General features: G+C 40.5%; 1 protein-coding gene across 1 annotated transcript in view; it reads right to left on the reverse strand.

Annotated features, from left to right (window-relative positions):
• Positions 1–71698: 71698 nt before the first annotated feature.
• LOC311258437 (homeodomain-interacting protein kinase 1-like) overlaps positions 71699–72089 on the reverse strand; it is a 3704-nt gene continuing 3313 nt past the window's right edge. Inside the window, exon 9 of the mRNA XM_084354696.1 lies at positions 71699–72089. This exon is cut by the window's right edge and continues 595 nt beyond it. The gene's annotated coding sequence lies outside the window, so the exon portion shown is untranslated.

The following is a 72089-nucleotide window of genomic DNA, read 5'->3' on the forward strand; positions in this document are numbered from 1 at the left end:
ATACAGTAACTACATAAATGGTAGATGGACTTGATCTACAAATCAAAGCACTTTACAACACATGCCACATTCACCCATTGACACAGAGGCTGCAATGCAAGGTTCCCACCTGCTCATCTGGAGTGATACTGCACTTCCTAACCAAAGTCGGCCATGATATGTCCATGCACAGCCATTCATGCGTTCACCCATACACCAATGGCAAAGCCATCTGGAGCAATTTGGGATTCAGCATCTTAAACACACTGACATGCAGCCAAAGCAGGGGGTCAAAACAAGAACCCTCTGATTAGTGCACGACTACCTCTTCCTTCCATGCCACAGCTGCCTCAAATACTCCAATAGCAGACGTACGCCCTGCGGACATCGACGTGAGTTATGTATAAAAGACCTAGTATGGGGAGATTTTGCTAGTTGGGAAGACGTTGAGCAATTGCTGACATTTCGCCTACACCTTGTCAATGTGTTTTGGGAAAACCTTCTTGAGATGTCAGCATTTGGATGACATCTCGCCAACAGCTTGCCAACATCTTCACAAACGAGATTTTGGCATTCCATTTAGCAAACACTCATGTGTGTGCTACCTGGGTTCATAACCTTAGATCTAATTTCCTGTTGTATGCATTTTTAGCGAGACGTGGGGACATTTTAGAGTTGTCTATCAAAGCGACAAAAGTGGGTACTGTTACCCAAACCATGATTTTTCGCAACTCTAAGTGGTTTTTATGCATAAACCTAACCAGACTTTAACTATAGGGTTGTCACAACATACAATGAAAATATAGAGATTCGCCATGCACAAGTACAATGCCAATATTTATTCTAATGACTGGATGGATTATTCTCAAGAGGAACACCTGCTGAGTATCTAGAACAAATATCTTAGTAAAGTACAGTCACTGTTTTGGTAATATTACCTGAAACCGTCTCTCTGCCTTCCCACCTGACCAGGTAAGTTAATGTGAGCCACGCCTTGGATCAACCTCTTAATGCCTCTCACTCTCTCTGTCTGCTCTGCAAAATGTTTCCCTGCTGCAAGAGCCAACCTGCCCCTCACACTTTGTTTTTCTCAGTGTGTGTGTGTGTGTGTGTGTGTGTGTGTGTGTGTGAGAAAGCGATGCAGGGTTAGGGCGTAGCTCTGGCTAGTTTACTCTCACAGAGCAAACAAATCTCTGATGTGTTTTTCTAACCCTGATGGCCGCGGCTGACACCATGTCAACAACAGTGAGAGAAATATTTCTTCCTCTCCGTCCTTCTTTCTTCTCCATCCCAGTGCTCTCTCACCCTCACTGTCTTTTCTTCTTTCATTAAGATCTTTCATTTTCAGCAATCTTTTGTCTTCATTCAAATCTTCCAGTTCCTCCCTCAACTCTCTCTTTCTGTCTGTAATGCCGACTGCGATCCTCCCTTCTCTTTCTTCCTTTGAGGAGACAGAGAAAGCTGTAACCACAGAGAGGTTGCATGTAAAGGAAGTGACTGAGCCCAGCTTTACACAACTGTTTGGTGATCTCTGTTGCCAATTTGTATCTGTAAGTCTTTGAGGATCCTGTTTGTGTGTTTGTTTGAGCGCGGCCAGGTGTGCTGGATGCGAGCCAAGGCAAAGATTAAAACCTCAAATCCCATTTCCTATTATACATATTGCTGTTATAATGGTTTGCTTTGAAGTATATTTTCCACTTGAATTCAAAGTTTAGTTTGCATAGGCATCAGGGTGCTGACTAAGTTTCGTGGCCCTAGGGTTCATGAAAACCTTCCAAAACAAAAGTGTTACATTCAGTGATCTCAAAAAGCTGCTGTGACCACCAGAGCAATGTGTTATTATATCAGAACAAATGTTACATTTTTGCTTTAAAATGAAAACTACGGTGGCCCTGAGAGCTCACAGCACTGCAACTTAAGAAAACACATGCAAAAAGACACACGCAAGCAAATTAAGAAAACATCTTCATCAATTTGACAACACATGCGCAGGATTTAGAAAACGCGCTACAAAGACCACAACGCAACACATTAGAAAAAAGCGATGCAAATAGACCGCAACACAACGGAAGTGTTTCCAGAGGACACTTTTAACCCTTTTTTATGTTTCCAGAGGACAATTAAAAGTGATGCACACGTCCAGACACGCTTGTTGTTGACGCGGATTTTGAGTCACAGCGCTATTAAGGTTCTCTTTCCGTCAGTGGTGTTGGAAAATGAGAGAAAAAGTAAGTGTCCGGATGTGTGCATCACTTTTAAGTGTCCTCTGGAACAAAAAAAAGAAACAAAAAAGTGTCCTCTGGAAACACTTCCACTGTGTTGCAGTCTATTTGCATCGCTTTTTTCTAATGTGTTGCATTGTGGTCTTTGCTGCGTGTTTTTCTAATGTGTTGCATTGTGGTCTTTGCTGCGTGTTTTTCTAATGTGTTGTGTTGTGGTCTTTGCAGCGTGTTTTCTAAATGCTGCGCATGTGTTCTCAAATTGATGAAGGTGTTTTGTCTTTTTGCATGTGTTTTCTTAAGTTGCAGTGCTGTGAGCTCTCAGGGCCACCGTAGAAAACGATTTATTGAATTTTTCCAAAAATGTTCAAACCCAGAGCAATCCATAACTTTATTGAAGAGAAATCCGTAATTCAAGGTAGCTGTGAGTTTCATTTGGTCGCCTGTCACTATAACATCAGATGATACGTCAGAGAGTGAAGAAGGACACGGCTGAACATGAGTAAATGTAACATAAAACTTTAATACATTATGTTGTTCATGAACATTTCTGTCTGAGTCACGTCAGATTAATTTCCAACGGCAATGATGTTTGTTTAACAATGAAGACAACAACTCCCATGATGCTATGCTACTTCCTGGCATCATCAAACACATTTCTTTTGTTTTCATGGTTTTGATTGAAAGACTCCTGGCAGCAGAAATGACATAAAGTGCTTCAATGATTGTTTTCGTTTTCAATTAATGTAATGATTATTGTTTCTACTGGATAGTGATTTGTTTGCTTCATGAACTCCATTAAAAGCTGATGTATTGATACATCCTGTATTGTTTGATCAACAGTCCAAAACCTGAAGATGATGAATTTACATTCATCTGAAACAGGGGTGGGTGGTAACTTGGTGTTCAGGGTGTAACAGTCAACAGCGGTAAGTTCAGTATGTCCCTCAGTACAACTTTTCAGTTTAAGTTACAGTTTGTTCCACCTGAGATAGCTACAACCTGTCGGCCGTCTAATATGCATTAGCATGTTCAACATGTTTCCACTCACATACAACCGCTGACACACCACTGATGGGTGTGTGCGTGAGGAGCAGCACTCCATCAGTCATTGAATGCTTAAGCTTTATGTTAAAAGAACCGAAGAAGCCTCTTGGATGAGAGTCTGGTAACCTCTGTATAGCAATGGGTATCCAAGCAGTTAACCTCATGTTACTTTCATGACTGCAATTTATTAAAAAAAAGAAAAAAATAGTGGAAAGTTAGTTGTACTTTACCTTTATTTGGGTCCTTTGTATGGGAGTAATTGTATTTTTGCTGGAGTATAGTATCAGACAAATCATAAAAATGATTAATCCTCTCTATCGTTGTATATATTGTTTTATGTTATAATTTGTTTATTAAAACGATATCTTACATTACTTTTCAACACTTAAAACACAAGACTAAACAGTAGAGATGCCTGTCACTAAGAACTATATAATGACAACATAACATATTGGTAACAATATATAATACTGTAGTATCTGGATGTTTTAGCTTCAACTCTACTATCATTTCAAACATATACAGTAGATATGTTGACATCATAATGATTTGGTTGATGTGCTTCACTAAATATTAAGTTTTCGAGACAGCTTTTTAAAATCTCACTGTTGTATTATGTAAAGGTTAAAGCTCAAGTGTGTGTTTTTTTAGCCTGAAATCGAAATGTAGAAATCTTTTTTTTCCCACAAAGGCGGCTCTATCCCCATAACACCCTCCCACACTTAATGCTGGTTGAAACCCTAAATAGTGGTATGTTAAAACCTTGTTTAACTGTTATGAGTTCTGAATCATACCCTCACTTCTACACACATGCATGCACAAACACACTGTGGTGTTTTGACTGGTATGTCAGAGTTAAGAGATCAGTGCAGACCACCCCAGAAGAAAGGAAAGGCAAGGAAAAGGATTCAAAATTTGTAGGTTAAAGAGTGAATTTTATTGTTACAGTTTAATGCAAAACTTCTTAAAAAGTATGGGAGGATGGGAAGTTTTCTCTTCATGTTGCTAAATAGTTGTTGAGGGACAAAACTCTTAAGAGACAATGCAAAAAAAGTTACCGCCGGAAAATGTCAAGAAAGCCAAGGTCCTCCTGACGAAAGCGTTTCCTTTTTGATGCGCCACTCAGTGATAAATGCACCTGTGTTATTAAAATGTTACGTATTAGCAGCTCGAAAGGGGTGTAGAGAAGTACAAAAAAGCAGCAATGAAAGGAAGAATGTTCCTTGACCTTTTTTACCCTGCAGCAGAAAGATGAATCAAACAGTTCTGAACTTTTCGAGCATTGTTCCCAGGCTTTAACTTCAGCCGTGAACAGCACCCGCTACATTAAAGCTTAATCTGTGATCCAGACTTGAAAGAAAAAATACAGCAGAAAATAAGAAATGAGGATTTGTAAAACCGATTAAAATACAGATACAAAACAATAAGAAAATAAATAAAATAAAGCTTTTGAAACAGAAGCATTTTCAGAGAAGTTATGGAAATTTACGTTCATGAACTTGATTGGTAAGCAGAAGTGATGTAATAGTTCATTGTTGACTGAGTCTGGTCAGTCGGGTTTGCGTCGTGTTTCCTGGAGCTGTGCTAAGCCTCACTCTGCCTACCTGTGATCCCTCCTGTTTAGTCTCAGGGCAGAGACGCCCTCACTCTGGACAAATACCTTCCGGAAAACTTCCGCCCCTCCCCAAAACCACTTCTATCACTGGCCCAGACAATACACGCTCACAAAGGGCTTGAAAAGGCCGAGGCCACACGCAAGCACAGGACACAGGAGTGCATGTGTCTATAGACTGCTGTGAATGTGCACAGGTAAAATGTGCAATGTTCAGAAGGCCCCCCACAACATCACACCTGATTATCTGAGAGGACTTATTGTTTCACCTCCTCATGCTCAGATCTTCAGATGTGACTTTGTTGGCTGCTCCTTGGTCCAGACTTGTGACTGAAGCTGAAGGGCGATGGTGTAAGTGCTAAAACACAACGGAACAGATTATCAGAGGAACACAGGACAGCGGAAGGATTTATATTCTTTCAAACGCACAGTAATCAAAACAATGAAAAGAAAAGACGTAGTTTGATGACGTGGGAGGTAGCGTGGGATCATGGGAGTTGCTGCTTTTATTATTTACCACCCTTGCCAGTGAAAATGTATTTGAAGTTACCCAGGCATCAATGTTCGAGGAGGAGGTAAGGTTTAAAATTTGATTCATGTTATGTTCAGTCACATTAGCCGACTTCCTTTCTCACTCTCTGACGTGTCATCTGATGTTTTGCTGAGTTACAGTGTTACAGTGACAGGTCAACAAATGAAATGCACCATGACCCCTTAAATTTCTCTGGGTTTGAACAATGTTGGAAACATTTGTGATAATGTAAGTACACAACTCAACAACATATATCACAAGGGTGTAGTCGTTCTATTTCTTAGAAATAGAACATATAAGCAGTTTTAATCTGCAGGCTGGATACATTCGCGAGATTTAAACATTTTTGAAACAAGGCTTTTCAGAGTTAAAGATGACAGAGTGGAGAGTTTAATCTGACATATGTGATATTTGAAGAGTTTACATAATATTGAATGTAATCTGCACAGTAACTACAGCTGTCAGATAAAGTCAAAATATTCCACCCTGCGTGGAGAAAATCTCCCAAAATGGAAAAAGCCAAGTCAAGTATGGGCACCTTCAAATTGTACTTGGGTAAAGTTGTTTGATTACTTTCGCTCTCTAAAACACACACACATGCGCACACACACACACACACACACACACACACGCACACACACACACACACACACACACAGACATACAGACATACAGAGGACAAAGACAAAGCCTGGAATGTGTTTACCTGCCTTAACAACTCAACTTAATGTCCAAGGTAAACATGACGGACCCCTCCCACACTCCTTGTTGACACACACACACACACACACACACACACACACACACACACACACACACACACACACACAGACAGTTTGGAATGAGCCTGGTCCACTGCAGTGTGTTGACAATGAGTCCAGTGACAGACGAGGCTTTGCGCTGACATCGATCTCGACTGACAGCTTCAACCTGATCTCTGACATGATGTATCAAATCTGTTGCTCACTTTATGTTTATCAGCCCAAGATGTTCTCCGGTCAGTTAACCTTCGACTTGATCAACCTGGCTGCTTTACCTGTTTCACTGTGCTGCTTGAGGTTATACCAGTCGATCAAAATCAATCTCACTTCAGTTGACCACGTTGTGTAAGAACAAAGGATATCAGTAGAGACATTGCAAAACACTGCGTGGAAGCAAACCACATATGAATTACAGAGGATCAGAAAAGAGTCCCTGGAGAGGTTAAGATTTTAAAAGTGAATCTTGCAAGTATGGCTTATTCAATACCCTGTCTGCCATGCCAACCAGTGCTGTGAATGATCAACCATTTACACTAAGACTATTCTAATTAGGTATGGCTGTCCAGTTCTTCATTGGTAGTCTGGCTCCTACACACGTGGTCATGACAATAAGGATGTTTATGATTACTCCTGGAATTGTAAGCCTCCAAATTTATCCTGGAGGGCAACACAAACATATGATTGATAAATCAGAATTAATCCGATAAACTCATCGGCGATTGTCAAACAATGATTTAGCATCTGGGGGCAAAGGTCAGTGGATATCTGGTCTGATATCTGACAGATGTCTTACCCAAGACTTCCTTCTCTGTGCACTGGTCATCGTTCACACACCGATGGCAACTTGAGACAGTTGAGGTTGAGAGACCTCAGACTAAACTTATCTGCATATCAGTGCAGATAATGAAAAAAAGGAAATAAAAAGCTAATTTGTTTCCTCTCTTTTGCATGTTTTAAACTGACTACAAATGGAAGCCAAAAATCTTCCAATACCAAAATCTTGTCCTCTTGCCTACAGATTCTGCATTCATATGCAGATATGTGCTTATAGGGATTGTTTCAGAATATACATCTGTGTATACAATGTCATAAAAAGCTTCAGTTATCACATTTACTTAGCTAGGAAATAAAAAAGTCCCAAATTATTAGTGAGAGTTTCATCTATACTTTTCTCCCAGTCAACAAAGACAATGCAATTGTTACGAAACACAAAAAGACTATTTTATACAGCTTATAATGTGAGGACACTTCATCCTTTACATTTCTATGACGACTTAAAGCCTTTTAACACCATGGAATTTGGTCTGAAAAATGTGTGCGTAAATGTATGAAATCTGATTATATGGGTTCTTATTCAAGTATGTACTTATGCAGAACATCCATGCTGGGGAAAATATATTTAGAGGGACCTTGATGTCAGTGGATTAACTAATTGAAATCCTTTATTCCAGGTCAAAACGGAAGAAAACCTTGTCAATTTTGTTTCACAGCACCTCAACAACCAAGTCGAGAACAATTCATGGCTTGTGATCTCCCAGCAGCTGGGATACAATGAAGATAGTAATTTAGATGATAATCACTTGTTGACCTTATATGTTGGTCATGGAAAGGGGCTTTTGCCAAGAGCCTTTTGGGGTCCAGGGGGAACCTAATGGGCCTCATTCACGAAATGTAAATGACCAAATCTGATTGTCAAGAGTACTCATTAACATATCTGCAAACGGAAGGGACGGGAACAAAAACGGTACCGGATATAGTTCAGACTTTCCGTGTTGCCTCACTGCATTTTTGCATCCCATGAGGGAAACGGCTTTGAGCATAGACAGCTGAAGTGTCACCTTAGGGCTTATTAACAGACACTAGATTTCTGTGTCTGTGTTTCTATGATTGAGTAACAAAAAATGCAGGTCTGCTGCTATCACATAGTGAAAAGTAACATTCCCCACAGCGCTAAAATGTCACCCCGTATTCAAGTTTGCAGATAAAAGCAGGTGAACTGAAGCACAATGGAAATGATTACAGGTGAACAGGCCTCTTGGGCATTGTGGGTAATTTAAATGAAATGATTAGGGTATCACCATACAGTAACTACAGCACTATGTGGTATGGGGATGTGCGATGTAAGTGTATTGCCACGGTAATATTACACAATCTCCCAGAGGCTATTTTTGTTTGTGTCCTCATTGAACCAGCATTTCAGGTCTAAGAATCTATGACGGACACGTTGCTTTGTTCACAGCATTTCCTGAAGCGTATTATTGTTGTTTGTGTGTGTCACACTTTCATCACGTAAACCGCAAACCTGATGAGTGACAATATTTCTCACGCTTTCTCACATCAAGTTTCTGTCATCCCCCAAAAATCCGACGTTTTATTTCCGTTTCCCACAAATTGTAAAAAAAAAAACAACAAAACAAAACAGCTGCTTTATCTGATTACAGCTCAGTCCTTTACATTTTAACATGTTATCTGTTAATTTAAACTTCACACGGTCCCAGCTTTGGCTCTCTAGAGTGGTTGTCTGGGTGCCAAATGTCGCTTCCTGTTTTGCCTCAGAAAGCGATTACCTGAAGCGGTTTATCAACTACGTGGAACCCACTTCATATTTTGGTGTCATTGTTGAACCCGAGGGAACTGTCAGACTCAGGGTGGGTCAGGATTGGGCGTACTGACACAGGATTAAAGTCTAAAATTAGGCTGAGGGCAGGGGAAAGTATCAGGTAAGTCTGAACCCTCTGCAAAACAATTATCATTTCCTGTCTGGGTTCGGCGTAATATAATTTTGGATGAGTTGACTTGAATGGAATGCACAGTTAGCATAAAGTTTTAAAGGCAGATTTGAGAGGAATGCACTGTTAACTGAACGGATTAATAAAAGATTTGACTTGAATGGTCGGATGACTTAGAAGAGAGGAAGAGGGTGACTCTTTTGGGAGATTCCTCCGAGGCTAAGCAGTGCTCACACACGGAATGAACACGCACATCCATCCACCCAAGTTCCCCATCGCTCCCTCTCTTTCACACACACACACACACACACACACACAGAGACACACAACCCTGACTTCCTCCCGTTGTGTGTGTTTTGTCAGTCTAATCTCTGGTCTAATCCTCACACTGCTGCCAGACAGACAGGCCCACCCAGGTGAATGAGGCTGAACTTAAGATGAAGTGTGTGTGCGTGCGTGTTTGAGAGACACACAGCTGGTGGACGTCTCGGGTCATGTGACTTAGATGACTCTGAGATACGGATGTGTGTTACATGGGAACATACAGACACAAATACAAGCAAATAGAAAGAAGGGTAAGTGCTTTAATTAATTAAAAGACAGAGTAAGACAAGCCCGATGGAATCCAATGCTGCAGTAAGTGGATTCACTCGTGGGGGCCAAAGTAAATCTAAGCAAATCTTTTCAAGCTGACCTCTGAGGAATGGAGTGCCAAAATCCAAACTGGAGGAAGCTATTGTAGCTCATCAATTGTGTCGCACCATTCACTTTCTTTTAAGCTCCTCTGTTGTTGTCTCGAGTGCTCCACAAAAGAGAAATGGTCTGCAGACATGTATGAGACAGAAGTCAGCGGTATAATTGCAGCTGGCTTGCGCGTTAGCGTTCAGTGGACTAGCTACAGCAGTTCACCAACTACCCAAGCCAGTTTTCATATGTCACCAAGGTTCTAGGATCAAATATTTCACCAAGATGTGCAGATTAATTTCTCTGATGTGACTGAACCTTAACAATAATACTGAGGTTTCAGGTGGATCCAGTGTCCTTGGGAAATTGTCAGTGAAAGTCCAAGCACAAGGTAGCACTCCTGGATATAGGAGCATGGGCAAACTGTACAAAAATTCCTTAGAGGTATCTGTATCCAACTTCTTGAGAAGTTGTTCAGTTCATTGGTCTTTGCAGTTTAACTCAAGGTAAACATGCGCTTCATCTTGGGAATGCAGGAACGTGAGCTCTCACTTTCAGCGTCTGAGTTACTTCTTGATCGGAAGAGATGGGAAGCATTCGTTTGTCTTGTTGTGGACGGTGGTCGGTTGGTCACAGCGAGTACCAAAATGGCCATTTATTCTAAGCATCTTATGTGAAATAATGTAGTGCATCGATCTAAACAAAATGAAGAGTGATGGACTGGATTAGAGGAGGAGAATGTTGAAAACTGAGCAGTTTGAAGTCAGTCAGCAGTCCGGACACTGAACATCCACATGCTGCCGACAGTCTCACGACACTGTGAACTGTGAAACCTATATGTTCTGTATGTCTGACATGCATACCCTAAGAAATACATTTCTAATTACAATATGTCATGTGGTTAACTGGCGCCTCAGCACCAAACTCCAAAAAAAATAATATTCCACAGACACAAGAAAGTGTAACTTTGAAGATTTTCAACAAAAATTTAATCCATGTTCCAGCTGACATTAAGAGCCGAATTGCATTTTATATTCAACGGAGACATGCTGCAACTATTCTATATACCACATATGACAAACAGCTAATCCTTATTTATGCCTTGCCAAGCTTGTCACATATTAAGCTGCAGTTGCATTATGGCCAGTGGCAGGTAAAGTACAGTAAGCCTGACTGGATTTGGCAGCAGCCTGAGACACAGACGGTGAAGAGTTTCCTCCCAAAATGAAAGATATCCGATGTTTGAAAGCTGGCACCTTCCCTGCAAAACAATAGTTGGCTTGACAGAGCAACACATTACACAGATGGAGAAAGTTATTAATTATATTGAGGCCGTTGTTTATATCAGCGCTGTACCGCTGCTGATGTGATAATCTGTTGTTGTGCACATGCAGAAAGATCAAGTCAGGTCATGTTGAAACAAACTGTGGCATGAAGGGAAATTTGATGTTAAACACCAGTCTTATTAATAGAGATTTAAAGAGATCATAGGTGAGATGATTCAGAATAATGAGTGTTAGTACATGTGTGATAGCAAGGCAATGAGAACAGCCTTGAAAACATATAAACTCAGCATATTGAACTCTTTGTGAAGAAAAAAATAATCAGTTGCTGTCAAGGACGAACAGTGGTGAGGACTCAATCGGTGTTTCATTTCTTAAACCCTTGTTTAAAACATGACAATACATTTACCTTGTGGCTTGTAGTTTTCAGTTTTCTTCTCCTCACTCTGAGTGCAAATAGTGCAAAAACATCACCTCTTCCCTTATAAAAGTCGCTGTAGAGGTGGAAGAGGAGACCTCAAAATCAATACTCATGCCCTTTTTGCTACATAGACTTGTCATTCTGTGTCTCAGAGGGCCATGATCTTGTTTTAGACGGAGGCTGTGTTAGTTGTATCTTTTGACAGGACACACAGGTACACCGTGAGCACAGAGGTGATGTGATGCACATTTCTGGTAACTGCAGGGGGTGAAAATATAAATCTGTTGGTAGTAATACCAACATCAATACCAATATCTTTGTTTTTTATTTGGTTTCTTAAATCACAGTCTTTTGGTTTGTTTTTTAGTTTTTTGTCTTTTGTTTTTTTCATCATTTTAAAAAGGCTGTTCATCTGTTTCTGTAAATAAACGCTTTTATTCATTCCTCCATTAATTACCATGTAGCCTCACAGCTGTTGTTGCCTTATACTTACCTCTAAATTGTTGATATAACCAACCAGAACTATGGACAAACCTATATAAAAACAATGCATGTTGTGATAAGCTAAAATGATCCTTGATCATAGTCTTAACATCAAGCATCTTCCTGGGAAACATGGATGATTTTGATGTCAGCTTACTTTTAACAGGTAAGTTAATCCACGGCCTGATGTCCAAACACTGCAGTTCTTTTTGCAAAGATACCAACACATCCTCATATGTCAACGTCAGAATAGGTTACAGCAACTCCCAAAACATAAATATGACCATTGGAGAGCTCCAGCGACAGGCGTACCAGATCTCCATCGTAATGTGATTAACATTGTCAATTTTGGTTTGGTCAGGCACCAAAACTACTTGGTCAGGTTTAGAGAAAAAACACAAGTTAGTTTCCTAAATTAAGTTGTGTTTGGAAATTAGGATACGGGACACATATGGGACACAAACAGCACTCTGCTGAAAGAGACAGTCCCTGTGTTTGACCCATTCATCCAGGTTTCATCTTTGCTGAAAGGACTTTGTCCCACTATACTATTTCACCTGACTTCCTCCTTTATTGCACTAATAATTACCACGGACATCAGAGGTCGCTGCGTAACAGCAGAGGTAAAGACGAGTCCTCGTTCCTTTTGAGAGGATGTGATGCTCAAAAAATACACCACAATACATGAATCTATCGTACGTAAAGGAAAAATATACAGATAGTAAAGCATCTTGTCTGAAACTACAGTCTTGGGTGTGCAGAAAATGTTCCCCCTCCTCCGTGTCGCAGAGAGAAGTTTCTTGTTGAAAGCAGGTTGGACTGAAGCACTGTGAGGCTGATTGCAGGTGAAGAGGCCTCTTGGTATGCTGGGTAATTTACATGACATGATTACTCCAGCAGCCCCCTTTCTTTGTGTGTGTCCGTGTCTGTGTTTGTGCATGAGTGTGTGTGAAAGGGACAAGGAGAGAGAAGCATGTAAGGAACAGGGTTTAGTGGTAATGTGGTGCTAAACATCTGTGAGCTTGATGACACTCACTTAAAACAACGAGAGGGGAGCTGGGAGGGAGTCATGATTGAAGGAAGAAAAGAGGGAGGACGGGAAGGAGCACGGGGGGAGATGAGGGGTGCAAAGGAATGGATGAAGACAGGAGGAGAAGAAAAACAAAATATGGAAGAGATAGAGGGAGCAAAGATGGAAAAGTAGTGATGGAGAAAGACGTTGAAGAATTTATCAGACGCCCTCAAGATACCGAAGCGAAATGTACAAACATCAAAGACAGAGACAAAGAGAGAGAGAGAGAGAGAGAGTGTGTGTGTGTGTGTGTGTGTGTGTGTGTGTGTGTGTGTGTGTGTGTGTGTGTGTGTGTGTGTGTGGAGGGGGCAGACAGGGCAGGCAGGCTGCATGGTCTAACTTGCTGTAAAAGCACCTGAAGAAACAACACAAGGCTGGCACGATAACATCTACCCCGACTGCCCTTCCAGCTGCATGTGTGTGTAGGGGTGTGTGTGTGTGTGTGTGTGTGTTTGTGCGTTCAGAAGTCTGACACTCAGAATTATGTGTTTTTGTCATGTCCCGCACTATGAACGACCTTTGAAACCCAGATATTTTTCTTACATTTCATCATTTCGAGAAAGAACTTCACACTTGTATGTACTTTATCTACAGTTTATTCTGTATCCGCTTGTTTCAACACTTTGGAGTTTACATGTGGCTCGTCTTTGATCCACACTCTGAACGAGCTGCCTGAGCAGTTGAGTTTAAATCCAGTTTGGTGTCTTGCCTCCTGGATGCTGCTGGTGTGTTTTTCTCCGGCATTACCTGCATTTTACTTACATACACTTCAATATCGGTATGTAGATCATAATTGTGTCTTTCACCATCATATTTTCTTTTTGTTTAGCTGAGTTGAGGACACAACTGTGCACATGTATTGAGAGGAAACCCAAATAAAATGATGAAGTTTACTGAATACTGACACCAGGATGTTGTGTTTATATGGGCCATACAGACAGTATATCATACAGATAATATCCAAATGCAATCAGTGATGGGATGTAACTGAGTACATTTACTCAAGTACTGTACTTAAGTGCAATTTTGAATTACTTGTACCTTATTTTAGTATTTCCATTTTCTGCTACTTCAAACCTCCACTCCACTGTACTTTGTGGGCCAATTCCCCATTTATTTGATAACTTGAGTTACTAGTTACTTTGCAGATCACAGGTAGACCCCTACTGTACGGTGTTTACAAACCTGTAAATATGTGTAATTTACTTTTACTTTTGTAACTACAAAGACATTTACCGCCAGAAAATTCCTTTTGATACATAAGTACAAGTAAGTCAGATCAGTTAATATCAAATACTCCAAGACTGTCACTCAAGTACCATTCATACTTTTACCAAAGTAATTATCACACATTATCTTTACTTTTACTAGAGTATGACTTGTGGGTACTTCATACAACACTGGATACAATACACTCACATTTACACTCAGATCTTATTTATATGTTGTCACTTCATGTGGTAGATCAGAGCCATCAGATCTCATAAAAGATAAATGTAAATGCATACAAGGAGAAACTCATATGGATTGAAGTCAGAATGCCCAAACCATCTTCGTAGGTGGTCAATGGGGCCACATATGTGCATCTTGATTGTATCCTACCCACAGAGATCTGTGTGTGTCAGCCCTGATTAGGGATCACATAACATGCTCCAACAACTTTGCTTTTTATGTCGACCATTGACTTTCTATGTTTTGGAATTGCTGGTGGTGCTTCTACTTTCCTCCTAACATTTCCACATTTAGATGTCTAAAAACAACTACACCTTTGTTACTGTTTAAATTTTGTTGTGTGAACTTTATCCCAAATGTTTCAAACCCTGTTCAAAGCCAAACAATTCTGCAATTTTATTCAAGCTCACCCCACCTGTGATTGTTTTAACTTCTTGGGAAACAGAAAGCAGCAGATGATACATCAGACAGTGAGATGAGAAGTTAGCAAGTTAATATTTTGTTAGGGAACGTTATGTGCGTTACACACATTACCTCATCCATGAACATGATTTCTGCCTGACTTTCATCATAGATTTTTATCAGCAATGTCGTTGAACTATGACAACAACAACTCCCAACACTAACCCTAATGATATTCAACTCTGTCTTTTGTTTGTGATTTCACTGAGAGACCCTTAGCAACAGAAATCACATACTGTGTGTTTAATGAGACAAGATGATTGAAAACGTAAAGTAAAAACTGCCGGCTGTTTTCACAGACCACTCACTGACAAAGTTACACGCATTCACACCTTTTTAACAACTGGCTAGAATGCTTTCAGTCCATCTGAAGCATTTACTCTTCTATACCCGATAAATATCTTTTCCAAGAAGCATGTACATAGTGATGCCATATACCTGAATATGTAGGTGCATCTTTTAATACACATGACACATTTCCTCAAAATAAAGCCTGATATTTTTTGTATCTCACACTAAATTTCTTCAGGTGCAAACGAAGCTCAACGGCACCAAATACATCAGCACTGATGCGTCGTTTAGTGCCATTTCAGTGTTTAAGAAAGCACCACTACACCTCCCATCACTCTGTTCTTACTTCACCTCTTGCTCTCCCTCTCTTCCTGGCAGAGGTGGATTAGCAGAGTTCTGCTCCGTTTACTTCCACCTGTCAGCGCTGCGAGGCCCGGTGTGTGTAGCTGCGTGTATGTGTGTGTGTGTGTTCTGTGCATTCAGCCATGAGAAGCTACCGCTAAGGCCCTGCATCATGGGTTATGTGTAGGTGACAGCTAAACAGTCCCACCCAGAACACACACACACACGCTCACACACTTAAAGTGACGCTTTTAGACAGTTAAGCCAAGTAAATGCTTCGGGTATCAAGTACCATTAGCGGCAATGCACTCAGAATATGAAAACTTGATGCTGCTTTTAAGTTCCTGTTTCAACTTTCAGCAGCTGAGAGGGAAAGGTAGAGAGACACAGAGACAGAAGGAAAGAAAAGGAGAGAGAGAGAGAGAGAAAGAGAGAGGGCTTGTTGTCTTGTTGTGTGGTCCCGTGTGACTGTGAGGGAGCTGCACCTCCATGCCTCACTGCCATCCTCCCTCCTCCCTCTCCCCCCTCGCAGCTCTCGGAGCCTGCTCCGGCCTGTTAGCAGGAAGTGTCATCCCAGCTGACACACACACATACACACACACACACATACACACACAACTTTAAAATGTTGGCAAAACGCCTCCCGTGAGACCACAAAATGCAAACATTTCAAACTTCAGAAGATGTCCCAGTGAGTCTGAATCATTCTTGAAAGAGGGCCTGGATGAGTAACACATGAGATGAAGTGTGAGAGTTAACGAAGTGAGTTTCAGCAGGTGGTGCTCTTTTGTCTCTTTGAAAACGGTAGCCTGAAACTGACAGGTTATATTTTTCAAATCAGTCCCTGTTGTCCGTCCAGGCTCAGCAGGTATTTGTTTGTGATGAATGCCAAACAGGAAAACATGTTTTGAAAACAAATTTGTTTTAAAATTTCCACCAAAATCAATTTCTAAACAACAAAACCAATCAGACGTATCTTGTAGTAACAAAACTACAGATGTTGGGTCATATTAGGGTTGGGCAATGTCTGATGAATTGGCATATGACGATGTCAACATTGAAACATTGTGATTGATGACGACATTGTTGTTGAACTTGAGGCAGCGTGTCCCCTCACTGTTGTCTTAAGGCAGCAGTTGTGTATTAGCTCACCACTGTAGCTGCCACTTTGCCCACCGTTGCTCTGACCTGAATCTCCAATTGTCTCACCCTGCAGAGGAAACTATCTCCCGTTACCACCGACACACATCCCTGTGCCAGGTTTAAAAGCATCCTTGTCTCTGCACCATATGTCCATATCGTAGCTTTGTTCAGCCTCATATGCATAAAATAATGTTGGACGACTAGCCAAGGAAGCTAAGCTAAGAAAACTGTGGCATGACTGAGAGAAACAGCAGCCGGCAGGGAAAAGAAACACTACTGCCACAAATTTAACCAAGTGTCTTGGGTTCTCCTAACTGAGCTGGTTTAATCAGAAAATAATAAACGGGACATGGAGACATAATGAGCAGTAGCACTGAGCAGTAACATACTTCTTTTCTTCTCCCCACATATCAGAAACAACAACAACTCGGCAACCCACTGATTATTTTAGCATCTTTTAGCGTCATTAACTTGTGGTTTTACTGCTGTCAGAAAATCTGAGTGCATGCTTCCCAGCATAAAAGAAACCCAGTTGGTTAAGAAGGTCTAACACCCTCTGGCAAAAAAAAGACTCAGATGGGATGTTCATGTAGTTCTGTGTCTGCTGGATGTCTAAGTAGTGGCTCTGACGCTGGTGCTTGTTGTTTCATAGGCATCAATTACATTTATATTTAACTAAACTGTTTTCCCAATTACATTGTGATGACAGATTTAATGTTTTTCGGAATGAATGAAGCACTTAATTTTAAAGTCCCATCATAGGTACGTTAAAGCACTTAATGAATGTGACTTTGGTTTTACTATATGTTGTGAATCAGCATTTTGCAGCTCGCAAAATTTGTTATTTGACAACATTTCGTTGTTATGTCACATTTCCTTTCTAAGATATTTGCCGTTGCAAAGTAGTACAGTATTTAAAAGTATTTTTAAAACAGGAGACACAGAGTTGTACTGATAAAGCTAAATGGAACTGACCTATCCTACTTCCACCCTGTACATGTTTGATTCCTATGCCAGCATCTTGTTCCTTCTCATTGTTTTGTTATTTCTCCTGCTGCTTCTGTCTGTTCAGGATCTATGAGGTCTGTATCAGGACACGTAGAGTTAGCATCTCTGCTAACACCAAGTTGAGTTTGGTCATCTCAGGGTCTCTCTGACTGACAGGCTTCAAGCAATTTAAATGGTATATCAAAAAATAAGAGAACAGCTAACATTACACATTTGAGAGAGCTTACAGACACATTTTGATAGAGCCAGCCGGAGCTCTGAACTCAACAAAAGAGATGCTGATCAAAATCTGAGAGGCTCGATCATGTTATAGCAGGATCTCACACACAAGTATATAATCAGATGACAGTTCGGTGAATCTCTGCCCTCTAGTGGTCAGGAATTGCTGAATACAGCTTTAATATACCCTGTATTTGGGAAATGTCACTGCATGAGCATTATGTTTGTAATAACAGTGAAAAGCTACAGAGGGAAAGAGGTAAAACAAACAAAAAAAAAACATAAGCAGCAGCCATCAGGCCCATATACCTTTTAGAATCCCATCATCTGCTTGTGATGAGGGCAAACTGTGATGCTAAAAACACAGCGTACATACTGTAGCCACCAGGTCAACTGAGTTATTTATATACTTTACTGTAACTTTTCCCCTGTGAATTCAGTGACGGGAGGTTTGTCTAAGTACCTGCATTCGAGAGAGAGACATAGAGAAGAGACAGAGAGAGGGAGACGGGAAGGAGAGAGAGAGAGGTAATTAGAATCCAGTGATTAATGTTCTAATGAGTTTATTCTCCAAGGGGATTAACATGAAGGCTAATAGCAGCTGTGCTAAAAACATCCCAAAAAACCCAAAACACAGGAGACAAAAACACAGGCGCAGGATTTACTGGTCCAAGAGAAGAAAACATTAGTTTGTTGTTGTTGTTTTTGGAGTTGATTCTGTAAGTTTCACATCGACTTGTGCAACCTTGGGACGACCTTAGCTCAACCACAAGAGTTTATCTTCAACTTAGCTGCAGCAGTGAGGAAGGGATGAAGTAGAGGGTAAACCCAGCAAATGTTTTTAGCGTTTATTTACGTTTTTATGTGTAAAAATTGGAATCCATAATGAGACATTGAGTTTTGTGAAAAACAGCGAAGTGCAGCTAGTTCCAGCCACTCAGAGTCAATCTGGTCTCAGAGTCTCCTGTTTCTGTGGCAAATATTTGTAGATATTGTAGATTGGTGGAGAAAACGGGAGAGTTGAGAAGGAGGTGAGAGAAGCAGATACGCAGACGACAGGAGAGGAAAAAATATATATCCTTGTAACCAATTGGTTTTTGGAGTGATAGGGAGAGTGACATTCGGGTTGGCTTAGCCCTTTTCTGAAGGAAAAGGAGAGATTAAGACAATCCGCAGCGAGCCACCTTCCCTACGCCAAGGTGCTTAGGGACCCAGGGAGCAAAGAGGATTGTGGGAGAGAGAGGGGGCTTCTGGGATAGCGTCGCAGGGATCTTAGAGGGCATTAGCAGTAACGTACGGTACCTGAGATAGACAGAGAGGAGACCACACCACCAGCACTGGACCCCTTTGTTGACTGGCTTAGTGGTCCTGTCACACACGCACACACACACACACACACACACACACACACATGCACGTAGGCACAAAGGCACACACAAACACGCACACGTTGGCACATACTTAAAGTAATAAACATTAACATGTATGCACACATACTCAGCATACTGTATAAGAATTAACCTCCACATGAACAAAGACACTTAAACAGACCGTATGGACACACACGTGCACACTCACACACGTCTCTGGTTTCTTTGTCATTTTCCAATGACTTTTGAGAAAATAGGGCAAAATCAAATTTTTGAAATAAGCCAAAAGACATGTTTAGGTCAATAATTTGAATGCAACCGACTTGGGAACACTTTACTTTAAGCCTCCCTTTTGCATTCATAAGCAGTTTCTAAGCATTTAATAATGGTTTATACCAAACTCTATTGTAGCTGTTAGGTAGATATACACTAAATGCAATTGTCAACAACTATAACTCCTCCTGTAGGCACTTATAATTAACTGAACAACACATCCTCATACCTAAATGACTGAATAGGTTGTCATCTTCTCCTGAAACAACATGACCGTTGAGCGTAACAGCGACAGTTAGGTTTAGACACTAAAACTGCTTGGTTAGGTTTAGGAAAACATTGTGGTTTGTTTTAAAATAACTATCACTTCCCTAACTTAAGTTACTTTGCATAAGGGAACTTATAAGGTAACTGTATGTTACGTATGTACATACAGTAACTTCACGTCATTAGTGAGTTAAAATAACTCACCCTCGACTTCCGGTTTCATAATGGACATGAAAGGCAGCCGCCTGGATGAAAGTCCTGTGTTTAACCCAACTATCCATCTCCAACCTCCTCCTTATACAGACTTTTTATTCTTCGTACTACTTCTCCTCACTTCCTCTTTTAAAGTCATAATAATAACTACAGCTGGTACAGGTTGCCACGTCACAAGAAACGTATATATGGGTCATAATAAGCTGCTTTCATTTTTTTTTTTACCTATATGGGATATACAAAGACGATGACTGACAATATTCTCAAACTATAAATAGCTGTAGTAACAAAAAAATATGTCATCATGAGAGAAATTCTGTTATCAAATAATGTACATAAGTAAACACTTATAAAGCCCATTACAGTACATGTGCATATAAGTAAATATAGCATGTCATAAACCATTCCAGGAGACTGACAGTAGAATTTTGCCGCTCATATGGGTATATAATGAATGTGGAAATTATTCTTGTATTACTTAAAAATTTAAAATAGACTTTTGTACCATAAACTATATGCCTTTGACAAGAACAATGAACAAATGTTTAATACTCTTCAAGACAGAATACATTAGGTACTGTATATTCAATAGGGGGCGTGTAGACTTTAATAACTTGAGGCCGACCTGATCACCAGAATAAATGTTAGCTAAGTACGTTTCGTTAAAACCACAGGTTAAAGTTAAAAGTGAATATCTCTTTTGTCTGCTTAATCTTACGCACAAAAAAACACTTGCTTAGCGTTAAGGAAACCTCATGGTTTGGCTTAAAATACAAGTTTTGGTCGCTCAATCACAGGTCGAAATGTCTGCAGGTCTCCTGAAAAACATTTAGTTTTGTTGGCACAAAGACTGCTGGAATCGTCCTCAGGTGTCAGCAGGTGTTGGCAGCCTTTGTTGGCTTCCCCTAAACCTCATAAGCATATAATGTGAATGTGATATGCCATGATTGGTAGAAATGTCCACCTTGGATGGATGTGCTAACATTAAATCCTGGTGAGTGACTGTATGAAGGTTTCCATGTAGTTCAGACATCAGTAGTCATAAAATTATAAATAATCTTTCATCAAATTAATCAAATTGGTAATGATATTCTATGCTGTTGTTTCCACGTTAATCACAGAGATGAGACATTGCAGAGAGGTTACACATTGGGATTAAAGCATGTACACAGACAGTAGATAAATCAATGATCCATTTAAAATAAAAAAAAGAAAACTGGATAATGGCTTCATGTCCGTCACATCATTTCTTACAGTCAAATACTGAGAAACCTTTTTTATTTGACATCACTTTTTACCATTCTCCCACACATTATTATGAGGTTTTATTTATTTTTCTTCTTCTAACTTCCAGGATATCATTGCTTTACATTCATCTGAGGCAGCTGAAACTACCTAGAGAAATGTATTAAATTTCAGTAAACACTGTATTGCCTTTATTATGTTTTGGTAGGATTGTAACACAGTTGAGAGCGAGTAGAAGTCATTAGTTGTTAATTGGCTAAAACATGAAAAAACAGAAGAGCCCAATTTGCTGACACAATGAGAACACATCGATTGGATCTGGAATTAATGTTTGCTGCAATCTTCAAATAATTCAAATGATCAATGAATATAGTGATACATTCTTCATTAGCATGCTGTGTGCACTGTCGAGAAATCTCTGTTCAACACGAGAGTGCCAAACTACTGAAGATTTGTCGTTAAATCCAACAACTTACTGTATATTGTGCAGTCTGGTATTTTTCGATGCATGCAGAAAATATCACATTACATTCCTGACACTGTGTAATCAGGTTGGATTTACTCCTAAATCTGATGCAAACGGTTGACTCAGTATTTTGAGTTTGATTTATTTATTTATTTATTTTGCTGTATGTTGGTATTTTTGAGCAGTGCCACGTTGTCGCAGTGCAGCCTAAATCTAATCTGGGTTCTGCTGGCTTGTACCTTTGCCTGAGACATTGAGGAATTAAGGAGGAGATTAAGGTGTGTGTGGTAATCTATAAGGATGTGTTGATTTGTAAAGGTGGGAACAGGGATAAGCATGACTTTGTGTGTGTGGAGCTGTGTATGTGTGTGTGTGTGTGTGTGGATTTGGGAGTTACATAAGTAAGAGTTTGACTTCTTCTGATTCAAGTTGCTTTTCCGACTGATACACACACACACACACACATACTGTATGTACACATCGATGCATATTAAGACATACACAGATGCTCACTAGTACGTTGCCATTCATTCTCACAGTGATCTGTCTCGTCCGTTAAGATTAGTTGTCACTGTCTTTGTTAAGAAGGTGATTAATGTGAGTGTCGTACCGTCTAATTGGCTTGGGTGTGCGTGTGTGTGTGCAGCCTCGGGGTAAAGCAGCATGACAGCTGCAAGAGGCCTCAAAACGAACCACCCTTCCCGCCTTTCTCTCCATCCATCCTTTCAATCCGGCACGTTAGAGTGATGGAGGACTCTGAGATCTGCTGCTGTGTTTGAAACCAGTTGATCTCAGGTGGAGGCTCTTTGTGATATTTTAAACACACATCAAAGGATGGAAGACTCTTTCCCTTTTCATACTGTTCATTACTGAGTGCATGTATTCTGATAAATTGACTCCAGTGATGTCACTTAGTAGACTCCTATAGGCCTTAAACACTGACTTTAGGTATTTTAATTACATGTACATTTTCCAACTGATTCTATTACACACGTTCATTGTAAAGCATAATTAATGCAAACCCTCATGTGTTTATTCAATTATTACATATAAAGCACATATAAGAGGGACTTCTACATAAATATAATGTGTATATTCAACTGTTTATTATTCAGTATTGGGCAGCGAGTGTAATAACTTACTCTGCACTCCATGAAAAAGTAATAATATTACTTTACTTATTACATGGTATCAAAAGTAATTTGTTACATTACTCGTTATGATACAACAGTATATTACTTTCACAGGTAACATCTCAAACAGCAGTGACACTGCATTTCTTAATATAGTAACTTTAGTACCATTACGGATTTTGAAATTGTAATCCCTTACACTTCTTGTTACTAGGAAAAGTAATCAAATTACAGTATCATATTAAGGGGTTACTGCCTTCTGTCTCCTGTCATCAATCATACATCTAAAACCCTTTACATTAAACCTTTGTAAAAGAATTACAGAATTTACATGTAATTAAAATACTTAAAGACACTGTTAAAGGCAATTTAATTTTTGAGCGTGGCTTAGTTGCATTGTTGGTAATGTAGGCACCATGTTTTGAAAAGAAAGGTGAATGCATGGAATAAAAAGAAGTGCTGTCTGTGGTTCTGCTTTTTGATAAAATTTTGATCATTTGTGTAAACTTTCCATAATGAATCCAACAGTGGTATAGGAGTGCAATGCCAGACCAGTGGACCAGTGTCATGCCTGTATGGTAAATATCACTTCAGGTTTTGTGCAGATCAATCAATCAAAATATAATGTGTCAATTAGTGACCTGTGGATGCTCTGGTAAGTACATTTTGTGACTTTCGTTTTAACCCTGGTTGCTGATTAATTTTGGACAATCATGTCAAGCAACCATGTTCCAATAAGTGCCACTTCTCTATCTTTAAAGGGAGATACTGGGAGTTATTTTTTTCTGTGGCCACTTTAAGTTACTTCATTCTGTCCATATTGGTAAGAGCCTTTCTAAATTGTCTGTTTCCACTCCAGAGACTAGAAAAAGTTGTTAAGACTGAAGAAGCAGTTAAACTTGCGAGGTTGTTTGCTGCACCTGGTGCCTCTTAATATAAAAAGAACTTCACCAGATCTGGCAGGTATGAATGGACCTAAGTTGGCTCACATGTGGTCCTCTGATTTGTCACACAGAGTCAAGAGTGGCAACACTTTCCTACCATTTCCATCTCTGTATTTCTCTTATTGTCCAACTACCGTCTTTTTCGGTGTACTCCTCTAACTCTTTCTCACAACTTCCTCTCCTTTGTTTTTGCCTCCATCATTTCCTCCAACATTTAACTTTCCTCCAAGGTCATGTTTTGCTTGCTGCATCCAAATCTCCCATCAAATTAGCCTCAACCATTCAGCCCAGGCTCCCGGCAAAATACATACATATTGGACGCTTCTGCAGCACACAATACATCCATCACCAACATTCAGTGCCAGTGCAGGATGTGGTGTGTCCTTTAAGGTAAAAAGTCTTTCACAGGGAGTTTGTGAACTGCAATCAATGCTGGCATTTTCTAATCAGAACCACAATCTTTTCTAATCTTAATCAAATGAGAGACTGTAAAGAAAACCTTTTCTGCGACTCATTTCCTTCTCGGGTGAGTTTTCTGTTATTTACATCCTGTTATATCCACTCTTACTGCAGTAACAGGTGGGCCCAAAGGGGCACCACAGTGAGAGAGAGAGAGAGAGAGAGAGAGAGAGAGGGTAGGCTATGATGGATTGATGGTGGGCACGACTGATGCCAACCTCTCTGTGACAAGGAGAGGCAGCTGAAACAGACGGTTCCCACCCCTTTATTTGTGTGTGTGTGTGTGTGTGTGTGTGTGTGTGTGTTGTCACACTGCTTTGGCAGGGGTGGCACAACCATCTGCCTGGGCAGGGTGGTGTTTGTGTGTGTGTGTCTGGGGGAAGACAGGCCGAGATAAACGGGTGATTGAGTGTTTGAGGCTGCCTGGTGTAAGTGAATGGACTACTGGCACCGGCTGCAACACACACACACACACACAAACACACGCACACACACGGTCAGCTGTATGCACGAGACATTAGGCTATAGTTGACCTGCTTGGAGACAGACTGGGCACCATGTTTGTTTACAGCCTAGAGAGAGAGAGAGAGTGTGTGTGTGTGTGTGTGTGTGATATTGCTCTAGCTACTGCATGTATGTTTTTTTCCCACTTAGCGGTAGCATTGCATCACTAGACTTTAAGGTTAAATAATGTATCTCTGCATGTGTTTTGTATGTTTATCACGTGCTTGTTTGCCTGCCTGTACTGTGCTCACATATGTGAATGTGTGCTTGTGTGTGTGCATGTATGTGTCTCATACAGTCTCCAACTGTTTAAAGGTCTTGTGTGGTGAATAAATATCTCCTCTATGTAGTAGTCAACGCTGCTGTAGCATCTGTTGTTTCTACACTAAAACTGTCCCAACAACTGACACACAGCCAGAATTAGTAGTCCGGAGGCTGTATATTTGTACTGCATAGTGTACGTGTGTGTGTGTGTGTGTGTGTGTGTGTGTGTGTGTGTGTGTGTACAGTTTGTCCAGCAGGCAATAGGTGGATGTGCCTCAATTCTCTGTTTCTTTCATCAAATCCAGCAGATAAATGAAAACATACAGAAGTAGTTTGTTAGTCAAACTAACATTATTGTCCGCACAGGAGACCTTGGCACTGAACTTCGTCACCAGTCTGCTTTGTGTGTGCTTTCACAGGATGAGGCTTCCTCGCAACAATAAGAGCTCTGAAGAGGACGACAACGGGAATGTCTCCTCCTGTTTGAAAAAGAAATAAAGACTGTCTGGAATTCAAAGAATGTGTGATTTCTACTGTATCATGTATTCTGATTAGTTTGACTAAAACATGTCAAAATGTGTGTGTTAAGTTAAGTTCATTTACCATCTGCATGTGTGATAATGACTCTTTTTCTTTCGGAAAAAGAAAAGGCCTGTGCATTATTTCATCACGGTGATGATAAATGTATTAACTTAACAGATATTTCATGTAAACTCTACAGAGTCTGATGTTTGCCACTGTACTGGAAGTTGACAGCTCACTTAACAAAGACACTGAGAGAGAAGAGCACAAACAACTAGATTGTTCTCTCTCTTCATCTCTCTCACTCTCTCTCCCTCCTCCTCTCCTCCTCTCGTCCCTCTCTCCCTGATTGAGACACAGAGAGAAACCACTGAGCAGTGAGAGCAACAGTATCTGCTGTAATCACACTTGTCTGTCTGCAGCCTATTGACTCTCAGGTTAACTGAGACCCACTGTATGTGTGTGTGTGTGTGTGTGTGTGTGTGTGTGTGTGTGTGTCTGTCCAAGGTTTAACTCTATTCCACAATAGAAAGAAATAACCTTTAAACTTCCTTCTTTTCATTACATATTAGTAGTATTTTCTGTATTTGTACTGTTATATTATTGTTGTGCAGTGTTGTAAAATGTATGCAAAAGTCATACTTGAGTAAAATATGCACTATTAAAATATTACTTTGATAAAAGTGAAAGTCACCCATATGAGTACGTATGTATCTGACAAGAAAAGTATTAAAAGTAATGATCTCGCCATAAATGTTCTTAAGTATCAAAAGTACCATTACTTTTTTTACAATAATAATTACAAATGAATGTATAAACTTGGCATTGACTTGGCGCTGGCGTTATCGATCTTGCTAATTATAGGATCTGATATTCAGCATTTTTCTCAGAATCAGTGTTTTTTTTCTTTCTATCAGATTGTGGATAAAATAAATCAATTAAAAAATGTGCTGCTTTGGCTCAGATGCAGCATGTAATCAGCAACGTAACTAGTAATTATAGTGATCAAATAAATGTACTGGAGTAAAAAGTATAAAGTAGCAGACAATTTAAGTACTCAAGTCAATTATCTCAAAGTTGTACTTGAGTGAATGAGCCCAGTTACGTTCCATCAGTGCCATTATGCTTTACTTATGCACACTTTTACATCAATAAAACTCTTTTACTCTTAGTTTTTATACATATATGTATCCCTGACTGCTAAACGTAACAGTTCCTTTCATATTTTGCTTGATGACGAAACTTTTTTTTCCCATATTTTTCCCAACAAATCTACTCCGGCCACACACTCAAATCATATATTTAGCTACATCTGAATCACCAAACTTCCTGCTCTCTGTCCTGCCCTCCAACACTCTTCTCACTTCACCTATCTATCCATTCCCCTCCCTCCTCCTCTCTCCCTCCCCCTCTCTCACTTTGTCCAACCACTCTCACTTATCTCCTTCCTCACTCCATCCCTCCCTCCCTCCCTCCCTCCCTCTCTTCCTACCTGCCAGCTGCTGCTCAGGGCCTCCTGACTCTTACAGTTCTCCCTCAGACAAAAGAATGGATAGAACTACAAAAAAAAGAAACGAATGACAGCTATGGACTCCTTTGTTCTCTGTTTCTAGCCTCTCTCTCTCTCTCTCTCTCTCTCTCCCTCTCCCTCTCCCTCTCCTCTGTTTTATCCCTGAGGGAGTCTTCATGGGCTCCAGTGTCTCAGTCTTGTCCAACGGTCACTCAGACCATCTTGTCTGCACAATTCCAACTACAATGGCCCGCTTTCTAACGCAGGGCCAAACACGGGGCCAGCTGGGGCTTCATCTTCAGTCTCATTTCCACTACAGCACTCAAATAAGACTCCACAGGGTTTATTACTTATAGGCCTGGTTTCCATTACAGGGTCCAGGTCTGCTTCAGCTTTATTCAATGGTCCTCATGTCTCATCAGTTTTTTTAACTCTCAGATCATTTTTAACTGTGTTTTCATTGTCGGTTGGTGTGTAAAATCTGTGTGACCTGGCAAATGATGGACTTATGTACGAAGAAAAATGGTATAATATTTAACCAACTTGTCAGCAGTTGTTAGGATGTTAGATGGGCAGGGGTCCAAATTCATTAAAGGGTTATTTTTGCAAATAATTAAATAAATAAATGCCTGGGATGGCTACTTTTGTGACACTGTTAACCTCATATTTATCTTGGAAATGTATATAAAACTATCCTAAAACTATCCCAGTCTAGCCCAAAATAAATTCAAAGCTGTTGTTGAACCATTGTGAGTAAAGGCATGGTTTCGTGCTCTTTTGAAAGGTTATAAGCAGATTCCCCCCCACACTTGTCCAAAACAAGTGCTTGGGTTGAAAAACAGCCTATTCCAAGAGCAATACTCATAGAACTGCATAACCATCCAAGTTTAAGGCTTTAAAAACTGATCTACATGGTCACTCATTGGCTGTTGTAGGCTCCAGGGCAGCCATATGCGCTCCCCTCTCCTTAAATGAGCTGGCAATCAAATGGCTGCCATCTCAGGATCACTGGTGTTGAAGGATAATGGTGTCTGCTGTGAAAGGAGGAGTCTTTTTATGGATCAAAGTGTGGAAAAGCACCCACAATTACAGTTCTAGCGGATATTTAAGTATAAGAGAAGACAGTTTGATGCACTACTGAAACACCCACACACTTTATTGATGAGTTGGAAAACCTTCGTACATGCTAGTTTATTAGCTTGTTTGTTTGTTTGTTGATTGTACCTTGCTGATGTGGTTCTATCTTAAATGGTTTGCGTGAATAGAATCACGAGAATCTAAGCTGTCTAACCATGTATGGCAAGACTATACACTTAAATTGAGACGTAAGCATATTTGCTTAGCTGTGTGTATTTTTCAGTGAACTAGTCAGAGCTTATCAGGCATATGAAAATGTACGCATTTGAAACAAACCCACGACTGAAGTTGATTCAAACACTGCTACATGACACACCTTTTACATACAGAAAAATTAACTAAATAAAGAAGTAAACAGTAATATGAAGCATGTAAAGTACAATATTTAGTAAATACCAAAAGAGTTTCAGGCAAAGTGAAAAAGTTCATGAAAGGACAATGACAAACATTTATAAACCATTGAATCATGTCTGCTCTGCCTTTATTCAGAAGCACATGGGTGTTATCGACTGTATAAAATAAAGACCGTCCCCACCACAATGCTGCTGTTTGTCTGAAAATCAATACAATCCTTTAATGCACACCTGTGGACTAACGTATGATGAGATCTGATTGGTTGAAGGGTATTTGAAAAGCTTTTAGTGTCTTGAAAATGTCCTTGAGTCCTTTCAATACGGCGACATGAATTTTAGGTAGGATATTATTCAAAAAAACTGAAGATAGTTACTATAATATAAATGTGTGCACAGATCGACTGGCTCACACAATAGGACTCAGATTTATCTTCATGTCAAAGGCTGTGAGATATTTGTGTGCTAAGGACGAAAAGACAGTACATCTGAGTCCAGAAAGCGTCTTCTTTGCCTTTGAGCAAAGGTGTAACATTAAAGACAGTAATATGTAAAAACACCGGACCATGGAGCTGTGACATGTCAAGATACCCTCCACAGTGAGTGCAGTGGCTGTTTGTCCATAATCAAAGTCAAACAACCCTGAAATGAAAATGACACTAAAGACTAGAAGGACGCTTCAGTCAATAGGAATAAAAATATGTCTGTTGTAAAGACATGTTTGCGTTCTTCTTGTGATTTATTTATCCTCTGCACAGCAGAGAAACACAGAACAAGGAAAACAAGGCTGCTGCTGGCTGTTGGTGAACAGATGAACATACTATTTAAAAAACACTAATAGGCAGGATAAATAAAAAGTGGTGCCCAGCAACCGAAAGTAGACCAGAATCATCCGATGTGCTTCAGAACAGGTGATGCAATAATATAACATAGCTGTGTTCATGTGCGTGGAAGCTGTAAATCTGTTAATAGGATATTCTATTAATATGTCAGGATTTCAACAGGATTTTAGTTTGTTGAATTTATACTCTAGGAATTTTTGCCTTAGGCTCAATCAGACTAGAGAAGCAGCACTGAGAAGTTCAACTGGACAAAGATAACTCTCAAAATGTAGTTTCAAAATCTGAAAAAAGGGCTAATTTACAGTCAAATCTAAACTGGCTAAAATAAAGAGGAAAACAGAGGCATCACATTTGCAAAGTTTGTCAGAAGTTTTATTTTTGCACATTTTCTAAATGATCTCAATATTTAAATTAACAGACAATAAAGCCTGGTTCACATTAGTCAACATTAGATCCTGAAAATGTGCAATTATTTAATTATGTCTTGAGACGACAATTATTCTGTTTGAATGTGTAAATGTTTGATGTGATACAGAGTCACAGAGACTGGGGTCAACAGTTTGGTGTTGGCTGTCAGGACGCAGCAACATGGACGTGAAGACAATACTCCCCACGGACACAAAAAGTAGCTACGCACGATCTTAAACTTGCAATGGACTACTTTGCTTTAATTTATCATTCTGAGCCTTACATATGAACAAACAGGATGTTTTGAGACAGATAGTGACAGATAAGTGGTGTGTGTTTGTTTGTGTGTGTGTGTGTGTGTGTGTGTGTGTGTGTGTGTGTGTGTGTGTGTGTGTGTGTGTGTGTGTGTGTGTGTGTGTGTGTGTGTGTGTTTTGTCAACCCTCTACTGAGTGAAATGTGACTGGATTTCTCACAGGTGAGATGAAGTGCATTGTGGGAAGTGTTAATGTTTAACAGAGTGTACATATGAGGCAACACTGAGGTAAGAGAGGAAAGATGGACGAGAGAGAAAAAGTATGGCGGCTCTATCTCTCTATCTATCCATCTATCTTTCTTTCATTACAGAGTTCCTCTTATTAACCTGTTGCCCTCGGGGACGTTAATAATACAGAAGGAACTAATTTTGAATTTGACACCAAGGATTGCCGGCCTTTAGCTTTACAAAATACCTCCTCCATCAATTATTGAAAGAGCAAATCCAATATGGGAGGGCAGGCCACACTGACGGACAGACGCAGGGACAGAATGAAAGATGGACTGATGTGGAAATAAACTGATACACCAAGAGGCAGACAGGCGGGTAAAGGTAACACAGGCCGTTGCCAGGTTTCCATCCAAACGAGGTGGAAATCTAAACCAACATTTTCAGAAAACATGTGAAAGAAAGGTGAATTAACTTGTGTATGCTTCCACTACTGTTATGTGCATGTTGGAGTTAGTTCATTGACAGCTGGAGGCACTAATTCTCCAGTCAGGTGCCCTTAAACCAGAGGAAGAGGGCACACAAAGGTGGCCTGATCAAAAGAGAGTTAGTCAACTCTCAAAACATAAAGAAATGATGTAGAAAACATGATGGAAACAAGGCATTAATGTGTGTTTGATGTAAGCTATTCATTAGAGGAATGTCAGTCTTTTCTCTTTTTTTCATGCACAAATTAAAAATGTGCATAAAAACAGGTGGTTTGAGAAACACTTACTGCAATTTTGAATGACTTTAAGCATTTATATTATGCATTTATATGTGATTTCTCAAAAAAAAAAAAAGTTTTACTATCTCCTAATATCCATACTTTTGTAAAATTGTAATCTTTTCAGCTGTTTTGTTTGTGGCTAATTATCTTGTGTGTCCTGCCTTCTTCCAGGTAACCACGGTGGAGTGGAGGCCATGTGGCTCAGGCATCACTTGGCCTGCTGAGTCGTCCTCAGGAAAATGTGTAAACTGTGATCTTGTTGTTCTCTTCTGTACATGTGACATCTATTGCATGTCGTCCATCCTGGGAGAGGGATCCCTCCTCTGATCCCAACCTCCAAACCCCCCGTAAACGAGTTGTGAAACACTTCGAAGCGGGACGGAGGAGAAGCTGACTGATCTGCATGGGACTGGTGCGTGAGTATGATGTGGTGTGAGGATTACTGCTCCTAATACCAGGTGTTAGAGAGCAATCACCCTACCCATACACACACACACAAACACATACACGTCACAGCCCGTCTCCAAGCACCTCAGCTCTCCATCAGCACACAGATAAGACAAACACAACACCCACGCACAACTGTGTGACTCACCGCACACAAACACACTCACACAGGTGAGGTTCGCGCACATGCACACCTGTGAACTCGCAGAATCGCGCTCAGATAGAAAAGCATGTCTATATCGTCACTGCCGCGCGCGCACACACACACACACGCACATACACACATCAGAGTGCATTTACAGAGCTGGCTCACTGCCTAAGCTGCTAATTACAGCTGTGTGTGTGAACTCTCACTCTCGCTGACTGAACAACCCGATATTAAACACCAGAGAGAGAGAGAGAACCTCAGGGTAGTTCCTCCATAATCCATATTTAATGGTGTATTATGGTACAGCTTGTGGTTGTGTTCTGCTTGTGTTTTCATTAGGCCGATTAAAGGGATATTTACAGAAACCTTCTGTTCTGTAAATAGTTTCTCTGTGTGTGTGTGTGTGTGTGTGTGTGTGTGTGTGTGTGTGTGTGTGTGAAGATGCTCCTCTCAAGCTGTAACGTCTTTGACCTTCTTCCTTCTGCCCTTTTCTCTGTAACATACAGTCAAGGCGCAAGTTATGTGCAGCTAAAAGCCCTTAAGCCACAAAGTACAGTGGACTGTGAGAGTAGCTCAGACGGCCTGTGAAAACTCATTTTAGTCTCTGGATTATGCAGAGAGCACAAATAATTTAATTTAACCTTTCATTCCCATGAATGACTGTTCACTCATGAGAGGCTCAGATCAATCACAAAGTCAGAAGCATGAAAGTGTAAGTTTTAGATACTGAACCTCAAATTGCTCCCGATCGCTGTTCCGTCAGTGTAAATGGATAGTAAATTCTCATTCCCAACTTGTCAGGTACAACAGCTTGTTCAGGGGCCAAGCTTCAAACTACGACACTCTACCTAACCCTCTGATGAAGTTTTGGACATGAAGAGCTCCACTGTCAAGTTAGTGATAATATGTGATGCTATGTCTGGCTGGACTTTCGAAATCAGGCTTGCTGACAAACAGTTCACTTATTATGACATATTATGACTTTTGGATGGTTATTATTGTTAGGTTTAGGCTCCTAAACTATTTGGTAAGGTTTAGGAAAAAGATTATACATTGGGTTGAAATAACTACCCTCAGTCCCACAACTTTAAGTAACGTAAGTTGCGTACGTGACATTACTCAAGTCACATACATTAACTTACGAAAGTAACATAACTTAAAAACAAATCACTCTTGACTCTTGGTGACAAAGGGGATGCAAAACCCAGTCCCTGGACATAAAATCCTACGAATGGCCCATCCAACCATCCAGACTACCCACCGCTCTTTATACTATTACATATACTAGAGGGACACTTCAAGAAAAACTAAAGTGTAAAGCCACTGACCAGGCTGCTGTGTTTGATGCATTGGGAGTGAGAATGAGCTGGAATGGCTGAGCATAGAAACAACGTGAAGTTTGTTGGATGAAAACCGCTCTATCGCTGCTGATGAGCAGGTCAGTATCTTGAATGGCCAGCTTCTGCCATCAGTATGTTAATGTGTGAGTGTGAATGGGTGAATGTGGCAAGTGTTGTTGCTCTTTGAGTAGTCAGTAAACTAGAACAGTGCTGTATTTAACCATTAACCATTTATTCTAGTTTTTACTACTGAAAGGCCAACATCTACACTTCCTCTTCAGCATAAGTACCAAGGTTCAGGGTTTTTTTTTGTCATTATACAACAAAGGGTTGCATAACAAAAGGTCTATGAATTATTTCATGCTACACAAACATAGTACGTATACAGTTCAGTCAGGACCACTTTGTCAAAATAATCTTTATTTACTTGCACACGTTTCATTTGGCGGTATGGTACTGTTCTGGGACCCCCTGCTCTTCCACGCGCTTGCGTGGAAAGCCTGAGGCAGGAAGAGCACACCTTCCTGCCCTTCACAAGCCATCATGAACGGCATAAGCAGGGAGCGCAGCAGCAAAGAAAAACCCAGACAGAGCAGAGCAACCAACAAGATACAATGTAGAACCATAACAGATGACGGGGGGAGCTGGGGTGGAGGTGGGTTGCAAAAAAGCCAGCAGAAGAAGCAGCAAGTGAGGTCGGGCTAGAGCAGTTTAAATAGCGCGCTGTGAATGCAATTTCCCAATAGGAAGCGGGCACGGGGAGTCAGCTAAGCCATCAGCTGATCTGCTCCGTGTTGACAGCTACGCTGTTTATGCTGATTTAAGCTTGACGTCGTGGCCTGCCAGAACTAACGCTACGCTTGATTATATAATTGAATGTTTATGAATGCAAACAGCAGCATCAAGATGATGATGATAATGTGTTCAGCATCTTCGCATCAAAAGTTCGACATCTGGTAGACACAGTCCATCCACTTTGACTCTTTTTGAGCACCAAGCATCAATGACGGAAAAACATTGTCCATCTCCTCTCACTCTGCAGTAGTCCAGCACTACGTCGGCTCTGAACATGGTCTACCTGTCGAATGCAACAGTTTGATACGGGATGTTGTGATGGAGACAGGTCTCTGTGAGGGTGTAGCCCCAGCACTCCGTTTTTCTGTCACTTGGCCATTTGTCTGTTTCATTTTCCTGCGACTGGACATTAGCCAGGAGCAGCCTTTAATCCAAGATGGATTAGCATGGTTACCATCCTTGATCTCTCCCCTACTCTCTCTGGGATTGTCTGGCTGGTCAGGTTGGGTGGTCTGAAGATGCCATGAGCAGTGATCGTCTCAAAGTCTGCTGCTCTTAATCCAAAACCCACACTTTCTTCTCCAGTGCTGATTAATTTGTGTTTCTGTAATAGGTAATACTCGTTTCAGCAATAAAAACTTCAGCTAAAAAGCAACATATTCCATAATGTTTTGTCCAAAATACAGATTGCTGTTTTGCTCCATTGTCTCAAACCAAATAAAAAGTCTGGATTTTGTTTTCTATTCTTTTCTCTTCTGTTTTCTTGGAAATGATGTGTAATGACATATGCCGCCTTCACATATGAACTCCAGACATTGTCTGGAGTTCACTTTTCTCACATGTACACAACAGGACATTTTCTGTGTCAACTGCATTCTCACCTACCAGGAATATGTATCCACAGTATCATCGTCATCAAAATGCAGTTTTGTTCACAGTGAACTCTATGGCCAGTGGACCTACTCTGTTCACAATGAGCTCGATTGGACATTATGCAGACTTTGTACAAGGGAGCTGGAAGGATTCAGCTGATCTGAACATTAGCGTTCACACATGAAGCTCCTCCAGTTCATACAAAAGAGTATGAGTAGCAGTGCATATGTGAAGGCTATGGATGCCTCTAAATGTTCAAACTCTGTTTCTCTGTATTTCAATGTCTTTTCTGTCCGACCTTTGCAACCTGCATTGTTTGAACATGCTTTTGTGAGGAGTCATAAGAAGATGAGCAGATGTTGAAAACAGACGAGTGCAGAATTTGGAGTATTTAAATGTGGAGAAGGGGAAGGAGAGGGTTTATCCTTGATGGTCAGGACACAATAGATACTTGTGCGTATTCTGATACTATGGTGCTCAGTTATGAACTAAGTTTGGTTGTAATGTGCTCAGTTCTGCAGGTTTTGACACTTTTCCCAGGAAAGTTTCAGAGTCAGTGTGTAAACATGATTGATACAACATAAGGTCATAGTTGTTTTTAAATGTATGGCAATTTCGGATGAAAAAAAAGACTCATTGTTTAAAGACCTTTATTCTTTTGAGTGATGGCTGCTGAAACAAAACTATTTCTATGCCACCTTATTCTACACCTTGAGACTATAAACTTTCATTCCGAGTGAAGAAGCTGAAAATTGACCCTGCAAAGGCTGACAGTTGTTATTCAAAATTGAGCTGGTGATCTGCTGTACTTCTAAGCTAGGCTAAGCTATGACTCACTCTCTGACTTCTTCATCCAAATAAGTCTGGAGTTCACTTCATAGGTATATGTTAAGAGAAAAAACTGACCAATCAGAACTTATTCAAAAAATCTCATTTTCTAGAGCCTACTCTTCATGTCCCGATCCTATAATGCACAAATGCTATACATTTAATAAGATTCAAAAATGACTGGGGAAAATAGTAAAATAACTTCCAGCAATGATAAATAGAAAAATACATGAACTCATCAGCAACTTTTCAAAGATGTTCATTTCCATCGTCTCCTTTGTTAAGGCTGGAGAGCTTTTAATCAACCTATTATCTTTGTGTATCATCAATAAGTTATCAACAAAATCTTAAAGGGTCAGCCATGAACAAATGTAGGCCAGTCGAGTCTTAACACAACAGTCAGTTTTCAAAAAAAGCATATGATGATATGTATGTTTCAGGGAACAGTGCGCTGGTTTGTTGCCTCACACATTAGCACAGTTCTGTGCAGATTATCATGGGATCAGGAGCACACCTTTTATGTGACTTCACACTGTTTATCCACCCTGTGTGGAAACTTTAGTTTGCCGTCGTTCACTCACTCACTCCAGTATTTCCTAACTACTTAGTCAACACTCAAGCTGGTATCTGCATGCGTGCCTTGGTGTGTATGTTTGAGGGTTTGTGTTTGTGTGTGTGCATGTCTCGCTGTGCCCTGGTGAGCTGGTTAAGCCTTCACTTTGCCTCAGACATGTGTGGAATTTTCCCTCCTCAGTGAAAAAAGTGTCCTCATGTTGGATACGTGGTTATTTGTGATTGGGAGGGCAGGAAACTGTTGACATTTTTTACTTTGAAAAAGTTATGCAGATTTAGTATTTATGTAATGATTCATTTGAGGCTGCACTAATAACTATTTTTGTTTTAACAATGGAAAATGAGTATGTGAGGTGTGAAAGGCCTCATGAATCATCACGCTGTGTAACCCTTCAGCTCTACAGAGCGTTATGACATCTTTCAGCTCATCATTTACATCAGCAACTTTTCTATGTTCTGATAAACCGATAAACACACTGTATGCTACCTGCTCAGCATCAAATGGCAGGCAAAGATAGCAACTAGCATTTGCGAATAGTGAAGCATTAAGCAGGTTAAGACCCAAATATTTCTCTTACATGACTTCAAATGAATGATAATGTTGCTTCAGGTCTGCTGGAGAGGTAAAAGCGCAACTGTCTGCTAAAAGCAGTTGCTGCCATATTGACTTTTTAATGTGATAATATGTGAAAGAAGAAGAAAAATCTGTCACATACAACGTGCTGGTACTTGTTCTCTGCATTTAACCCATCCCTGAGGAGCAGTGGGCAGCCACTGTATGGTACCCGGGGACTAACCTAAGGTTTAGGCCAGACTGGCAGGAAATTTATGTTATGTAAGAAAGCTAACATACGTAAATGTCAAGAGTTATGTCGCGTACATCACTTAAGTTAGGAGACTGAATGTACTTATTTAAACCGCAAGTATGATCTGTTCGTAAACCTAACCAAGTAGTTTTAGAGCACAAACCTGACCAATCAGCCTCCGTTTGACAATGTTAATAACAGTCCAAAAGCTGTCTATGTGAAGTCTTTGTGAGCAACTTTTATTTTGAAAGTCTAACCGGATTTTGTATACAACATATTTTTGCACACTTGACTGCAGAGCCTTTATTTTGAAAGTTGAATCGGACGTTGCATATTATGTGCTCTTGCTAACCTTGGACACGGAGCCCTTCACATCCAAAACTGATACTAGAGTGGTGAGTAAAGCATCACAGTTTTAAGTTTTGGAAGACTGGGTGAATCTCTGGGGTCTCAGCTGTGATTTAGATATATATTCATACGTAGACATCTTGCATTGTGCAAAATTTTAGATGTTTCACCTCCACCTGACAAGCTTCAATTTGTCAATAATGCGCAGAATCTCATTTACAACTGAACGGTGACTCAGCAGCAGTGGTGATAAAGTGGCCACAGCTGCAGACAGGAAACTGCTTCTTAAAGGTTCTAATTTACTTCCATCTCCAAATGGTTTTTGGGATTAAATAGGATCTTCTTTGTTCACACAAACACACATATTTAAAGCATCAGTTTGAAGTTCCATGTTGGTCTACATAATCTGTATTGATAGAGGTATAAAAGGGCAATAATAACAAAGTGTTTCAGTGCGTATGAGTGTGTGTTCATGTACTGTGCAAAGGCGGATGTGTCCTCCCTCCTTCTGATGCTGCAGCCTGTGTGTGTGTGCAAGCATGCATGTCCCCCGATTATGTCCGTCCTGTCTGTTTACGTGTATCTGTGAGTGCGTCTGCATGTGGGCCCACAATACTGTTAGGCTGAGGTGCTGACAGAGGAGGAAGGTAACAGTTGAAGACGTTTCCAGATGAGTGCAGACACTGATGGCTCAGACTGATACAATATTATAATGACCAGACTGAACGGGCCAGACAGTGTGCTGGTGTTATCTGCAGTGTTGCAGAAGGTCACAGAACTACACAAACAAAAATCCACAGTTTAAACCAAGTAAAATAAGTGATGAAGGGCAGATGTTGACGTTTGTCAGAGTTACTTTAAAGGAGCATTCCAGCATTTTAGGAACATTGTATGGTGAGAAATGTATTACTTATGTTTAATTGAATGCAGCTCTTGATATTTAAACTTGTAACTCACGTATCATTTCAAATATTGTGAATATTAAAATTATGAATTTGAATTTCTTCTCCAAAAACTAGTGTCCCTTTAAACTTATATTAGTCCATGCTGCCCTTAGTTCACTCCAACTCACCTGTATACTGTATTTTCTATTGAATTGTTAATTGCTTAAAAACCATGCATCATTTATCACCACACCTTTTCATCCAAGTTTGGCTTTTTCACTCTTCCCCTTCATGATTATATGTGCAAATTTTCATGCATGTTCATTTCACAAGAGAATTTGTTTTTTTCTGAGCATTTCAAAGGTTTCCCAGCGATACCAATGATGATTTATTTATTTCACATTTCATTTGTTATTGTATATCTTCTACTATAGGGTATGTTATTCGGTTTCATTTCCTGTACTTTCATTTTATTTGTTATGCTGAAATCTTTTCTTGATACAATATCATCTGAGCCAATGTAAATATAAATATCTGTACTATATATCTATAAATCCTCAGTGGGTACCTGACTGAAGTTTATTCATTCAAGCTTATAAATGACTTGTGCTGTAAATAGTTCTCTTAGTCTTGTGATCAAAAACGTTCAGATACTGTTCTGTCAATAGTTTTCTTATAAATGATAAATAAAGCCACTTCTGATCAACCCATATCAGCCCACCCATTCCGGGTACTGATAGAGGTACTGGTCCGGTTGTACTCGCTCGTCCCTATTTGAAAGGTTTCCTGCTGTATTTACTTAACTGCTCAAGACATGGTTCTCTTTTGCTGTCAACAATAAATCGAAAATGACTAAACCTTGACAGGTATGAATAATCTTAGGAGTTGCCTTATTTACATGTTATAACTTGTCATCTAGAAGGTCTATCCAGGAATTATCTCTGCGAAAGTACAATGCAATGTCACTGTGAGGACAGGACCTCTGATAGTCCTTTTCTCCGACCATGTCTTTGCTTTTCGACAGCAAAAGAAACGCTCTTGACCAGGAAACTTGTTCTAGAGCAGCACCACACTCTGCTGGTCTGGAACAAAGAACCACTTAAAGCAACATTATGTAACTTTTCACCTTAAATTAACAGCTTCAAATCATGTTGATGGTACAGTGACATGTAATAGGGTGAATGGTGTCCGCCCCCCTCTCACTTGTTTCTGCACTATGTAACTTCAGTGAGAGGGTAGGATCACAGCGTTACATACATGTTTACTTTAAGATACAAACTTTCATTACATAACATTGTTACGACGTAATGAGTTTTGTTTGTAGTTAGCAGCTACATTACATCTGACCTGACCTGGGATTTGTAGTTACGACAGCAGCGTTGCACTCAGAAACTGTGGGGGGCGCCAAATCACACAAAATGCCAATTTCTACATAATTTTGCTTTAAGCCGGGAGTAACCAAAAACCAGCTAAAACCTTATGACCTCCATGTTTAAGAAATAAAGCTAGTGTAGTATGTAGCCTTAACAAACTCAAAAAGCTGAAGGAGTACACAGAACAAAAGAAGGGCGTGGGTATAGCAGCAGTTGTCAGCCACAGAAAAATCTGCAATTTGTAGTGATACTGTATGCAACATGCCAGGTTACTCTCATATGAAACTGCTTCCAACACCAAAATATCTTATGTTTACATTTGTTAAATACACTTGACACAGTATGTACATGAGCCAGCTTAAGTAAGTTTCCCCTCAGTGGAGAGCAGCTCTAAACTCTGTTATGCAGTAAACATTCGAAGTGCAAAACACGTCGATGTCACAGGAATTTTCCAACTTCAGAAAAGTGTAACCTGCCAATTAAGGATTGAACCTTTTGTGTGGAGCCTGGGCCAGCTGTTGTGAGTGTGTGTGTGAGTGTGTGAGTGTGTGTATGTGTGTGTGTACATGAGGAAGTGGTGAGGATGAGGCTCTGTCAGCAGGCAGGATTAGACCCAGTGCAGCTTCGACAAGAAGAACCTTTTCAGTACATCCCATCAAAGAACCATAACACACACACACACACACACACACACACCACACAACCAACCTTCCTGCGCTGCTTCACACTCTGTACGAGCAAATCAGTGTTCACACTGGGCACAACACACCTGTTGGCATGTGTGTGAGTGTTTGCGTCTGTGTAAACCCTCCTCCAAGCAGCAGGGTTTTAGCGAGTGCATTTAGAGATCAGAGGTTTCTCAGGGCGATAATACAGAACACTCCACTCCCTCCCTCCAAACCAAACCAAATCAAATACACCTGAAAACACTCACACAGGTGTGTGTGTGTGTGTGTGTGTGTGTGTGTGTGTGTGTGTGTGTGTGTGTGTGTGTGTGCAACACGGGGTGGCGGGGAAAGGGAGGGAAAGAGGTGTGGAGGGGAGGGTGAACACACAAGCACTTGCTCTCGTATACGAAAACAAACACATGCAAGCTCACTCTCATATCTCATATTCTCTCTCTCTCTTTTACACACACACACACATACACACACACACACACACACACACACACACACACACACACACACACACATTGATCCAGGGCTGGCAGGCAAAGGATTATGGTTCTGTGGTGCAGCTTAGCTCCGATGTGAAATGTGAGGAGGCCTTGGATTGAACTTTCAGACTAATTCAATAATTACAGCTGTTATGAGCAGGAAGACCAGCCAACCTGTCTGTCTGTCTCTGTACCTACAGCTGTCTGTCTGACGAAGCCTGTCTAACAATTCTTCTGTCTGCTTTTGGGCCTGTATGACCTGACTGTCTGTCTGATCCACCTGTCTGACAGAACTGTCTATCTATCTCTGTACCTGTCTGACATTCCTATCTGTCTACAGTATGTATCCGTCTGATTTACCTGTCTGCTTCTGTACCTGTAAGACAGGTAGAAAGTCAGACAGGTACAGAGACAGAGACAGACAGTAAGTATGTATGTTTGTATGTATCTGTATGATTTACCTGTCTGCTTCTGCCTTTCTGTGCTACCTGTCTGCCTTTGTACCTGTCTGTCTGACCTTCCTGTCTGCCTTTGTACCTGTCTGTCTGACCTTCCTGTCTGCCTTTGTGCCTGTCTATCTGACCTTCCTGTCTGCCTTTGTACCTGTATGTCTCTGAACCTGTATAACTACCTGTCTGTCTCTATACCTGTCCATCAGACCTTCCTGTCTGTCTCTATACCTGTCCATCAGACCTTCCTGTCTGACTCTGTACCTGTCTGTCTGTATACCTGTCTGACTCTGTACCTGTCTGTCTGTATACCTGTCTGACTCTGTACCTGTCTGTCTGTATACCTGTCTGTCTCTGTATCAATCTGTCTCAACTACCTATGTGGCTCTGTACCTGTCTGTCTGGCCTTCCTGTCTGTCCGTATACCTGTGATCACCTGTCTGTCTTGACGAGCTGTGCTACTCTCTTAACAACCAACTGTCCAACTTCTTACTTCTGTGTGTGTGTGTGTGTGTGTGTGTGTGTGTGTGTGTGTGTGTGTGTGTGTGTGTGTGTGTGTGTGTGCGTGAGTGTGTGCGTGTGTGTATGACCTGGCAAGTATCAGGTCACACAGTCACACAGGCTTTAGTAGTTGGCCGCTAGAAACATAGGTGTACTGTAGTTGCCGTGGTAACATAATATGTAGAGCACACTGGAGGTTCTCAGCCCCGCCTCCTGCAGACCTCACCTGGTTTCAAACTTTGACAAAGTTTGCACGAGGATTTCTGTCGGACAAGGTTCAAATAACGTCCTCATACTTTTTGGTCTTGTAACACCACGTTCTTTTACCACACACACACACGTAGCACATGCCAAGAAAGCTTTGGAAAATCAAAGGGAGGCTTTTGAAAATGACGACTGAGGCTTTCTTAATCTTATCTGATACATTAAGGTCACGCACCTGGTTTCATCAGGATAGATGTGAGCTCTCCAAAGGTCTTGAAGGTGCAGTGTGTAGGACTGAATATAATATTCACAGTTATGTTTTCATTAGTGTATAATTACCTGAAACTGAAAAACATTTCATTACTTTAAACTGGGCTCTTTATACCTACACAGGGATTGAATTCTCTTTCACAGAGCCCATCATGTTTCACCACCGTGTTTCTACAGTAGCCCAGGACGGACAAACCATACACTGGCTATAGTGAGGGCCTAAAGCGTTTTCTCATTTTTAGCAGCCATCATTTGAAAACTGCAACCTCACCGCTGGATTCCACTAAATCCTACACACTGAAGTACATAAATAAGGTACATAGTTCAGTATTATTGTGTAATACAGTTGCTTTGTTCTATTTTGTTTCAGCTATGAAACTGCAACTACAAGGAAAAATAACTAAATGTGACTAGATTAATATTACTTTCACCTAAAAATGACATATATTACACAAATTAGTAGTACTGCCTAACATTAGCTCGCCACAGATAAAAATGGAAGGAAAGGAATACAAACCATGTAAATAAATAAGCATCAGACACACAAGCAATCGATATCTGTCTTTTTCTTTATAGCCCTTGTTCAGAATGTTTAAGGGCTCCTGCAAATTCATTAAAGGTCAGGGAGTCTGAAGAGACAGTATCTTTTTATAATAATAATAATAATAATGCCCACATTCTCCATGCTGCCACAAGATTTCTGTTAATAATATGTTGTTTCCGTGCCCAAGCCAAGATAACCCTGGTGACATCATCATCGTGTTATTTTCTCAGACCAGACAAATCTCCTCCAGAGCCACAGAAGTCATTATACAACAGACTGAATCCGAATGATTAAAACACTGTAATGTGTCAAATCTGTGGAGGTCCCCTTTATTATTCAAATAATTTGAAACATGTAGTTACACGTACCTGCAAATGAATGTTATTAAATCTGAAAAAAAAAAAAACATTAAGATGAATTAAAATGAAATTAATTTGCAAATTAATTACAGCAGCTGTTATTTGGCCTGACTCTATTTAATGAATTTACATTTTCACATTGAGGCAATAAGTTAATGCTCTAATCCCGAGTGATTTGCAGTTATTTCAGCAGTTAAACCACACTGTTATTAGTCGTATCCAACAGTAAAGCAGAGTAGTTACAGTAGAATCTTATGATTATTTATCATTTGTGGGTTTTTTTGGGAGTATGGGAAAGGAAGTCAACATTTACTGGAAAGGTTTTTCATCAGTGGTTAAATTAATGTCAGTGTTCCCAGTGAGGCTTTGCTGCATGAATAATAACACATAGATATAACACCTTGTAGCTCAGACACAACATTGTAAGGCGTCCAAAGTTCTGGTCCCAGCCTGTTTAAATGAAATGTTTTTTATATGTTTATATATTTATTCATAATTTACACAAACACACACACACACACACACACAAACACACACACACACACACACACGTGTCAAAACAAGACCAAGAAAAATAAAAAAGGGACAGAAACCTTTGTCGTACAGTCACGTTTTAGTTAGGTTAAGTCAAGAAAAGTACATGGTTAGGTTAAGGAAAACATCATGGTTTGGGTTAAAATCACTATGTTATTTCTGTGACTTCCATTATAAATGTACCTTTGTTACCAAAGTAACTTAGGTCACGTAATGGTGACGTCACTTCACTAGTTTAGTGAGTTCAAATAACTCAAACAGCGGTCTCCTGAATAAAAGTCCTGTGCTTGTTTGACCTGACTGTCCATCCCCGACCTCCTCCCTAGACAGACTTTGCGATCTTCATACTACTCTTCTTCCACAGCTGTTATAATTAATACAGAGGTCATCGCCTAACAACAAACAATAAGCGGTTTCATTTTCGACCTACATGGTTGTTTCTCTGATGACGACAGGCTCTGTATACGACAAACTAAATATCTCTGGAAAGCTGCATTTTAGAGGCTTACTTTTCTTCTTGCCCAGAAGATTATTGTTGTGCTAATGAGGGCTCTGGTGTGTTTACATCCCTTCCAGAAGTTTTATAATCCAACCTTGAACTGCAATGTCTTTTTTGGAGACTTTGTAAAATAAATCCAACACTGAATGTCTTCTATGATGATTTATCCATCCCAAGTTGAAAACAGAGTTGTTGTAGATTGTTAGCCGTCCACTGGCAATCCCAGGAGGCAGAAATCAGGGAGGGTCATTTCAAGAAAAGCAGTGGAATCCATTATAAATGCTGCTTTCTATAAAACGAGCCTGTCCTCATTAGAAAAACAACCATATCAGTCAAAAATAAAAGCAGCTTATTTTGACCAATATTCTCGTTTTCTGTTCAGTGGCAACCTCGAGTGGTTGCAGTAATTATTACGGCTGGAAAGGAGGAAGTGAGGAGGAGTTGTATAAAGAGTAAAAAGTCTGTATAGGGTGGAGGTCAGGAATGGCTAGTCGGTCTAAACAGCACAAGACTTTCATTCGAACCACAATATTTTCCCAAACCTAACCAAACTGTGACTGCACGATGAAGGTCCGGTACGTCGCTGTTACGCTGCAATGGTCATGTTGTTTTGGGAATGGTGTTATATGTCGTTTTGGAGGAAGCCAAGTTGTTTTGGATTAAAGTTTGACTGAAACAGCTAGTGCACATTTATTTCAGGATCATCAACAAAGCCTGCATTCAATATTCTTCTCCATACCGAGACAGTGGTTAGTACAACTTGAACTTGAACTGAGGTCATGGAAAACCTTTGTACGTAAACAACAACAAAAGTCTGATTGAGCTCACATCGTTTGTGTTATTACAGCAGCGCTGTGGTCTCTGCATGTGTATCTGTGTTTATGTAAGTCATGTCATGCATGTGTGGTTGACTGTGTGTACATGCACTGCCTGCGTCTACATTTAATTAAGTGCACGGAAATGTGTTTGCATGTGGATGTTGTGTATGTGCATATGTGTGTGTGTGTGTGTGTGTGTGTGTGTGTGTGTGTGTGTATGAAATCAGATGAGCTCATTGTAGCACTATGAATGGCAATCATACAGCCCCCTCTCGGCAGCCGTGTGTAACCTACTGAAACCCAAACAAGATATGAAGTGTGATAACACACACACACACACACACACACACACACACACACACACACACACACACAGTATGATGGGAGATGCAGGGCTATTGTGGAACTTGAACCTTCATGTCTCACTGCCAGGTGATCTCATGTTTTGGCCCAAATAAGAGAGAGAGAGAGAGAGAGAGGTAGGACATACAGCAGCAGTGATACTGTTATTTAATATCTGTACTTGCTGTTATGAGTGTATCTTCACAAACCTTTGATTGACTGATTAATGTCTGGCAACACAAGCAGTTGGTAAGTAGGAACAAACTCGCTTCCGGCTTGTCAAATTCAGCAGCTTGGTCTGGTTGGACTTTCTAAAGAGTGTGAGTGTAGAGTGTGCTGACAAACAGCTCATGTAGTATGACATTTTTTGACTTTTGGACTGTTATTTTCATTGACAAACAGTTGCAGTTTGGTTAGGTTTTGGCAACAAAAAAAAACATACTCAGTTAGGTTTAGGAAGAGATCATACTGTTAAATTATTTCTAATGTGAAGTCGGGACAATTCCAGCAATGACAGTGGTGACAGAACCACGTTAGCCAAAACATGATCTTTTCCTTGCCCCAACCAAGTACTTTTTTGTTTTCTAAATTTAACCAGACCATAAGCACAGCACTGTCACAACATAAAACTGAATATTGATCATAAAGAAACATACAGTTTCGACATATCCATGGTATGCAGAAAGGCACACTGTCAACATTTATTATTTTATTTAACGTATCTAAACTCACAGCCATGATAAAGCCTCACAGGTGTTTTCACTTATTTTACCTGATCAGAACTCTGTGTTTGACATCTTCCTCCTTTTCCTGCTACTCCTGTTGCACCTGTTAAGGCGAGACAAGTGACACCTTCATCATCCTTACCGGTACACTTTTCACTGGGCGAAAAGTACAGTAGTACAACTTTGTCTGACTCGAATCTGAGCAAATAAAGTCATATCAACCACAATAGCAGAAAACACCTGTGCAGCTTTAAGACGTTGAAATTGAAATGAAATGATTCCACTTCCATGGATTATAATTACAGTTCAGAAACCAGAAATGAGTCATCCACCTGCATGTCCTTATCTAACTCCCCCTCTACTGTAAAACAAAGCTGTTTTTAGTTGCAGCTTCATGAAACAAAGCTAAAATTATGAATTCCTCTCAAGCGAAAAGCATCTGGTGCTACACGGGACAAAAGCCAAGTCACGTTTTTCTTACATAATGCCACCTCTGCAACCCCCTTACAACCAGACACACACATCATGACCCCTGTGAGCCCCCTCAACCCCTCACGTTCCCCGCTAACCCTTGCCCTCTGACCTTAAGCTGTAAACAGGTGGAAGCTGGGGAAGTGGCAGTGGTGGTGGTGGGGGGGCTCTAATTAGTTTGGTGGCCTGGAAAACCAGAGTCCCTCCTTCACTTCTTTATTCCGTGCCTCACAAAAAAGAGCCAAGTGAGAAAACTAACTTTGTGCAACATAAAACAGGTGTTTTGTAGCTAATCATATGAATTATTCACACTTCAAGTTTAAAAGTGTAATAGAATTGTGTGCCTCTTCACAGGCCAATAATTGATGTTTTTTTCATGTTTGAAGTTCTTCTTACTGTTACTGAAATCATTCCCGCTCTCACCCTACGTTTAAAGGAGCATTATGTGAGATTTGGCCAGAATTTTAGATTAAAACATTCGGACTGAACTAACATTATCAATAGTCTGAAGATACCACAGACATTATGTCAAAGACGTTTATGTACTGTGCTCCAGAGATGTCTAATGAAGGTGGTGTGCTAACCAGCCTGTCCTGTCTCGTAATACCACTTGTTACTGACAAGAGGCGATAGCTTGATAGCCCTTGTAGTTTCAGCTGGCAGACACATGCGTAATTAACTTGCAAAATAAACTCACAAAATAAACTCAAAATGTCAAGAAATTAAATACTCTTACTTCTGTGGTCTTCACTGAACAAAAATATTCAACCATACATCTTCTGAATTCAAGTCTCTCTTTTATATTCATATATATATATATATATATATATATATATATATATATATATATATATATATATTCATACTTTGGCATTGAATGTTCATGGGTTTTCAGAATTGTACACTATATTAACCCAATGTCTGATAATTAGTTGGCAATTTTGGGGGGGGGGCACTTTGGTCATGATTTATCAAAGAAATGTGTCTTCCAGTAATACAGTTTGATTCTTGTGTTTTAGTTATAGCTATACCAATACTGTGAACTTGCAAGAGAATACAGACAACGTTTTGATTTGTCCTGAACTGTTCCTTTAAGAAGAGAGAGAGAGGTAGTGGGGTGAGAGGGACGATGGAGTGAAGACTGGGGGTAAAACGAGGGAGGCAGAGCAGGAGGGAGGGATGGAGGGCAGTCACCTGTGGTGTGGGAATGGAGCAGTGCTCTCCACAGGGGTTGGTGGTTTCTCCTGCTCCCCACTTCTCATCCCCGTTCTCCACCACACATACCCCACTCCACTTACCTCATCCCCCTTTTCACCTCCTCCTCTCTTTTGGATGCAGCTGCAGGAAGGGAGGATGGGGGTGAGGCGGGGGTACGTGGGAGAAGTGGATAGGTGCACAGTGAGGGGGATAAAGTGACAGAGAAGACAGGGATCAGGATGGATGAGTGGATCAAAGGTGGAGCAGGTGAAAGAAACAAACTGACTGTGTGAATGTGTGTGTGATTATCTTGTATTATCTTGTGTCTCCAGGAATTAAAATATATATATATATATATATATATATATATATATACATATATATATAATGCTTTATATCTGCTTGCACAAACTCTATCTGCTGACAGGGTTTAAGACAATTAAACCCAAAATATAATCACGTTGTGTAGACTCAGGACTTTTTGCACCCAGGACACCATATACGTTTAAATGGTTTCAACATTTGTTTTTAAATGCTAAAATACTTCCAAAAAATATATATATATATTACAGTAAAACTTCTCTCATGTTTTTATGCCTAAATATGTTTTCTGTCACTGAGAATTTGCTGCAAATGTGTCACTTGAAACTATACATGATGACGTATGTGTGTGTGTGTGTGTGTGTGTGTGTGTGTGTGTGTGTGTGTGTGTGTGTCGCGCTGGCCTCTGTCCCCCAGGCAGCTGCTTCCAGATGACCCCCAGCAGCGAGCTGTCACTGGACATCTGCATCTCTCACACACACGAGTTTGTGTGCCTGTGCGTGTACATGCGAGTGTGGTGGCCTCTTTTCTGCTTGGTTGGGATTCTGTCACAAGTGTTTTGAAGTGTCTCGCAGCCACACACACTGACAATCACGGACACTAACCACAGGAGACGGACAGGCAGATGTAAGTGTGTGTGAGTGTGTGTGTGTGTGTGTGTGTTGCTGATGTTAATGACGAGAGAAAGAGTCGTGTTGCTACAGTGCCGCCGAAATCACGGCCCGTGACCCCTTGTCAGCGGACACAAGTGTAAAAATCTTTAATAACAACATAACGAAATACAGAAGTTACTTTACTGGAACTGAAGCAGCTGATTTCTGTCAGCAGGTCAGAGTATCAAAAGCTCATGAAGAGATTTACTGCACACAAAATCTATGATGTTTAAATTAAACTCACCTCTAAAATACACAATATTAGTACTGCAATAGAGAACTCGGACATACATTTTAGTTTAAATGTCCAGTGTGAAGGATTTGGGGGGTTTAAGGCATAATGAAATATGAAGTTTACACCTTTGTTTCATGAGTGTATTATCGTCTGAAAGTAAGAATTGTTGTGTTTTTGTTTTTCTAGACCAGGGCTGCCCAAAGTGAGGCCCAGTGGCCAAAGTTGGTCCACCATGATTTGACCAACCAGATGTTTGTAGTTATAATAAAAATAATAAGAAGAAAAATGGCAATTATAATGTGAATAACTGTTCATAATTACACTCTTTAAATATGTTGAATCACTAAATATTAATTATTTTTTATTATCTGAGCAGAGTGACAGGAAGTCAGTCAGAATCGTAGGGATACCGAAGTGAAAAAAATTCAAGTTTAAAGATTATCCTAGCGAAACATTTTCACATATCTCTTAAATTATAAACACATGACAGAAAACAATTAAGATTAAACTTCAAAATAGATCACCAATTGTTTTCTCACTCAGCTGTCAATGAGAAAGGAGAGTGAGAGAGAGACAGGGACAGACAGGAAGTGGGAACTTTTCTTCCCGGTCGTCTCTAACTCTTTCTGCTGTGCACACAAGCTGCACGTCTGACAGAGTTTTCCGGCAATCTCCTCTAATCTGTTGAAACAATGTGCTGAGGTGTGTGTGGGTGTGTGTGTGTGTGTAAGTCTGTGGGAGTGGGGTAAGGTAGGGTGGGGTCCCACACCACTGTGATTGGGGTCAAAGGTCATCAGGGAACCAGGGAGCTGTCATGCTCCATTACATTGTGCTTTGGGACAGAACTAAAACTAGAGTGAGGCACACTGAAAACTTTTTTTAGTCCACTTAACAGTCCCATTCTACACTCATCTGGACACTTACAGGTTATGCATGACCACACATACACACACATGCACGTATTGTATTTGCAGTGCTCGTTGATTCACATACTCCAGTAACTTTTTTTTTTTTTTTATCAATCTGTAGGTGTGAGAAATACATTTTTTTCATACTTATCTTTGCACCAGTCAATCTCATTAAAGCAACTGTATCCCAAGTTGCTCTTTCAGTTGCCCTGCACAGATCAGTAGCTATGATAGGGTGTAGAGTATGTAGCCTGGCATCACCAAACCAATTCGCAAATGTGAATTAGTCTGGAACCTCTCAGTTTATTTTCGTTTTCCAAGTGGTGTTATCAACGGGCAAATGCTAGAATGTCTCTGGATGCAACTGTACTGTGTAACCAATCAGAGAAACGAAACACGCATTGCGGATCGGCTGTGGCCCAGGAGGTGGTCGTCCACTTAACAGAGGGTCTGTGGTTCGATCCCTGGATCCCCTGGCTGCATTTCAAAGTTTGCTTGGGCAAGATACTGCAAGTTAATTTACCATTTACCAATGAAGCACTAGTTGAGACATACACAATTCTAACTCTAACATTACAACTTGTAGATTGATCAGTTTATAGAAAATATGTATAGGTAAGTGTAGTAAGACACTTAGTGGTGGTGATGTTAAAGTCATGCCACCAATGTAGTCTGTTTATGGCCTGACATTAGCTCTTTACTTTTTACTCCTGGCGAAAAATCACAAAATTGGTGTTCATCTGTGAAGATTATCTTGCTGAACAAAACGTTTATCGAGTATCATATCCAATTCAAAAATCCTGAAGGGTTTTTGTCAAGGAAACCAGGGCGATGCTAACTTCCAGGTCAGCCTACAAAAATACTCATCCCTACACTACTCTATTGTCAATGTATCAAAGCTGTTCAATTGTCCAATTCTAACGTGACATGAGTTTGCAGGTTAGGAAAAATGGATAAAATCGTATATACATTTACATAAACTGCAATCCTGCTCATGAATTGGAAATAATTCAAGGGCGACCACAGAAAATAAAGTGGATGCAGTTGAGTTCTGCTGTACAGTTTATATCTTCATATTTAAGTCTAATAATCAGTGAACTGCCATTTTTTTTCACTCCATTTATTCAGCCGGACATTCTCTTCATGTTAGCTGATGTCTACTTCTGAGTTACTGACCTTTTCTTCCCAGTCATTAGAAAGCGACATATCCGCCCTGCTGACATTTTCAGGTGAAGCTGCAGTAGTGGTTGCTAACTGTTTTCATGCTTGTAGCAACAACAACTGGCACATTTCCACGGCGGTTTAACCGACGCTGTGACATCCGGCCTTCTTCAGATCTGTGACCCAGCAAATACTGACAAGCATCTTTTACCACTCCATCAGCGCTCTTGAAAGATTACTTGTGTTTTGATAATCTAGTTTTTCAAGCGATCAGCTGACAGGGAACAAAGAGAACCATTGTGCTAGCTGTCTGAGGCTAATGTGTTGCTAATGTAACACTCTAAGTGACTGTTATATTGGCTAAAATATATTTTATTGTTTTTATTTTAACTCTCCCTGGCATGAAGAAAAATGTCACTACAGCTAGTCTGCTTTAGTGAATCAATTTTTTTTGTTATTGTCCTTATTCACTTACAAAGTACCGTTGGTCTACAGTAAGTGTGGAATCTCGTCTCTTTTTCAGATTTGCAATCACAATTGTTCCATTAGTTGTTTTTTTATCCAATGCTGTACAGCAAAAATGTTTGAAGGCCAACTCCAACGTCTTCAGCCGAGATTTCTTTTTCTTTTACAAGTAAAAGATTCAGCAGAAGAATCTATATTTTCATGGTAACATTCTAGTCCTCCACCTCATCTTACAATCAGCTTATAATTGTTAAACCTGTTACACCATCGTGGTAGCTATTGCACTGGGGTAGGGCCAAAAACACTTCAGCTGCCTGCACCATTAATGTCCATAGCCTGCCACCGAAGCACTAGACTGCTCTGAAGATCAAATCAGAACACCAACCAGGAATTTCTGACTGTCTTTCTGACGTAACTCTCAGCCATGCACCACTGTACCTTGAAAATGACCGCCCAAGAATGTTGATTTGAAAAGGTTGTAATGGGTTTTTCCTTTCTATTCTGAGGCAACTTTCCACCATCTATGTACAGACTGTTTCCCTGACAGAAGGTGCTCTCAGCTGTCCACAGCCTATTCATCACTGCAACAGGCCGGCTGACTTAATGTCTGCTAGCTCTGCAGAGAGACAGATGTGATGATGGAGCACACGGTTGGCTCGGGCAGCAGGTGTGTGTGCATGAGTGTGTGTGCAGACAGAAACAGAGAGGTAGTCTTTTATCTTTCATCCTGCCGGTCAGGTCAAGATATGATCGATTGGTTGAAAGACTGAGTTTACTATTAGCAAAAACTACGAGTTGTGTTTTTTGAAATTTTGACGTGATAAAATTGCTCTATTTCAGCAAGAAGTCCTGAACCTAACAAGTGGATTCTGATTAATGCTTGTGTTGCGTGTCAATAAACCCCATTTTGTTTCAGTACAAGATGGTGTGGAGCTCTACCACCAGCAACTGGTTAGCTTAGCTTAGCATAAGGACTGGGAAAAGGGGGGGGAACAGCTAGCCTTCCTCTGTCTAACAGCAGCAAAACCCATCATATAGCATCTCTAACACTCCATGTACACCTGGTATTAAAATGCAGTCAGTATCCGGATACGTAACGCAGATAACAATACAATCTTGCCTTGACGTTTACACCTAGTTCTTGTTATCCTCATTGAGATCAGCTCTCTGTCCTCCAGAGTAAAACCTGAATGTGAATAATTTGAGGTGGAGGCAAATCAGCCCCAGACTCCATTAACAAGTCACTGTGTTTTATGAGTTGTTGAGTTGAGGGGAAACTTTATAACCTTTTTTTAACACTGTATATGACAAATTCTTAATTATTTGGCACCTCTTGTTAATGCGGGTAAATATAATACATTAAAGGATAACTACCGTTTTTTACAACTTGGACCTTATTTCTAGCAAAATATATGATCATTTACTCACCCAGATAACTTTGGTGTCATTTGAAGTCGTTCGGACGAAATTAGATATATCCATATAATGCGAGTGACAGGACACCGAAGCGCAGCCTCTATATAACGCATTATGTGCCACGAAACTAGTTCATTTCACCAATATTTTGTTACGATACGCTAGTGCTATTCCCCTCTGAGTCCGGGCTCGTCTGTTATCAACATCTGGGGTCAAACTAGCAGTAGCAGCTACAGGTAAACAAGCCGGCTGTCGCGGGTGCGCGCGCAGCTCAGAGACGACATCTTCCAGGTCAGAGGTAGTAGATCAACCTACAGACCCCGGATGTTGACAACAGACGAGCCCGGACTCAGAGGGGAATAGCACTAGCGTATCGTAACAAAATATTGGTGAAATGAACTAGTTTCGTGGCAGATAATGCTCATAGAGGCTGCGCTTCGGTGCCCCGTCACTCGCATTATATGGATATACGCAGCGCTCCACTGGATCTAATTTCGTCCGAACGACGCCAAATGACACCAAAGTTATCTGGGTGAGTAAATGATGATATATTTTGCTAGAAATAAGGTCCAGGTTGTAAAAAACGGTAGTTATCCTTTAAGTTCTGGATTGCATCCATCTAAGAGCCAAACACAGTACCAGGCTACCTCTAGATGTGGTCAGGCAGGTCTGATCGCAAAGCGATGCATTTACATTTTGCATTAACGTGCGTTAAACCTTATCCAAATAACATGTCGAGATACAGATCTTATTTGTAATAAGTGTAAATGGGGTGTAATGAACATCTATGTCTCATGTCAGACTGGCTCTGTGCAGTCAGCAGATGAGTCCATGTCAGGCTCAACGACACAGACATGGCCTGATGTTTCTGTTGACTATGTCTGTAATATAAGTTTACATTCCTAACTCTGACATTTTCCACTACTTTGGTTGCAACATCTACATACTTCGGCACTCTTGAACATCGCCCTGTTGAGAAACTTTTGCTGATAAGGGGACACAAAGGTGAGCTGTGAGAACTGCTGTCGCTGAGATGCTGGGATTTCCAGCAGGTCTGTGTTAACTGGGCGGTGATGGTGCAAGCTGCTCCTAAGCAAGCAGCTCATGTTTAGTCCCCGTCCAGTGGAAAAAAACCTGCCTAACCTGTCCAATACTCCCTCTGCTCTGTCAGTGTGTGTGTGTGTGTGGGCTACTTACCTCACTGGGTGCTGTAGGAAAAACATCCGAACATTCATCAAAACAGCAAAGCACAGATGAAGATAAGACCGGCCTGTTTTTGCATGACAAGTCTCAGTGGAGAGAGAGAGAGAGAGGGTTTTCTCTCTCAGTGTGTGTGTGTGTCTGTGTGTGTGTGTCACAGTGCTTGCTTGGGAGACACAAGGCAGGACATAGAGACAAAGAGCAGGCTACAACTAGTTTTAAAGCCACATGCTGCCACCAAGTCAAATATCTGTCTTTGATTGGCGCTCTCAGAGGCCAGATAAGAAAAGCCTCTGCAGTGTTGTGTGTACGTGGTTTTCAAGCTGCAGCTTTTAAGGCATCTTGTTTTCCCCTGAAGTCTGATAACGCACATTAAAGGGTGGTGCAGCCTGAGCTCCTTTATGAGCAGCGTAGGTGGGCAAAGCCTCCGGGAAACGGGAATGAAAATATGGCAACACATCCTTAAAACAAAATGTCAAAATAGGTTGTTGTCCCTGAGGTGGAAGCCACGTCACATGTTTTGTACAGTATCTCCAAATACCAACCCCACCCTCCCTCATACGAGGTTTGGCGGCAGTAAATTCACATCATACTACTAATTTTCAACAAGAGGTTGCTTGTCAGTGAAACGTAATCATGGGTACTTTAGATATCAAACAAACAACCAATATTTCAGTTTTTCTGGTAAGGACAGTCTGAAATAAACTGTATATAGTTTTGTCTGGATTTTAACTCAGCGCTGTGTGTGGACAAATTATGGATTAATCATTTGGGCTATAAAATTGTCAAAAATGCACAATTTCCCAGAGCCCAAAGTGACGTCAAATGATTTTTTTTGTCCAACCAACAGTCCTAAACCCAAAGACTCTACATTTACTATCATAAAAAATAACAAAGGAAAGCAGAAAATCCTCATATCTAAGAAGCTGGAACTAGTGAATGTTTGTCATTGTTGATTGAAAATCACTGAATAATTAATCAATGAGCAAAAAATAGTTAATTTTCATAGACATGATTGAAATAATATAATTCTAACAGGTGTCAGAAACGGTAAAACTTGATTCATGTTTCACACTTGAATTAATAATTCATGGCCACAAATTAACAAAAAGGCAAAACTGTTGTTCTGCACGATATGTTTCAGGGAAGTCAGAGATAACACAACAATGTATGTAATTGTCAAAATCCATCTCAGTCCTCAGTCAATGCAAAATTGTAAAAATCCAAAGCCTATTGAGCCTAAAAACATTTTACAAAGACCTTTGCAGTCAGAACAACCTCCTGCTAACCTTCACCATTCTAACCGCTGCAAAGACTTCTAATTTTTTTGACAAATTATGCATTCATGTGCCCACATCAACAAAAGAAATGACCCCTGACACCTGCCAGCCTTTGGGAAAACGTTTACCTTTCATGCTGAGAGAAGAGGGAGCCCATCTCGTAAGTTTCATCCCAACAAATTGAATACTGTCCCTTTTGGCTCCTGTAACAATGCAGGGTTGTTGAACTTGAAGCGAGTCCTTGGACGACACAACCTGTTATCATTTCACCAAAATGTTGCCCAGGATATCCCTGCCTTAGCATTACTGTAACAGAAGTGTAGCTCCTGAACAATCACAAGCAAATCTATCTCACTTTCATGTGTTGGCAGAGCGTTTCCAGCTAAGGAATAACATTTAGTGAAGTGTGAGTGGGATTTTACATATCCCCATGAAGCCTTCTGTTCTTCTCCTATTAAAAAAAAGCTAAACTTATAAGTGAGAGTGTTAAAATGTTTGATGAGGGCTCTCGACTTTAAAGTGTTTAAGTTTTTCTTTCATCTCTGCCTCTCAGAGACATTTTAATATGTTACACATTGACTGTACAGATGGTGTCGGAGGGCGACAGACCAACGTGTGCGTGGCAGAGGCGTGTAATTGTGCCGTCGCTCGACTCGGCGGTTTGTTTTCCAAGCTGAGAGATGATTGGATCCGATAAGACGAACCTCTAAATATAAAGTTGTGGAATCATTAAAGCCATGTAAATATTCCCCTCCAATCCCTTTACTCTAATCCCCACCATGACCAATGAAACCATTCATTAGAAAATCATCAGCTTTGCAACATTCCAGGATTTTTTGACTTTATGCATATTTGTGTGTGTATGTGTGTGTGAGAGAGAGAGAGAGAGAGAGAGAGAGACGTGCATGTGAGTGTGTTTTATGTTGAGTTCCTGCAATTATGCATCCATTTCTGCGAGTGTGTAATGCATGCATTTGTTGTGCTTACAGCTTGTTTATGTAAATCACTGTGCCATTTCTATTTAGGTATAACTGACGACATTAGGTATAATCCTGAGTAGAACATGTCAGACATTGTTCCTGGTCCGTTTAGCAGTTTGGTAATGAGAATCGCTACCTGGTTTAATATTTTGTAACCATTTTGTAAGGTCAAGAAACTCTTCAGTCTTTGTAACCCAGCAACCATTTTTTATTTGATCTGATTCGAGTTTTGGTGCAGTCTCCACTTTGAGGCTGACAAATTTGCTTTTGAGTGTGTTACCTCCGCTAAGGAGGGTTTTCACTGGTGTCTGTTTGTCGGTTGCTTCGTTGGTTGGTTGGACTGTCAAATGGATTGCACAAAACTTGGATGGAGGATGGGCAACGGCCCGGAATAGACCCCATCAGCTTTTGGTGCGGATCCAAGATTTTTTCCCACTTTCTACAAAGGTCCACTTCTTAAAAAAAGTTGATTTATCTCAACCCGTCAAATAGTGATGCTTTGGGTTGATGACTGACCTGCCCTACATTCCCCAAGCATCAGTATTTGAAGAGTTGGGATTGAGACAACTAATTTTGTGAGGTGTTTTTTGACATTTTGGTTGATTTCTCAGTGACTAATGCATGGGTCTTGATGAAAAAAACAATCAGGCGTATTTAGGTGGCTGTTATTGTGAGTACAATTTGATACAGCTCCTAGATTTGGTGATATTAAATTATGGTTAAGCTGTTATGGGTGGTTGACAGTGATACAGGGCTATCAAGTTGACTGAATTATAAGGGACTGGTATGCGCTCTACTGAGTGCCATGTTGTATAAGTGGCTATCATAACCCCACTTGTGCTTTAGCATACTGCATGGTGAGTAATTGAATGTAACTGGCTTCATCCTAAAAGTGAGAAGAGCAGAGAATTGTAGCATCTCTGCCAGCCACACAGCCCAGCGGCCACGGCTGGCCTGCCAAAGCTTTTCCATTCAAAAGTATTAATGAATTCAGAAAATACACACATCTAATGTTACTCACAAGTGGAAGAGACCCAGTCCGTCTTGATAGGGATCATGAGTTAGCTTGCCAACCCCTGGCAATGAGCAATGAAGCCTGTGATTCACCGGTTGTACAGAATGGGATTTTTCTCTGACTCCATCCTCTCTAATCCGTGGACCCACCATCACACTGCCCAGCTCCCCGGCTGGAGCCGACAGCAGTGCATCGGCCGGGTTACAGAAGGAAACTCTGGGAGGGTTGGAGAATCTAGTCTGTTAGACACACGATGTATCACTTGGCTTTAGTTTAGTGTGTTGTATTGAGTCTCAAATGGAGTATTCCCATTAAGTATCTAGTTATCAATTCTGTTTTTCAGGGGTCTGTTCACACTAATAGAGGCTGTAAAAAGAACTTTATTTTGTAAGAAACTGAAAATATTAAACAAGAACGGGCCCGTTAGGCCTAAATACATGTTTTTGACTTTTGCTTAGAAACCTTCTGGCCTTGGACAAATAAACCCTGTTGTATTAGATAAAGTTGGTAAAGTGTGCATAGTGACTAAGTGTTTATTTGTAAATTGTTTCAGAAAATATGTTCAGTATGATTTTTTTCTCAAAGGCAGACCATGGAATAAGCAAGATATTTTTCTCAGGAAGTAATAATGACCCAAAGCAGCATGTTGGACTTAAATGCAGTGTCCTTTGTGCTGAAAGACATTATTAGGATATACATTGATTCAAGTGGAGAAATGCCAGTTCAATCAATCATTTAACCCTTGTATTATGTTCGTTTCTCCCCCCTTACTTTGGTGTTCCCGGTCAAATTTGACCGGTCTGGTTTAACTGCTCTTAGATTAACACAAAAAACATCATTCAAATATAATCATCACCAAATTGTATTTAACACCTTTTACTGCTGTAAATAATGTATCCAACTAGTGGTGAACATGAATAACTGCAGTGAATATCCAAAGAATAGACACTGAAAATTATAATAATAATCAAAGCAGAGACCAAATTCACAGAACATCAGAAAATCAACATGAATAGTCCTCTCTCTCTCTCTCTCTCTCTCTCTCTCTCTCTCTCTCTCTCTCTGTGTGTGTGTGAGAGTGTGTGTGTCTGTGTGGTTGTGTGGTTGTGTGTGGGTGTGCATGGGGATGTTTTCCATCTATTGGATGAACATAATCTAGTATTAACCCTTTCATTTCCTGTGCCGGTCATTTTTGACCGGGAACACCACAGGTGTTACAAAGCTGATTAGACCACTCAAAATTCAATGAAAGTGGTGATCAACAATTTTAAATGTTCAAATGCCTAGTGTGTAGGATATCATAAGGCCTTGAGGCAATCAGAGGAAAAATAAAATTATGAAGTTGTAAATCGGTCAGATTTGACCCCAACACCACAGGAGGGTTAAAGATTTAGTGGTTTTATCGGTTGCTGTTTTTGTTATCGCCTTATAAATGTTCCATTCACCAGGAAGTGATACTTCTCCAGTGAGTTCGAGCTGGTTTCACAGGTTCTTAACAAATTTACCAACACTGGTTTTGAGTTTAAGGTGGGTCTGGTGCCACAACAGACACACTCAGAAACACACACATAAGCTACCTGCCAGCAAGATGGAGGAGAGGGCCTCCATTTCAGGCCAAGCAGTGGGTATCGGTGAACCTTCCCCCAGGTGTGTGTGAGTAAGAGAGAGGGCTGAGGCTCCCTCCTTGGCAGCCAGTTTGAGGAAAGATTATCTTGACAAATTGGATAAACATCTTGTGTGTGACAGGATGCTGATGGAGGGTCCGCCTGCCCACACACACGCACACACACACACAGTCACACACACCTGGGTTTGCTGGTTTGTTTAGCCACAGACCGTGTGTATGTTTGCGTGTGTGTGTGTGTGTGTGTGTGTGTGTGTGTGTGTGTGTGTGTGTGTGTGTGTGTGTGTGAACCCAGCCTACAGGCAGGTAACAACAGGTCTACCTCCTCAAACAGAGCATGCAGGTTCTCAGGTGTGTCTGCATGCTCTGCCTCAAATACTCTGCCACTTTACTTTGTACGTGTGTGTGAGAGAGAGAGAGAGAGAGAGAGAGTGTGTGTGTGTGTGTGTGTGTGTGTGTGTGTGTGTGAGGGAGAGAGAGAGAAGGTTTCTATGTATTTGAGTAGTTGTTTTTTTTCAAAAGAGCAAGATCTAAAGTTTAATAGAAGCAAACAGGCCTACATACTGAAAATACACTGAAACCCATTAATACTGATTGAGAATGGCTGCTCAAGCAATTGTTTTCTCCTGACTGATAACACCTCAGTGTACCTTATGTTTATGTGAAATAATAAAAACCCTACATTTTTATTGCTTAATTAAGGGCATTTTTTCACCATTTAGGGTAAAAAAAGGGCACCCAAAGACTATCTCTCTCTCTCTCTCTCTATATATATATATATATATATATATATATATATATATATATATATATATACACACACACATATATATATATATATATATATATATATATATCATAATAAAGGTTTTGGAAAATTTCTTTCATTTCTGGTTTGGCAAATTCCACCAACGGACATTGAAAATTTCAGTTGTTGGCACAAATGTGTTCAAGTGATCTTATTGATATTTTCATCTACATGCTTAAATGTACTTAGTTAAAATCCCTTCACTGATGTAGAGCCAAATAAACCAGACATCCTTTGGCACGGTGCCTCCTCATCTGGACTTTTCCAAAGCCCTGTAGAGCTCTCACAGCGAGGCTTGTTATGTTAGATCTTTACTTGGCCGTTGACTCAGAGGTTGTCTTAAGATTTAACTGTCAAGACATCAAAGTTGCACAACAATGACCTCTGTAACTTTTATGCTTACTTTGATAGTTCATTTTTTAAATAATTATAGAATACCCTTTGTGATACAATTTTATAGCAGGCTGCTTTAACTACACATGTTCTCAGATATCCAGTGGAAACATGGCGTTAAATCTAAACACATGCATACACATACAGTATATACCCACAGACACTGGAGTCATGCAGAGGTTAATGTATCCACTCCCATCCTCTTTAGAGTCCCACTTTGACGGGTCCATCTCTTCTTAAACCCAGGATTTGGCTATTCGTTATCGCTCTCCCTCTCTTCTTCTATCTTTCTGCCGTCCTCTGCTCCACAGGGGGTTCGCTGCTCTCACATTTGGAGGATTTTCAGGGCCACTTTTGTCTTAATTAAACCAACTGCCCAGCTTCATCAGAAGAACAGAGAGATGACTGTGGTTCAGAGAGGGACACTGAAAACTCTGTGTGTACATATGTGTGTGTGTGTGTCTGTGTGTGTGGGTGGGTGGCACAGAGAGGTCAGAGGCTTTACTGTTAGCATAGCAGCTCCATGCTTGATACTCTTACATTCACACTTTCCATTTTAGGAATTTAGCCAACGCTCTTATCCAGAGTGACATAAAATAAGTAAAAGCCAACATTACGTCTCCCCGTCGTGGCCGATGGCTGAGTATTTAAACTCTACAAAGCAGAACATGATCGGCAAACCCAGCAGGGTGAGGGTTTTGAATCGGCAACATTTTCCTTTAAATAAATGTGTTTTTCTTGATCATGAAAGATTTTCATTTTAAAAGCCAGTTCTTAAATTATCAACTTAAATCAACTTTGTGGATGTAGAACACAACAATATTAGTTACCAGAAGACAACACAACACTACATCCAGAGTATGAATAGCAATTATATCTGGTCCATTAAATAAATATCTGTCCATCAATGAAAATCATTAGCAGTATTTAAAACCTGGTGTTTGTTGTTATTAGTTGTCAGTCTTGTTGTCAGTTGGTACAAGCAGCAAAATGTCATTTGAGATAACCCAGAAGTTAATTTGTCTCATAATGGCATTGTGTCCAACCAGATCTTCCACCTCTGCAGGCACAACACAAACAGAGGCTCAAACACCAATCCAGTTTGGGCATCCACTATAATGAACGTCAAAGCTGAGAGAATACTGTCTTTACCATTATCATCTGCAGCAATAACAGCTTATTGGAATATGATAACAGAAGTATTTTCCATATACAGAGCTCAATCTTTATCAACACAAAATCTAACAGTTACAGAACAGTTATGATAAGGTTATTAGTTTTGTTAATTAGAGTGTGCGTAGGAGGAGACTGGAGAGTCTGACTCATTATACACTGATGCGACACACCTGGAAAGATCCAGGAGAGCAACAGCAGCTGGGAAGAATCTTGACAGGGTGTTGTTAAATTTGTTGTTTTAATTGTGTAACGATGTGGAGCTTTGCCATCCAAACGTTTACCCACAAAATAAAACCAGAGCAGAGCGGGTTGGCCACAGTTAGAAGAGGCCAACTGACTAGAATGGCCAGTGTCACCCGTCACTAGCTTCACAAGAAGACAGGCAGCAACAGGCTGTCAGGCAAGTTACCTGTAATGTAGGCGATGTTTTTAAAATGTACCGCTGTAGCCTTATGTTTTACCACCCATATACAGTTAATAGAAGGTGCATTCTAGGATGTGTCTAATATCTGGACCATCATGATGACTACATCTCATGTCAAAGCCAATATACAGTGCTTTGAATTAACCAGATATAGAAAGTTGCTTTAGTCTCACTGGGTTGTGTGTTGAGGGGACATGTCAGTGGAGCAGTGGGGAGGTTACAGGGTGGTGCTGATAGCCACTATAGGCCACAGAGAGAGAGTCTGTACACTGAAATACAGTGTTCACTATTAGGATTTTGGCAAGCAATGGTCAGTGTAGACCCTCAACCTCTTCACTTTCTCACACACACGCACACACGCACACACACACACACACACACACACACACACGGACATACATGCACACTCTAAATAACACTACTGTTGTCAAAACCTACTCAATACAATGTTGCCAGTCTGTGCTTTGCTAAAAATACTCCAAGCAAACAACATCGTCTGTCCAGTGTGTGTGTGTGTGTGTGTGTGTGTGAGAGAGAGAGAGAGAGAGAGAGAGCAAGTGAAAGAGGCCACTAATCAACTAACAAAGAGCTTGTAGAAGAGAAGAGAAGAGAAGAGAAGAGAAGAGAAGAGAAGAGTGGTGACAGAGAAAGGCCAAAGAGAGACAGAAAAGATAAATGAATAGATAAGAGTGAGGAGCTGAAAAGGCCAAAGTCATGACAAAGCAGAATAAAAGTCAAAAACAACTTTTTCATAATATGATATATTACATATGTGACTGGCCGGCTGCTCTTCTTGGGTTACACTTCTCCTCCATAGCCATTTTTTAATGCCAGAGTGTCATTCTAGCTTGGTGTTCTATGGAGAGACGGCTCTACCTGCAGACACTTTGCCTGTCCATTCTCTATAGCCCGGAGACACAGCTGTGAGCTGAATGGGTTGGTGTGTTTAAAGGGGAAAAAACAGCTGGCAAATCGATCACCACCACCAGCAACGCAGACACAACAGCTTACATGTAAAAGTGCCCGCTATGGCTTAGCCCACTTGAGTAAGTTTTCCTGTTGGCTCTGTATAGAGCCTATGTGCAACCATTAATCAGCCTTTAGTCCAACAGGGGGCAACCAGAGCCTTGTTTCTTCCAAAAAGACATGCATTCTTAACTGTAGCTTGAGTTGCTTGTTACATGGTATGACCCTGTGGTGGACCCAGACAGTAAAATTGTTGCGGCCCACATAAGACACATTCATCTGGATGGAGTTGCACTGGGTATAAAATTCACCCTTGGGTTCACACTGAACACACCATTATACATTAACAATCTGCGATGCAATCCAGCATATTGTAGCTAGGTAAGTAGGAGTGTAACTGCCTCATCAATGAAGGATTGCTTCCTGTATAAATATATCAACAAATTAGCAGCAAATTCTCATCTATCTTATTATTATTTTCTAAAGCATTGATAGGACCACAGATGTGTACAGAACTAAATAGTCTATCTGAGCCATCTTGCGTCTGAAGCTAGTGGACCAGATCTGTACGTTGAGTTCTGCAGGACTGTGGTCCATTTTCCCCTGTGGTACTGCAGGGCTAATTTACAGCTTACAGACAGGAAATGACCATAATCCCCTGAGCTTCCCTTAATCTGCAAACTCTTTCTGTTCTTCATGCTCCAAATGATCGGGCAACACACTCTCACACACACACACACAAGCATACACACACCTACACACTCATACGCAGTCCTGAGCTGCTCAGTGGTCAATGGTAAAGGAGATCCCGTTCAAGGTGATTAAGCCTTCTCTTCAAGACAACAAAGAAATAATCCAGAACACTCTGACATTACGCCCTCTGGGACTGACTGTAATATCTGAGTAGCTGCATGGCTGCTGTTTACCCTCAGTGCTAACCTGCAGACAGAACAGAAGGCCTTTAAATATGTATCTTAATATCACTCGTTGTGAGCTTATGTCTCCTGGCAACTCTACAGCAGTAGCTTCTGTCTGAAATTGGGCCACTGTCTTTTTTTGTTGGTATTGTTTTCCAAGAGCAGAGGAGAGGTCTTCCTGTTTATTAGGCTGCACCGGAGCCATACATCTAAAATAACGTTTGGCTTTCAGTGTCATACTGTGGACCCGAAACAAACTGCCAGCTGCTGAGTCCGTTCCGGTGGATTTTTCGGATGTGGGCCGTCTCACCTTGGTGATGATATGGAGGATGCTGTTAGGGCCAACAACACTTAGCTCTGAGTGCTGCCAAGGTACACGGCGTCCTCCTGTGAAATGCCTTTCGGCTCGTTTCTAAGTGGTTAATGTGGTGTCTGTTTCCAAGGCAACACAGCACCCGCCAAAATGGTGTTTTAGATTTTTGGCAGTGTTAAGCATCCATTTTGACAAAATAAAAAGCGTAAACACGTACACAAATATTTGCAGTGAAGCGATTTGATTTTTCACACTGGCACCCCCACTGAGCTGTGAGACCACAACACACACCTCGCTGTGAGGGGTAGTCATGTGATACCAGCACTCCTTTCAGGTATTATGGCCATTACAGCATTTTCACACTTCTGCTAATATTTTTTTAATGGACAAATGTGCTTTTGAATTACAATACATTCCTGTTGGCTGGCACAAATTCAAGACAAATTTGTGAAATTCCACTTTTTGTGTAACACCACTCAAGCAATTGGCCACAATCCCAGTGTGGGCTGTCCTGTGATGGAGCATTAGGGTTAGGGGCTGTTTGATTTGAGAGCTGGACAGAGGCACTTTGCCATGTCTCCTTCTCTCCATCTTTCTGATTCATTATGTTTTTGCCTAAAAGTAGACCTAAGAGATTTGACTTTTCAACGTTCAAGACTTTAATTACCTGATGTGATGTAGTGGCAATTCTTCAGCTCGTAACCATCAGGAGTTCACAACCTCACAATTCACATCCAAAGCCCACGTTTTAGTGTCAATGCAAGTAAAATTGTGAAGGTCAAGGTTGCCTGATGGCTGTGCAATAAATCACACTTTAAAGCAGGAGACTAGAGATTGCACCCTTTCCTTGACCTTAACCGAGTGTTTTGTTGTCTAACCCATAGCATACTTTGGGTGAGTGTTTTGCTGCCCTCTCTGGTTCAAAGTTTCAACCCTGTTCCACCTCTGGATTCTGGAGGAACACCTGTACATCACTGCAACAAAGTGAGAAGTTAAACCACTGTATAAAAGTGAAGTTTTTCAAGGGATGTTAAGTTACTCTTTAACCATGTTTTATTTGCCATGATCTTTCCCTACATTATACCTGAATAAATGCACATGATTCTATGCATATGTTCAAAAAAGCTGGAACGCTGTGTTGCACATAAAACAAACAGTTTGTTTGCAAATGATTGTATTCTGTCTTAATTAACTCTGTCAATGCTTTCACCTGTGTCCATTTGTCTGTTTGCTTGTTTGTTTTTCTGGTAGATTGATTTGTCTGCAGGATTACACAAAGAGTACTGACAGAGTTCCACAAAACTTCAGCCAGTGGGCCATGGCGGAGGTATTCGCTCTACTGACATTCTAGTTTACATCTGTTATTTATGTTTCACACAGCCTCCTAACTTGTTTGGAATTGGGGTTGTACCTTTTAATGAACCTTGTGAAACTGGTTCTTTACAAGTTCATAGTATCTTTGATGGTGGAGTCACTGGCTCCCAAGCCAGTGACCACAGCTCAAAACTGCATTTCCACATTCGTAAGCATGAAACCACTGGAAATTTTTAAGGACGCCTGGCAACAATTTCCAGCCAGTTGGTGGTGACAAACCGGGTGCTTTTCACGAGACCTCAGGACACCTCCAGCCGTGTCTTCTAAGACAAAACATGAGTGCAGTGTCTTTTCCGAACTCTTACCAAGCTGTTTTTGTGCCTAAGCAGATCATAACCACAGTGTTGTCACAAGATAAAGTAGAAAATTGAACACAAAATAGCATAACATTGCAACATAAAAGTAAAGTTTGAACACACCTTTGGTTTGCAGGAACGTACTTTGCCATATTTATAGTGATTGGGTTGTAAGTGGCACAAAATATGAGCACAAATATTATGTTGCGCACTGAAATTCATGACAACTTTAAGAGAAAATACAACAATAATCAGTTCAAATAAAAGTGTCAGCATTGCAAATTGAGTTCCTGATTTGCATATGGATTTAATAATGAAACCTAAAAATAATGATCCTTACATGTACTGTACTGTACATAAAAGGCCTGAAAGTGGAGATGGAGGGAGATGGGAGGAGACAGAGACAGACAGACAAGTCTGTGAATTCTTTCCTGTTGTGATGAGCAGAAAAGACTCTTGTCTGCTGTTGTCTCTCACACTGAGACTGTATTGTGTTTTGTGTTTGTGGCAATCAATGCCATCAACTCCAGTCACTGCCTGCACTTCATTAAGACTCTGTTCTATAGCTCATTCAGCAAGGAGTAGAGATGAAATGACATGACACAGTTTGATTGAATTACATTATTTTACGTTCTATTCTAAGAAGGTGGGCGAAGAGTGACACGAGGTTATTCAGAGGAGACGGGAAGAGATGGAATTAGATGGAACAAATGATGAAACGGAGCAAAATGCGGGTGAGATAAGATGAGATGGAGGAAGATTAAGAAAGATGAGAAGAAGTCAGAAGGGAAGTGAGGAAATACATTTAGTGGGAAAAGGATAAGATGATACAACGCATGAAGTTAAAACATTTCTCGAAACTCCTGTTTAACTTTACAATATGTGAGATTTTTTTGATTTCCAATAAGGGATTATTATGTTTTGTCTCTGTGATGAAATTAAATCTGTCAATGTACTTATAGTTTCATATTTTGAAGGAAAAAATATGAATTTGAATGTTTTTAAAGGGGAACTCCAGCAATTTTACACATTAAAGTCTTGTAAGGTCTTGTGGAGTGCTACTGCAAGTGTGGAGAGTTAGTTTTAGTTTATGAATTACTGGCCTCATAATTGCAATAAGTTCACAGTAGTATGCTGTAATTATTCATACAGTAGCTTAATATAACTGAAGAGCACATAATATATTGTGTTTCTATAGCAACCCAGCCAAAATTACACAAAAAATACAGTATTTAATTTATTTAACAACAACAATATATGCACATTTACACTAAATGTACAGTAATATTACAGTGATTTACTGTGTTTTTATGTTGACCGTATTGCTTATTAGCATGTTAGCCTGTCAGCCTGTCAGTATGTTAGAACGTGTACCTTGTTGGACTACTTATAGGCTTGTAAGCCTGTTGTTAGCCTGTTAGCCTGTTACTGTGTGGTGTTGTACCATCATTACAGTAATTCCTTCTAATGTATCATTTTTACTTTTTTATGGTCACTATAGAATGCTGCTTATATTCACAGTAGCTGGTGTTTGTTTGATTCTGATTTTTTTTTTTTAACTGTCGAGTCCAACGGTGTTATAGGACTGCAATGCTAGACTAGTGGACAGCTTTTACCATACCTGGTGCCTTCATTACCCACAATGCCAATTAGCCACCGAGTGACATCATTGTAGGAAATTTATCAGATTGCATGCAGCTTCCTCTGGAGCCACAAAAGGCTTTATACAACTTCTTCACATATACACCTAAGGCCTGTAAACACACTTTAATGTGTAAAATTGGCGGAGTTACCCTTTAACATGACTAATTAACAGAAGGCCACATGAGAACATGCTGCAGTTCAGCCTTCCTATTGCTGTAAAATGTATCTCATCTATCCTCACTGCACTGTCAGAATGTCAGGAAGTATGTCTTATTTTTATATATTAGTTTGATTCAAATATCACATTATATTGGCAAAGTGTCTGCAAGACAATAATCATTAACAACACATTTGCATGTCTGTATGCTGAGAGTTTGTGCCACATCATTGTCTGTAGACAGTCGTGTGATTTGGTGAACCGGAGGCTGAGTGTGTGGCACCAATTCATTCTGTGGCTGCTGGGCTATTCAGCCTCTTTCAAAGGAGAAACTGATGACTTACACACACTCTCACACATTTATCGGCCAAGTGAGTAGGCACATTTGTCTGTTGTGTGTGTGTGTGTGTGTGTGTGTGTGTGTGTGTGTGTGTGTGTGTGTGTGTGTGTGTGTGTGTGTGTGTGTGTGTGAGAGAGGGAGAGAGAGAGAGAGAGAGAGACTGGGGAAGCCTATAGGGGAAATCTGGCATTTATTTTGTTTTTTATAAAAGCTTTGTAAGAAAAGAGTCAGGCCATTATTTACCATTACGACAAGACATCAAGTTTGAAGTTATATTATCATTCCTAAAATTTCTGCTGAGTTGATCAAAATGTATATTTTGTATTCATATAACAGAGTGACTCACATCATTTGTGGAGTTACAGCTTTTAACCTGGACCAGTGAGTCATGCTTGTTGAGCAACCAAAACATAAACCCACTGAACTGTTCTACAGTCGATCAAAGTGTGAAATATGTGGGTCTCAGGGGGTCTTGAACCCGGTAAACAACACATGAAAAAATTTGTTATTTTTCTATTTACAGTGGTGGGGAAAGTATCTGAACCGCACTGTGAAAACGTATGCCTTTATAAAAAATGATGGGATACAAAAAGTCAAAATTATGAGCTAAATGTCAAAATTGTTCTAATAACTTTGACTTTCTATTTCATATTTACAGCTTTTCATCTCATCACTTTGACTCAGGCCTCATTTATTCAACCAGTTCCTTTCCTCTCAAAACAAACTGATAAATACAAATAAAATAAATTAGCTTTTGGAGATCTGCTAGCCGGTCGCTATTCTGCAGATGATCTCACAGTTTACTAAACTTGAAAAAAGGCCGACACATCTGATTTATTTCAGTTTGATGGAACCATGACATGCAGTAATACACAAGATAGCAGCTTGTGTTTGACAAAGTGTTTTTATTTGTTTTATTTTAAGAATTTAAATTATAAGGACAGACAGGAGCTCAGCATCTTGTCTGTCTCACCAGAAAGCTTTAGTACTGTAACCTGTCGGTCCGTCAGACTGTCTTCCTCCTACGACCTAACAGATAATTAGCAGGAGTCTCCTTCAAGGATGAAATCAGATTTTTGGTTTTTTGCTTCGGCAGACAGACAGACAGAGAGAGAGAGAGAGAGAGAGTGAGAGGGAAGCGAGGAAGACAGCTGCCTTCTCGCTGACCTTACTGCTGAACTGTTATAATGTTAAACCATTTTTCTTTCACTTTCCCGTTCATACTGTGTGTGCGTGTGTGTGTGTGTGAGTGTGTGTGAGAGAGAGAGAGGTGAGATGAAGAGAGTATTCCAGAGGGCTTAAGGGCATTTCACAATGTTAAAGGGGTAGGTTTTCAATTACAGTGTGTGTGTGTGTGTGTGTGTGTGTGTGTGTGTGTTCACATGCTCTATGACAAACCTCTGAGCCACCTACACCCCTCTGCCACTAGCCGCCACAGCAACACACGTTGTCTAACTGACAGGATAATACACGACACAGTTTGTTTTGTCTTACAGGAGACATGAGGCTGTTTTTGACGTCAGTGTGATTACAGTAAGTACAGGAGATCACACAGAAGCTAACAGCCGCCGCTGCTTTCTACACTTCATTTTACAATCTGTGTCACCAGCTCGGATATGGCAGACAATCTGTTGCTGTACAGAGACTGTTCCTCAACAGAAAAATGACAACATCAGCTGTTTGTTCAGAGGCCTCTGATGATCTGAAATGGGAGACTGCTTCCTGTGTCCTGCCGACATCACACCGAGTGTTTTTTCTCTTGATTGTGACCACAAGTGTTCCATAAACTGCCAAATCAAATCTAAACTACAGTCAGTGACAGACTGGGATCAGTAAGTGTCCAGGGCATTTGCAACAGATCGGCCATATTTTCAAACCCATTATTTTTTCAAGCCATATTTTTCAAATGGATTTGAGGGGAATTGTTGATTATTTTTGTTTTGCATCATCGCACGCCGCCTGCCCAACATCACAAGATTGATTTCAATCTATCCGCACGCTCAGCAGATGTAGCGAGACTTAAACAGACAAAGAGGGAGACTGGACTGGGGAGAAAGGGCGTGTTAGTGTCTCGTATCTGCAGAGACCCTGCAGCCCTCTGCCTGGATTTTCTTATATTCTCTCTTTGTTGCTGCTTGGACGCTTTACCAACATAAAATGTGGCTATTTGACGTCCTGGGAGTGAGAATCAACAATCAACTGTCTTTGTGGTGCGTTTAGGAACAGCTGGGACAAATCCTACTGATTCTACCTTGAAGTATAAAGTCTTTGAATTATAATAATATGATGTGAGGTTCAGTTGGCTTTGAAATGACCTTCAGAGGGAAACTTTTTGCTTTTATACTTTGAGTACATTTCAGAGCCTGTACTTTATTACTCTTACTTGAGTAAAGAAGTTGAACCAGTATCTGTACTTCTACTTGAGTAAAGAATGTGTGTACTTCTACCACCTCTGCTTAAGATAAAATCATACAGACTGACTAGAATGCAGAAACTCACAACACTGAACACACACTCAAAGGACACACACTAATGTGACAGTCACTGACATCTGACGCGTGCCGACTACGATTCAACACAATCTGAGAGCAGCAGAGCGCTCGGTGCTACGACATGACATCCTCAACTATAAGGCCCATTCAGCACAAATACACAGGCTCCATGTTAAGACACAGTACATGGTAATACAGCAGGAAGTCAGTGACAGTTGGGGGTGCTGAGGGGTCAGTCTATATAATGATGTATAGTAAATAGTGCAGGGCGTTTATGTTGTAACCTGCATGCAATGGTAGAGGGGAGGTGGAGTGTCACAATCAGTGGCTGGATGTTTTCAATAACACCTTTAAAATTTTAGTATCTGATCATTGTTAACAATAATTTACAACATTACATCGAGGCAATACAGCAGACTCCAAACTTCAACAGCAACGTGCTGTAGGTCAAAGCAGCGACATCAACTACAGTCAACTACAGCAAGGTGATGAAGAGAGAGATAAAGTCTCCAGACCCCCTTCAAAAAAAACTCCAATTTTGTGAGTTGTTGAGTTAGGAGAAACTTTATAAACTTTGTGAAATGCTGCCAATGACACACTCTCAATCATTTTGGCCTTCTTGTAAATTCGGCGTATGTTATAGCCTCGTTTCAGCTGGTTCTGCAGCCCCCTCAGCACCCCCAGATCCTGCATCCATGGGCCTTTCACCGGAATGAAAAGAGCGCTGCAAAGCCACAGCCACAGTGCATATTAAAGCAGCTTCACCACACAGTGAAAACCACTTCTCTTCAAAACTTTTCATGAGCTGAGAAAATGTTTTCAGCTTCGTGGCGATGCATCATTCAAAATATTTCAAAATTCAAAAACACCTAATTTGCAGATAAGTGGTTTTCACTGGACAGTTGACATGCTGCTCTTCTCCGCGACCTTCTCACTGATGTCATTATTTCTCCATCGCCATCAGCATGAGGGCCTCCAGATTCATAAACTTGAACTTTGATGTGGAAAATCCTTCACATGCCACTTGTGTTCAGGAGAGTCAACACAAACTCCTATTTGTGGACTATTAAGTGGCAAAGTGGCATGAAGTCCACTGCTGTAGGAGACAGCAGCACAGAGAGCAGTTCATGCAGGTTGCACCTCTCGATCAGCCTCTGAAGACGCACCTGCTGCTCTGCTCCTGCTCCAGTTTCCTCTGCTTTTCTCATCCTCATGTCAATAAAACCCTTATCTTCAGCCGAAAGAGCCTCGTTTGTTTATTCCTTAGTTTTTCTCTCTTTTTGCCTGGCATGTGCCGGACATGCTGGCTTCATTTCATTTCCGCCTATCTTCACCTTTCCACTCACTACATCCAGGTGATCATGGGAGAATCCCCCACTCCATGATGTTGTGAATTTTCAGAGAAAATGTGGGCCGTTTTTAGATGCTTTGGGCCGTATGTATGCGTAGAAGAGCTTATTTAACTAATTAAAGGGGCAATATGTAGTTTTGGAGAATAAATCCAAACTCTAAACACTAAATTTTTACATTATTAATGAGGTAATATTATAACCTTCTAAATATTTATCTTTTCCATCACTGAATAAATAAGCTGTTCTCAGAGGAAAACAAGGTCCCAGAACACAGTTTAATGCTAGAAAGGTGGCAGGGTCCGCCACAAAGTAAAACAGTATGAAACTGTGTTGTCCTTTAAGGTCAGTTTGTTTATTCATGACAACAAAGAGAGTTTGTTTATTTAGTTTGTTTAGGTATATAAAATAGATAAATAAATAAAACAATGTAGTGCACCTGGAAAGAAAATAATTTGCCCAAATACCAGATGGCCAACCTGTCACTGGTTTTGAGGATTTGTCAGCTTCATGGTACAAAAAAGGAAGAATTTGCTGGTTTCCACTTAGAGTTAATCACACCGGCTGTATTAAAGGCACAGAAAACCTAATTAAGATAAAAATTAACTTTAATGTGAGCCAGTTCAGAGGATGTCTATTTATGTGAAGTGTCAAAATAAAAAAATGTAATGCCTTTCACATATATAGACCAATACAGACATCATTACACACAGGTTTCAAGGGCCCCCATGGATCATCACCCTCTTCTGTTTTACTATCTCCTTATATCTGTACTGTATAGACCAATTATGTTGTGTG

Source organism: Pagrus pagrus (genome assembly GCF_965226575.1).
Source record: "Pagrus pagrus genome assembly, chromosome: 6".
Lineage (NCBI taxonomy): Eukaryota > Metazoa > Chordata > Actinopteri > Spariformes > Sparidae > Pagrus > Pagrus pagrus.